Here is a 66599-nt window from a genome sequence, read left to right on the forward strand (position 1 = left end):
CCCCACGTACTTTGCTTGTGATAATTATAGAGTATACGTCAACTATTGAGCTGTAAATCTGTGAAAGAGGATGTTGCCTATTTATCACAAGTGATAACCAGTAACGTCAATATCCATGTGCCTTACAAATGAGGAATGGATACTTCCCAAGCTAGCTCGGAGGGGTGTATTTGAACTAAGAAGAGAAAATCTTTCTATCACAGCAGTTAATTACCCTCAGTAAGAGCCCATCATAACCAGGAACATTGCACATTTGGCATCAAGACTATGGCTTGGGACCTCTTTTGTGCCCTGCACCAGTGGATCAAGTGAGGAAAAATCATTTCTCTAATCTGGGAAAGATAATAAAAGACAAATATCAAAGATGAAAAGGTGGTGCAGGCCATCATCCAATGCCCCTAGACAGCTATGAAGATGCACTCCTCGGATCTCCTCCTATGGGGATCATAACTGACCGATGGCCCCAAATGCCACACTGTATCTGCTATACTTCCTGTGGGCTGCCCTCAAACAATCAGTGTGGCAGGGATACTAAGTCAGACCCATTTCTGCCAGATGCAGGACGCCTCTCATCATGACCTTGGGCTCAATGATTCTCCATCAGCCTGGCTGAAACTCTTTCAGAACTGTGCATATCCAACCTGTTTTTCTTCCCTCCCTCTTTCACAGAGTGCACTCTTACGGTTCTTCCTGCCTCCTCTGACTTCCTCTCCTTTTCCCCCTCACAGGAATTTCTCCCAATAAATCTCTTAGAAACCTAATCCCATCTTAATGTCCGCTCCACTGAGAACCTAAAAAAACACACATGTCCACAAAACAGATTAAAACTGCAACCCATGAGGGCATCTGGGTGGCTCAGTCGGTTAAGCGTCTGCCTTCAGCTCAGGTCATGATCCCAGGGGCCTGGGATCCAGTCCCACATTGGGTTCCCTGCTTCACAGGGAGTCGGCTTCTCCCTCTGCTCCTCCCCCCACTTGTTCTCTCTCAAATAAATAAATAAATAAAATCTTAAAAAAAAAAAAACCTGCAACCCATGATTTCAAAAGAAAATAATCCAAGACATGAAAGAACAACGTGCACCAAAATTAGAAAAATTTCAGGAAAAAAGATGACATATTCAGGAAAAGTTACAAATAAAAGTAAAAATTGGGACTACTGGGTGGCTCAGTCAGTTAAGGGTCTGCCTTTGGCTCAGGTCGTGGTCCCAGGGTCCTGGGATCAGGCCCGGAGTCAGACTCCCTGCTTGGTGGGGAGCCTGTGCTTCTTCCTTTCCCTCTGCCCCTCCCCCTTTGCCCGTCCTCCACTTCCCCTCCCCCTTTGCCCCTCCTCCTGCAGTGGTTTCTCTTTCTCTCTCAAATAAATAAAATCTTTTTAAAAAAGTAAAAGTCACTTAAAAGATAAAGACTAATCCAGAAGACAACAAATGCAAATAAACACAATAAATAATGCCTTAACAGAAGATTTGTTTAAAAGGGAAAACTTTGTACAAAGACGTGAAAGGTAAAAAATGGCACTACTTGGGATCTTTGATGACAGAGTTTCTTTAATTTCCCAAAAAACTTATTTCAGTTGCTTCATACCTTCATTGTTGAGAGTTTCTCTAAACCTAATTATTAGCCATTTCCCTTTTTCATAAACTTGTGGAGAAAACCAGTTGGTCATCATTCATCTCTAACCAAATTATCCAAACCTTCCTCAGAGAATTTTTTTTTCCATTTACTTATTTTGGGGATAGGAGGTGGGGGCTATGTCTTTTGAATGTTGCCTAGCTTCTCCACACTTATATATTTTTTAATGTAATTCAAAGTTACTAATACCATTCCAGTCAAGGTATGAAACCAGCATTAATATAGCAGAATTCATGGATTAGTTATGAAATGGGCTCATCTATGCTTTGGGGGGATTGCGACTTGGTCAAATGATTAGACTCAAATCCTCAACCTAGTCTACCCTGTTAAGCTTTTCCAAGCATGGAAACAAAGAGTGGCCGCTTTATCAACGCCATCAACAAATACCGGTTAAGCATTTTCAATCAATAAAGAACTGTGTTCACTGTTTTAGATGTCTTAAGGACATCCTCAATCCATGAGGAGGGTGGTGTGGAGGTTTTCGCTTTGTTTTGTTTTTACGAACAATACTTTGGATTAAGAACAGAGACATATAAAATTTAGGTGTAAGTCAGCTTTTGAGAAATTGCGTTACTGAAGGAAGGGAACAATCCCAATTACGTCAATGTCAGAATAAAAGAAGACACATCTATGTTGGTAGCTCAACGTGAGAAACAGGCGGGACATTTAGAAGAACCATCAAGTTCTGCTTCTTACGTCTAAGTCTCCAGTGCTCAGTCTGACTTAGCCCCAAACATCCCCACTTTCAAGTCTGTCTTGGAAATAAGACATGAAATTATAATAAAAATCTGGGGCGCCTGGGTGGCACAGCGGTTAAGCGTCTGCCTTCGGCTCAGGGCGTGATCCCAGCGTTATGGGATCGAGCCCCACGTCAGGCTCCTCCTCTATGAGCCTGCTTCTCCCTCTCCCCACTCCCCCTGCTTGTGTTCCCTCTCTCGCTGGCTGTCTCTATCTCTGTCGAATAAATAAATAAAATCTTTAAAAAAAATTTATAAAAAAAATTAAAATGTGATTATGTCTCTTCAAGTTCCCAAAAGGTAACACATATGATAATAATATCAACGTATTGAGAGTTTACTTGGGCCAGACATTATTATCTCATTAAACCTCTCATTCTAGTAACCCTGTGAGGTAGCAACTATCTTGCTTTCCTAGAATTCAAATTTAGACTGCCAGATTCCAGATGGCAAGCATTTTATCCCTATGTTCTGTTACCTTCCTATGACAAAAAATAATATAGCCAATTCATGTTAGAGCTAACCTACAGTGACAGGGATATTTTATTTTGCTAATACTTGAGCCAACAATTTAAAGTAAAAGCAAAGTTGAGATGCTGTGTAGCTCAGTCGTTAAGCGTCGGCCTTCGGCTCAGGTCATGATCCCAGGGTCCTGGGATCAAGTCCCACAACGGGCTCCCTGCTCAGCGCGGAGCCTCTTCTCCCTCTGCCTGCCGCTCCCCCTGCTTGTGCGCTCTCTCTGACAAATAAATAAATAAAATCCTAAAGTAAAAGTGAAGTGTCACAAGAGATGAGGCTAAGTGCGTGTGAATTAAAGTGAGGGGAGAAAAAAGGTGACCCCAAAAGGAAGGAGAGCAGTGACTATAGAATTTACAACACCTGTCTTAAGCAATCGTCAAGACTCCTTCCAGAGCCTTCAGATTATAAAGCCAAAGTCTCCTTTATTAGAATCAAAGTTTACTGACCTAAATGCAAACCAGACATCTAACTCTCTGACAGATATAGTTTCCCGTATTTCACCCCAGAATTATTATATTTGGACTCTTGCAGTTGCAGCAAAGGCAGTACTTTCACCCATCCAGTCAGCAGATATCAAAACGTTAAAATATTCCATAGTTGACTAATATGTTTGCTGACAGAATCAAGAGGGCACACAGCGCAGTGAGTTCATTTTCACGCTACCTGTTAATTGAACCCTTCAGGATGTTTAGCATATTGCTTCCAGTTAACCTGCTAATTTGCATTCCAAATGCCAACAATATCCAGTAGAATATATGTTTAAAGGTGAAGCTCAGACTTAGACTACCCAGGTTTATTTTTTTATTTTTATTTTTCCAAAGATTTTGTTTATTTATTTGCTTGTTTGTTTGCTTATTCATTTATTGAGGGCACGTGAGTGGGGGGAGAGGCAGAGGGAGAGGGAAGAGAGAGAATCTCAAGCAGACTCCTCGCTGAGCGGGGAGCCCAATCTCACAACCCTGAGATGATGACGTGAGCTGAAATCAAGAGTCCGTCCCTCAACCGACTGAGCCACCACGGGGCCCCTAAACTGCCCAGGTTTAAATCTAATTGTCATCTAACAAGCTTTGTGATCTTGGGCGTGATATTTAACCATCTGAATACTCACTTTCTTTAACTGCAAAATGGGGTTGACAGAATGTATCTCACAGATAGCAGGAACTAAATGAGGTAATAATATGTATATGTGCTTGCCAAAATATCGTGTACCTAATTTTCTGTTAGCTATTTATCTAAGAGGACAGTTTAACATGGAGAATAATGTTTTTTTTTAAAAAAACCATAAATCTATAAACTATTAATTTCTGTTATCTTGGGTTAGCTAAATTTGGGTTTTTCTTACCTTTCCCTTACTGAATTCTCCCGTTCTTACACGGGAGAAAAATCCCAAGACTTCAGAGTTAACCAGAGAGAAAAGCAAGGAACACAGGTATTTAATGCATCCAGAAATAGTCTTCTCCCGTCTACGGTGCTTCTCCAAGCGCCCAGGCAAGGGCCCGGCCCCGCCCCGCCCCTCGACTTCGGGACGCGGAGACCAGCCCTGGGGCCACGCAGTCTTCGGCGGGCTACGGAGGAACCGAGATCCTGATCCCACCCAAGCACCGTTACCTTCCGAGGCGATTTACATATCGGTTGTTTATTGGCTACTAGAAGCACTCGCTCTTCTCATTGGCTGACACTGCTCCGTGCGGGTCACAGGCCTCATCATTTCCGTTTCCGCTGGCCTCCGGTGCCATGGCGACCGCGAGGGGACTGAGGCATCTGCTGACGTCTAGCAGGTGGCGCCGCCGCGGTGGAGAAGCTCCCCAGTCCCGCGTGAGTGTCTGCTTCCCCTGCTCTCGGAGAGACTCTCGATCTCAGGAATAGCTCCCCTCCGAGGAAGAGCGCATTCGGCAGCCCCTTCCTCAGCGAACGCCAGAGCCTCCCCTTCTGCCCCGCAATCAGCTTTTCTTTCCCTGCCTTCAGGCGCTCGCCGCCGTCGTGCCGGGCGTATCCCAGGTCGATAACAATAAAGATTTTCTGGGGAAGAAGCCCCATCGCCAGCACCCCGGCATCTTGCGGCTGCCATGCGTAGAGGTGCCGGAAGCGCTGGCTGCCGCTGCGCAGCTCCTGCTGCTCGGTGAGTAACGGTGGGAAGCGGAAGCCCGAGAAGCAGCGGAGACTGGGTCTGCGTTAAATGGTATCACCTTTCATCTCTGGCCCATAGAGTACTCGATGCCCAATGTGGAGAAGAAGGTGCAAGCGCTGACCAATTATCTGTGGAGCCGGCGTTTACCTGTAGAGCCGGAGGAGTTGCAAAGACGGGCTGTACATCTTGAGGAAAAATTCTTGGAAAACCCAGGTAGCGTCTAAGAATAAGGAGTAGGCCAAATTGAAATATCGATGGGAGATTAAAAGCAAGAAATAATTTTACAGATCTGTTTGAGTGTCTATCTCAAGTAGATACTGCGGTTTCTTGTTTGACTTTCTGGCCAGAGCTGCTTGTTACAGTGGTGCCTTGTTAAAAGAAGACAGTTTCCGGGGTTGCTTTTGGGGCTTTGGTAAAGGCCCAGCGAAGTACTTCAGTATCCTGTCAAAATCTAGGTCTTGGTTTTTTTCCTCCAAATCCACTGGATTAGAACGGTCTAAATTTTGATTCAAGTGGAATAAAATCCCTCTATGGCTCCCTGTCCAGTACTGAAACACTCTTCAGGGATAGGAGAATGAGTATAATTCATCAAGTTATTTTCATGAGTGTGAGCTCCTTAATATTACAGACCTGCCTTTTATTCATCTTGTATTCCCTGCACTTCCCCCACACATCCTGATTCCTAGTAGATAAAATAGTAAGTACTGAACTGAACACAATCCTGAGACTTAAGATTTTCAAGCCCCTTTCTTCCCTCTAGGAACATTGGAGATGTCACACACTCTGAAGTTTGGGGGAACTGAAGAAAATCCACAGAATATTGTCCTTATCCTGTCCTTTTAAATCTTTGAGACACTTCCCTTTAAAAGAGAGCAAAACCTGTGGGATGGGTCTGGTCTTGTTGAATAAACTGCCGTTGGAGACAAAATACTATCTGATACATTCTGGTGATGATGGTGGTGGTTGCTGTTAATTCTTACCAGCAATTTTTCTCTAGATTTCACTTCTTTCTTAAGCTTTGAGGTTTTGCCTATGATGGGAGTTGCAGAGGAATGGGCAAGCAGCATATTCAGATATTGGATCTGAGCCCTGTTCTTCCTAGGTCCTCACTCTCGGTTCTTGTTCTCACCACAGACTTACTTCAGGTGGAGGAGAAACTTCGTGAAGCAGTGCTGCGAGCCCTACGCAAAACTACGTACCATTGGCAAGAACTGAGGTAAGGGGCTAGAAGTGCTGCAAAAGAAAAAAAAATCTTGTCTCTAGGAAGACTGGGGAAGTACTATTACACAGTTCGTTGTTTGAAAGGCCTACCTGGTTTGTAACTCAGGACTCTTCTCTTTTAAGAAGTGAAAGTACTGAGCTGGAATGATTTCATTCCTAAAAATCTAGAAGGTTAACTATGGGATGGAGGTTATTTCCTGGTGGGTATGACTCCCTGGTTTTTCCGGCAGCTACAATGAGAGCCTGAGCCTCGTGTATATGGCAGCAAGACTGGATGGTGGCTTTGCAGCGGTCTCCAGGGCATTCCACGAGGTGAAAGCCCCTTAGCTTCCAACTTTTTACCATCAGTTCCCTTATTCATAAAGTAGTCTCCTGGGGTATGGTTCTTGGGACATTGCATGTGCTTTTTTTTTTTTTTTTTTTTTTAAGAGGCTCTCTTTATCCCTTGAAAGGGTTTCATGACCCAAGAAAGGTTTAAAATCACTGTTTTAGGAGGTTCCCATTCTATAAAGTATTTACATTGAATCTCAAAAAAACATTCACATCTCATCTGCCCTGTCATGGTTCCCTAATTCCTTGGGGCCCTAAATAAGGGTGTACTTACCCCACTGTGGGGCATTACATATTTCTTCAGATCCGGGCTCGAGTTCCAGAGTTCCAGCCCCAAACCTTAATGGACTTTGGCTCGGGTACTGGTTCTGTCACTTGGTAAGTATCATTCTGTCTCTGTCAATTCTAGCTCTAGAGAGCCACATGTATAACACTCCAAGAGACTACAGAACCAGAGGGAGAATAGGAAAATTGGGAACTAGAATGTTTCTTCTCTCAGATTAGGTAAGGCATAAGAAAGTGTATGGATTAGGGCCAGAACTTAAAGAAACTTCAAGTGAAAAAAGACCCATGTTTAGAAAGATAAACAAGGAAAGGAATTTAGTCTAGGGCATATCACCAAGATTTTTTTTTTTTACCTACAAATAGTTTCTCTGAGTCTGCCCTTTTTTTTAGGAGTAGTAAATGAAATAAGAAAATAACACTGTTAGTTTTTCTAACTATTTTAAGATAATACTGTTTCCCAGGGGTGGGGCTGGAGGCAGAGGGATCTCTTGTAGGGATGACTAGTTGTCATGAGAAATGGTGATTTATATTTTGCCATCTTAGGGCTGCTCATAGTGCTTGGGGCCAGAGCCTGCGTGAATATATGTGTGTGGACAGCTCAGCTGCTATGTTGGTTTTGGCAGAAAAGCTACTGAAAGGTGAGGATAAAGGATAAGGAAGGGCTTCTTCAAAGTTGAAGGAGTTAAGCAGAGAACTAGAAAAGAATGTTTTATTGGGGATTTGAGGAGGGCTAAAAGTTAGACGAGTCTGATTTCTTTCCAGTGTTATGGTCAAGCAGAAGGTGGTGGAGGCCTTTGCTGGATGGTGGGTAGGTTGGGTAAGATAAACAGGATAGGCAACCTAGTGTTTCCCTGCCCTTTGTTTTTGTTTTTTTTTAAGATTTTATTTACTTGAGAGAGAGAACATGAGTTGGGGGGGAAGAGCAGAGGGAGAAGCCGACTCCCCACTGAGCAGTGAGCCCCAACCAGGGAGCCTGACCCAGGGCCCAATCCCAGGACCCTGGATCATGACTTGAGTTAAAGACTGGCGCTTAAGCATCTGACCCACCCCGGTGCCCCACTGGTGGTTTTCTTTAGCCTTGGGACCATATTTCTTACCGAGCCAGCACTTCAGTTTATACCTATACGCTCATAGTTGCCACGCCTCTGCTTTACTCCACAGGTGGTTCAGAATCTGGGGAGCCTTATGTTCCAGGTGTCTTCTTCAGACAGTTTCTACCTGTATCACCCAAGGCGAGTGACAATGTTTAAAGTGTGTTAAATGTGGAATTTGGCAGATGGAAAACTGTGGCTTCAGCTTTGCAACCCAGCCTTGAGTGGTAGACGATAAAAGAGAACAGAAAAAATATAAGGGGATAGAACTGGGTTATACTCTTGGAAGAGGGGCCAGGGGGATGTCAGGTCTGTCACGTTCCTTGTCTCGGCCCTCAGGTGCAGTTCGATGTGGTAGTGTCCGCCTTCTCCCTAAGCGAGCTTCCCAGCAAGGCCGACCGCACGGAGCTAGTCCACACCCTGTGGCGCAAGACAAGTCATTTTCTGGTGAGTTGGAATCCTTTTTCCCTTCAAGTTTTAAAGCAGCGTCATGGGTTTCACGTATTTCCTTCTCTCCGTTGGAACTTGTGTTCATTCTTGACCATTTGTCTCACGCGTAGATCCCTTTGTCCCTCTTTTAGGCTCTCCATTCCCATCTTATATGGGGATGGCCCTTTCCTTTAGGGCCTCTACTTCATCTGTGAATGTTCTGACAGAGCTGCTAGCATTTATATTTTCATGTAATTCAGGGCTTATGCTTATTTTCCTCTTTTGTGAACAGATATTGGTAGAGAATGGAACAAAAGCTGGGCACTGCCTTCTCATGGATGCCAGGGACTTGGTCCTCAAGGTAAGATTCTTTCTCCTTCCTTCACCCCTGCCCAACCATCTGTCACCAGTCCCTGCTACTCCCTTAAGAACTGAAGAGACTCTGTCATACAAGTGGTAGGGGTGACTCTCAGGATATTAGGCATATAAAGTCGTTATGATATAGGATAGTGATTAGTAAACTAGGACCTGTGGCTCAAATCTGGCCTGCCACCTGTTTTTATATGTGCCGTGCTTATTGGTGTGTCTCTTGTCTATGGCTGCTTTTTTTTTCTTTTTTAAGATTTTATTTATTTGTCAGAGAGAGAGTGAGCACAAGCATGGTGAAGGGCAGGCAGAGGGAGAAGCAAGCTCCCTGCTGAGCAAGGAGCGTGATGCAAGACTCGATCACAGGATCCTGGGATCATGACCTGAGCCCAAGGCATACTATAAACAGCAGAGTTGAATAGTTGGGACAGAAACAGGTTTTGCCTACTCTCTGGGCCTTTAAAAAAGAAAAAGTGGGGGCGCCTGGGTGGCACAGCGGTTAAGCGTCTGCCTTCGGCTCAGGGCGTGATCCCGGCGTTGTGGGATCGCCCCACATCAGGCTCCTCCGCTATGAGCCTGCTTCTTCCTCTCCCACTCCCCCTGGCTTGTGTTCCCTCTCTCACTGGCTGTCTCTATCTCTGTCAAATAAATAATAAAATAAAATCTTTAAAAAAAAAAAAAGAAAGAAAAAGTGTGCCAACCCCTGATCCAGGGCATTGCTAAGCCAAGAACCTTATCTTTTGGGGACAGTATGAGCCAATGTATAATCATAAATTTAACTGTCCTGGAGTGGGATCTTTTTGAGAGTAGAGGTTGCTGACAAGGGAGAGCACCGTACTATGTGCCAAGTTCCTGCTTTTCTCCTACTGCAGAGAGAGTTCTTTGTTTGCAGTATTAGAGAAGCAGCCAGCTTAAGTTAAGGAGCCTAGTTAATAATTACCAGAATTGAATGTTAAAGGAGTCATCAGTTGACTGAGTGCAGAGATTGAGTTATGAGAATAGACCCCTCATACTCAGCTTAATTTTTTTGATTTCAGGGAAAAGAGAAGTCACCTTTGGACCCTCGACCTGGCTTTGTCTTTGCCCCAGTGAGTATTACTTCTACCTTTCCCAGCATGCAAAGATGTGAACTCAGCTGTGGCCAGGAAAAGTAAGAGTAAAGCTAAGCCACCCTCTACTATTTTGTGTCCCTATCCAATTTCTTTCTTAGTTGTTCCCCGGGCACTCCCGACCTCCAGCTCCTATGCTCCCATTGCCCTAACCCTTCTTAACTCTATCACTCCCCGTTTTCCAGTTGTATGATTTTGTGGTTCTTTTGTCTTGTGTGTTCACAGTGTCCACATGAACTTCCTTGTCCCCAGTTGACCGCGTCTAAGCCCCTGGCCTGTAGCTTTTCTCAGGCTTACCACTGCATCCCCTTCAGCTGGGTATGTATCCTGAGAATGTTATGGCAGAGAGAAAATAGCCTGGGGGACAGGATGATAAAGAGTCAGAGGTGGGAAGAGTTGGAGAAGTCAGAGAAGAGCCTGGAGGTTTTCCGGCTGGAGTGTGCATGGCTTATAGAATATTAAAAGGGCTGTAGGGATGGGAGGGGAGGTCACAATTTTTTTCCCATCTCTTTTTTCTCCAAATATTCTCTATATCCTTATCTTAGAACAAGAAGAATCAAAAAGAAGAAAAGTTCTCGATGGTAATTCTTGCCCGGGGGTCTCCAGAGGAGGCTGACCGCTGGCCCCGTATCACTCAGCCTGTCCTTAAACGGCCACGCCATGTGCATTGTCACCTGTGCTGTCCCGATGGGCATATGCAGCATGCTGTGATCACAGCCCGCCAGCATGGCAGGTATAAAGGGTGTGACCAAAATTAGGGAGAGGTGGCAAGGACCTGCAGCCCACGCTGACCTCTCTTTTCCATAGGGATTTGTATCGCTGTGCCCGTGTCAGCTCCTGGGGGGATCGTTTACCTGTGATCACGCCTTCAGAGTCCGAGCTTCCTCCATCCCTTGCTGAAGACCCCCCTGGGAAGTGACAAGGAGGCGTAACAAGTATTTTCTTATTTAGGCCTGCCAAGGCTGAAGCTCCCTGGTATCCAGGGTGGGAGTGCTGGTAGCCCTGTGTATCTGTTTGTTTGAGGCTTTAATAATAATAAAAAGTTTTCAAAGAGTAGAAATGGATCTTGTGATTCTTAAAAGGTACAAAGATCAGTTGTCATGTCCTATGCTGTAACAGACAGAATCCTCAGATATTCAGTTCCTGTCTCCCCGCACAGATCTCAAGCTCGCCTTCTCCTATAAGAATGCTGCTGCTTCTACCAGAGACCAGGACTTCCCAGGGAAGTAATCCAGGGCAGTAGGGAAAGCTGCCCCCAGTCCCTGAGCACTGGCTTAGCAGGTGTCGTGGTTGTTAGGTGGGCCACCTAAATAGGGGAACCAGGCGGCCTAGCCTCTGTTTTTCTCCCTCCTTTCCTTCTGTGTTCCTCAGGGTTCATCCGCTCCCCCGGAGTTTGCCTGATACATTTTCTTCAAGAGCCGATCCCCAACAAGACTGAATTTTCCGTCTCCATCCCTGCAGATCCAGGCAGGAGCCTTCAGTTTGCTTGGTTCGTTTCTCAGTTTTTCCCTAGGCTTCACTGTTTCAGAGCTAGAGAACGTTTCTTTGTCTTAAAATTCTCAGGCACTCTCCCCCAGTATACACGGTCCTGACTTAACCGTGGCTTGATTTTCAAATTTTCAACTCTAAGGTGATGTGAAAGTGAGGCACATTCAGTAGAAGCCAGACCTTGAGTTTTGAATTTGGATCTTGTCTCAGGTCAGCAGTGTGCGCTATGATAGTCTCTCGTGATGCCAGGGCAGCCGCAGCTCCCAGGCGATCGCACATCGTGAGGGTAAACGGCTGGTACACTTACAACCGTTCTGGTTTTCACTTCCAGGACAGTATGTGGTAAATTACATGAGACTTCAACACTTTATTATAAAACAGACTTTGGTTAGATGATTTTGCCCAACCGTGGGCTAATGTAAGTGTTCTGAGCATGTTTAAAGCTAGTCGAAGCTAGGATTGGTAGCTTGGGTGTATTAAATGCATTTCAACTAGGAGGTTTTTAATTTAGGATGGAACCATTGGGACATCACCCTCTCAAAAGTTGAGGAAGATCTGTATATATCCAGAAACAGGCACAGTCAAAAGTTGGAACAGCATCAGTATTGTAATACTAGAAATCTCAACTCCCCACTAGAAATTGCCATGCCTGCAACTGTTTCTCTGGGGTTACAGGAGAGGGGAGGCCCCTCATCTGCTAGTTTCCACAGAGTGGCGGGTGGCAGCACTACCTCTCAGCCCCACCTCCTCCCCAAAGGTGGCCCCAAATCCCCTCTGAAAAGGTAGGGTTCAGATATCAGTCTAACAACCTATGAGACATGGAGTGGGGTGGAGAGGGTATGGGAGTCTTAGATCAAATGTCTTGAATAAGGCAGGACCAGGTGTCCCCAGTACAAAACAGCTGGGAAGGACCTACCATCGACTCCCATTTTGGATTAGACCAGCGCCAGGCACGAACGAAGACTGTCCACAGCATTTGGATTAGTCATGGCAGTGAAGAGGAGAAGACACACAGCGCAGGCTGTGCCTGGCAGGGAGTCTGGAGTTTCTGGTTTCCCAGTTCTGGAAGGCGTGAGCCAGGGGAGGGGCCTCCTCGTAGGGGGAGGGCGGGAGTCTGGGGCAGGGCCCCAGTCAGCTATGCAAGGCTGTGCAAGCAGAGGCAACGCAGAACAGGAGGATCCCAGCGGCCTCCTGGAACTCAGGAGGGTAGATACCCGCGCTTTGACCGGCGACGTCCACACTCCTCCCAAGATCGTAACTCGCATTTGCTATTCTGAGGCCTCTGCTTTTCCTGGACCCCAAGGATGGAACCACTACTAGGAGTGAAAATTGGCTGCCTGTTTGCCCTGCTGGTTCTCACCCTGGCCTGTGGCCTTATTCCCATCTGCTTCAAGTGGTTCCAGATTGATGCCGCTACAGGTACGTACAGCCCTGCCGCCCCGGCCCCAGAACCTCCGCCTAACCATGGCCCTGTCACCTGTCCTGATGCCTTGCTCGGAGGCTCTCACCACCCCTGAGCTGGGGATATCGGGTGCTACCTGTTTGCTCTTCTGTCACCTCTCCTATCTCATCGCCCACTGGATCGTAACTCCTCCATTGTTTAGGTCGTCACCGCCGGATCCTCAGCCTCCTGGGCTGCGTCTCTGCTGGTGTTTTCCTGGGAGCCGGGCTCATGCACATGACCGCTGAAGCCCTGGAGGGAATCGACTCCGAGATCCAGAAGTTTAAGATGCAGGTGAGCCGCAGAAATGGTGAGCAGCAGGGCTGTGAGGCCAGAATGATGAGGTGGGAAATGAAAGAGCCAAGGACAAGGGTGGAAGGACAGGGAAGAGGACAGCTTTTGGTGGCTGGACTTCAAGAAAAGTGATGGAGCTGAAGGAGCGGGACAGGAAGCTGGGCGGCTCTATCCCTAACCTGATTTCTGCTTTTCTCTCCCAGAACAGGACAGAAAAGGAGGGAAACGCTTCTGATGATTCTGAATCAGCTCAGGTAAGTATCTCCCGCCTGTCCCTCCCTGGGGGGGGACACCCAGAGACTCCTTTCACTGCCAGAGCCCTTTGAGGGAGGAGTTGGTGAGGAAACCAGGAATCCCCCTGCTCCTCAGCTCAGACAGCACAGAGGAAAGGAGGAGCCCACCCAATCCTTTTGGGTTTGTGGAACCCCAGAAAAAGCTCTGCTTTACTCTTTCATTCTTTACTCTTTCTCTGGCCCTTTGACATGCCTCACATTCTTTTCCCATATTTCTAACCCTATATCTCTGGTGTCCCTTAGTCCCTCAGGGATTCTTCTTGTTGCTGTCCGTACCTGCTCTTGGCCTCATTCCCCGGCCCTTCTTTATGCCCAATATGCTGCATCAATCTGGAAGCATCTGATAAAGATGGGAATAAGGCCACAGACCAGAGGGAGAGGCAGCAGGGCAAACAGGCAGCCAATTCTTACTAATTGGACATAGTCCCACGTTTCCCATTCTCTTCAGTCCCCCACTCCCGTGGCCACCCAGTGTACTCGCTTCTCTTCCCTTCCCACCTCACAGCCCGTCTTTCGGTTCCTAGATGGAGTATCCCTACGGAGAGCTCGTCATCTCCCTGGGCTTCTTCTTCGTCTTCTTTTTGGAGTCGCTGGCGTTGCAGTGTTGTCCTGGTGCTGCTGGAGGAACCCCAGTGCAGGAGGAGTGGAGTGGGACCCATGTCCTTGAACTCCACAGCCATGGACCTCTACCCTTACCCTCAAAGCGTCCCCTTCGGGCCCTTGTCCTCTTGCTGTCACTCTCTTTTCACTCAGTGTTTGAAGGGCTGGCCGTGGGGCTGCAGCCAACAGTAGCAACTGCCGTGCAGCTCTGTCTTGCCGTGCTGGCTCACAAGGGGCTCGTAGTGTTTGGGGTAGGACTGCGGCTGGTACAGATAGGCACTGGATCACGATGGGCCACGGTGTCCATTCTGTCATTAGCTCTCATGTCCCCCATGGGCCTAGTCCTGGGGCTGGCTGTGACCCAAGGCGACTCTAAAGGGGGGCAGGGCTTAGCCCAGGCTGTGTTAGAAGGTGTGGCAGCTGGCACCTTTCTGTATGTCACCTTCCTAGAAATTCTTCCCCGGGAGCTAGCTGGCCCTGAGGCCCCTCTGGCCAAGTGGGGCTGTGTAGCTGCCGGTTTTGCCTTCATGGCCTTTATTGCCTTGTGGGCCTGAGAGATTCCTGATTTTTCTGATAGACCTATCTAGGATGGCTTTCCTACCCTCGGGAGACACTTCCCAAATGGCTTTGGCCCTCCACTGAGACTACGTGACACTCACTAGGCAGCATCCTCATGAATCGGACCACAGCTTTCTCCTGCCTGAGATCCATGTCTCTTCCAGGACTGAGAAAAGGACATCTAGGTGGAGTGCCTATAAATTGGAGAATTGATGGGAAGACCATCACTCTAGATTTGACTCTTGTCCCATTTGTGGTACTGTGTATAATAAAATGTCCATTTTACCGTTCACCTTCAGCCACGCTTCATTTCTCCTGCTTGCCTAGGAGCTGCCTGGTAAAGGAGGTGGTGGAGTGGGGAGTGGAAAGGCTGCATATGGAATATTGTATTTTCTGCTGGAATCCAGGCCCCTAGCCATTCTGTAACTTGCAGGCCATGCCCTCCACACATGGGAGCATTGCTGAAATTCCAACAGCCTACTCCTGCCTTGCCCACAGGTGTTGAGAAACTGAGCCAGACTTGCCAGCATTTAGAGAGAAGAAGGGTAAAAACAGAAACCACGGGATCCAGATTTTTCCTACACTAACCACACCCACCCCACTCCCAGTCCCTATTATCAGCCAACCACAGTGTGTACCGCAAACTCTTGAGATCAGGCTAAATAGAGCCTCCTTCCATCTGGTTCCTGTTTTTCACACTGAGCCCTGTGTAGCCTCGAGGGTGCTGTGGCTCTTCTTTGAGCCTCTGCCTCCATCCAGCTGCCTTGTGCTGAGGGGTTAAGAAGCAGTGTGTTTGGAGAGGGAGAAAGGCGCCAGATAAATGCCTAGGGTGATTACTGGGCTTTGCCACAACTTAGGGGCTTTCCTTCTGCCCGCCCTCCCTGCCCTCTGCCTCCGGCCCCTTCCCGCCAGGCCATCTGTCTTTCAGTGTGAGTAACCCCTACAGTGTGTTGCTTCTCTTAAAAACTACTAAGGACAAACACAAAGCTGATTATCTGGCTGTTGCCCAGCCCCCCCGACCCATGACATGGAGGAGTATCTCAGACTTAGTGGGGAAGGAGGGAGAGAAGGTGTGCCCCATGAGCTCGATCGCTCTCCCCACTTTGCCCCTCCTGACAGTCTCAGTGCGGAAGCCCAAGTCACCTTCACATGGACAAGGTCTCCTGAGTGTCCTTCTTGTCACAGTTGTCTCCTGTCCATCCCATTCCCCTCCCCACAAACTAAGATGCACAAACCACCTCACAAGCCCAGCCGATGCACCCAGGCTTGATTGAGAAGGCAAGCTTTAGGCAAAACTAAATAAAAATATACAGGAAACAGGTTCCCTGGAGCACCACCCTATTTTGTTTTCCCTTCAGCATGAAGTCATGGGATACATTCTCCCAACAGCGCCTCGTACGTGTGATAATGGTAGCGTCTCCGCACAGGGCACCTGCCTCGCGCCAGGCCCTGCGCTCTGGCCGGCACACACACCACCGGGCCCGCCCAACCCCGCCAGGCACATGCTAGCCCTCTTGAGAGCCGTGGGAAGCACGCGTGCAAAAGGTAAATAACTAGACCACAGAGCTAGCTGGGCTGCAAACCCACGCTTCTCTGATTTTAAGAAAAGCTCAAATATGCAATTCTGTCCTCCCTTACCTTACCTTTACCTCCCATCTTCTGTGCCAGGGGCTCCGAAGAAAGCGGGGAGCACATTGGAGAACTGAGGCAAGCTGCATAAAGGGAGTCTGCAGGGAGGCGTGGGCAGGGTTTGGACAGAGCCACAGACGGTGGAGCAATACCCAGGGGCTGGGCAGGAGCAAGCTGCCGAAGAGCAGGGAGCAAAAACTAGACAGGGCCTGCCAGTAAGAGCCTGGCCTCTGGTGGAGGGAGACAACCAGCCCACAGGGCCTCGAGCCGGAGGAGCCAAAGGAGCACCTCCCTCTGCTCCTGCTCTGTCGGCCGCTCCGACAAGCCAAAGGACAAACCGTCTGACGGGGCGTGGCGGATCGCTCAGCCTCGTGAGGCGGGTCAGGAAATCCAGACGGGCAAATCCAGCACGCCGTCCACTCTGCTGCTTTCCACTTGAGTGGTCTTGCCAGGACGTTGGAAGGAGGAACTGGAAGGGACGCAAGTATACGGACATTAGCTATTTCAGGTACAGAGGGTTTGGAGGACTACAAAGGAGACTTGAGGAGAAGGACACCAGACTCTGGGGCTCTTCGTGTGTTTCTGGGTCACCGATGCTATCAGCATCTGAGGGCAATGAGCAGAGGTTGGGAGATTCCAAGCACGGGTGAGTCATGCCGTTTTTGCCTCCTCCTACCCTGGGAGCCCTTACATTCGCCTTCAGCCCCCTCTGCTTTTAGCCATCGGTGCTTTCTCTCCTTCTCATGAGCAAGCACTTCCTTTCCTTTTCCCAAGATCTTACGAACCCCAACAGGAACCCTCTTTAGTTCGAACCATGTCATAGCAAGAGGTGGAATAAAGCGAGAGAATGGCTCCTTAGAACATCAGGATCGGAAAAAGAAACCATCAGAGCATTTTCCAAAGCTCCGAATCCCCAGCCAGGAGTCGGAGAGGGCTGTAAGGGAGCGGACGAATGTGACTTCAAGTGAGCCTGCAGTGAGGAAGGATGGAACGAGAGTGGCCATGAGAGCCATGGACAGGAGGGAGAGCTGGAGTAGTAGGCCAAGGAACTGGAAGCCAGAGTCGGGAGCGAACCTTTACTCACTCAGCCTTGAGAGATAGGTTGTAACTGAAAACATTTAGAATCATGAGAGTTGAAAAAAATATGAGGAAAGATGCAGGTTAGGAAAAAAGATAAGAGAAGAAGCTAGTTGGAATAGTCACAAGAGAATTTATGTGGAACAGTTTTTAAGTGCCCTGAACTGCTGTGCCCTTTCCCCATCCCTTATTCTTCACCCCCCACATGTATATTTTTTATATATTTAAATAGAAAAAAAAAATGGAAGAACGAGACCTCGAACCATCCTCCCACCTAGAACCAGCTTTCCATTCTTGCACCAATAAATGGTTCCCAGAAGTAACACTTTGGAGCTCCCCACCTTTCCTTCCCCTACAAGCCGAAGCTTGTTCAGAGGAGATGGGGCACAGCATCAAAGAGAATAGAGGCTGATATCCTGGGGCAGGGTGAGAGGTCAGCCAAAGACCAGCACCTATGAACAAGAGGCACCCAGGACCAAAACCCCAGAGCTCAAGGCGAACTCTTTGAGACGGTTCACCCACTTCACCCCCGAAGGACAGTTTTCCAGTGTCTTGCCTCCCTCATAGGAAACAGTGCCCTGGCTCCTGGCTTTGGGTGATAGGGTACAAAGAACAGTTGCCAGAATTGGAGTGGGTTGGTATGTGTGCACGTGAGTGTGCCAACTGGCCAGACACCCTCATATTCCCAGCCCCTGCACCTCAGGGAGGAGCCTGTGGCCACTAGCAAAGGTGAAGCAAAAGGGGTGCAGACAGAAGTGACACCCCCAGGCCCCAGTCTGCAGGGATGCTTAAAGGGGCCAGTTGTTGATGATTTTTTTATTTCAGTGTTGTTCAGAATTACTATTTAGATGTATTGAATGTCAAATACAGAATGCTTTCTACTTTTACTATGTGTTTATCCAATCGGGGGAAAATTCTAACGTGGGTGAGGAGAGAGGGTGCAAACAACATGATTGCTCTGGGCATCATTTACCCTCACCACACCCCTGGCCTCTAGTCAGAACTGATTCTCACTTTCCTGTTAGTCCCCAACTCTCTCTAGAAAGGTGGCATCTCCCACTCGTGGCATTGCCCTTAAGTATGTAAAGGAGTGCCCGTAAAGGTTAACATCTACCCCTCCTGCAGCAGTTTCGCCGTTTTGTGTGTACCTTCAGGGAATCACTCGTTAAAATCTCTTCATGAGTTCCAGAATTTTCAAGCTAACCCCACCAGGCTCTCATCACCGTATTCTTCTAGTTCTATTCTCCTTCCCAGTGAACACTGTGTTAGCTCTCTTGGGCTTCTGTCCCTGAAGTCAGGAAAACACATCCCTGAGAATGAGAATAAGAGAGAAACAGGAGTCCTAAGCCTGAAGCAGAGACAAAAAGTAGGGAGTCTGCAGTTCTGCTTCTGTGAAGTCCACTCACCTCTTCTGAGCTCTGATCTTGAGAACAGGCCGGAGCCCCAGACCACTCCCTCCCTATGTAGCTACCACTTAGAATCACAAGGAACGCTGAGAGATACAGGAGGGGGAGTGGGACCTGGAGAAAGTTAGGAAGAACCACGCAACCACAGGAGGGCACTGCATCCCCATGGACTAGCCTGGAATGTCTGGGACCAACACAGCAAAGAGGGCAGGCAAGGACAGCAAACCCCCTCTGCCTTGCTCCCCCCAGAGAGTATCTCTCCCTCTTCCCAACTCTTGGGTTCCTTGTGCGGACACATCTATAGGAGAGAGACACACACAGTCACCACCCACTTCACACACCAGCTTCTGACAGATACACACACACACTCACACGTGTGCACGTATCATCTCCCTCTTCTGAAGATTCCCTTGCTGACAGTGTTATCTGTGTAGGCAAATGTGCTGAGAAGACCTGCCTTCCCTTCCATAATGCACACCACCACCTCTGTTTGGTTTTGTTTTTTTAAGTAGGCTCCACACCCAGCACGGGGCTCGAACTGGCAACCCGGAGATCAAAAGTCGCCCCCTCTGTGGACTGAACCAGCCAAGTGTGCCCCTCACAATGGCGCCTCTTGCTGGTCAAGGCTGATGCCCATTGGAGTTCTCTGCCTTTTCCTCATGTTTTGTTTACCCAGGAGCTAGTTGGTCCAGTGAGTCCAATTATTCTATTTCTTTACGTTAGGGTAGCACGTAAGCACTCTTCGCTGCCTGTCCTGCATGGGTCACCCAACACCCTTGCCATCAATAGCTAGCTCTAGAACTCTGCGAGTCATCTAATACCCCTGCCCCTTCTGATCCTGGCCTACTGCAGTTAAAATAGACTCAGCCCTAGGAGAGAGTGATGAAACGCTCAAGAGTCCATAACATACTCCATGCCTCGCTTCCATGTCAGCGTGTCAGCACCAGACATCAAGCCGCATTAGTCCTCGGCTCCGTTTCATTGAGGAAAGCACGTCACTGTCCGCAAAGGTTCCATAAACTAATCCGGCAGGTGACCTTGTAATATCCCACCCACAGTACTCTTATCAAAAACAAGAGAAGGTACCTTCCCGTTTGTTACTTCTTGTGCCCCAAGAGCCCAAGAATCAGCCTGCAACAGCCGGAGTATCTGAAGTCCTCCTGATGAGTGTCGTGCATACTTGTCCAGAAGCTCCTCAGAGAACCACAAACCTAGCGTGTTCATTGAACACACCGATTCTTGGCTTCGGGGGCAGGAGGACTCCTTGGAGGAAATCCTCCTTCGTGCTGTTACTCTCCTGAAGGAGTCTTCAGATTGGGACCAACTATGAGCAACACCACCTCTCGAGTAACCGTGTGGGGCCTGGTCTGCGCATTGTACTGAACCGTCTAAAATGGAATCTGGGTGCCCCCTAGGGGGGACCCTGTAGGAAGATGATCACAAGATGTCCTTGTCACTTCAGGCAGCATTCTGTACTTCCTTCTTAAGATCATGATGTTGGTGACATCTTTGAAATCCTATGGCATTTCTCAAGGATCCATAACTAATGAGGAAGTCTTGTTAAGACTAAGTAGCCCCTCCCTTCCCCAAACTTGGAAATACTATCAATAGCAAGGATAACACCATCCTATTGGAATAGAGGCGTGTGACTATGTAGTCACATCCCATGAAGTATCCAGGCCACATCTGAGTAGACAATGTGAGTTGGGCAGGAGGACGGTGGGAAAAGGGGCACGATGCAGGCATACTCAGACAAAGAACGGCACTCAGTTCCTCTACAGTTTATTGTTACAGCAGAAGTTGTGGGACACAGGAGGGCACCCCCCACACATAACGCAGTGTGGGCAGAGCCCCAAGATAGCCCTTCCCACACCTATGCCGAGCCCCAAGCAGCCCTGCTCCAGCTTAGCTCCCTCCCCCTCCCACTCTAGACACACACTGTCTAGACAGCTACCAAAGTTAGTGCAGCCAATGGCCCCAGGCCCCTTCCTATTGCCCCAGCTCCAATCCTTCCCTCATACTTGTTCATTGCCCACCACTTCCCATTCCAACTTCCGTTTCACACACCGGATGTTTCTATCCCATCCTGAGGACCACTAACCCACCAGCAAGCCTCCTCCGACACACATTCATTTAGGCCCATACTCTTCAGAGATCTGAAGGGTTAATGAAGAGCCATATCAGCTTTGGTGAATGGAGTTGCAGCCCCAAGTCCCCTACCCTTGCAATGGGATAAGTAGGGAGAGTCTGACGGAGGCACCATGGGGCAACTACAACAACCTCTTATCCCTTATCTATGGACACCTAGATTAGGGAGAGGGGACACATGCCCTCTCCACCTTAACACCAAAATGAGGGAGAGGGATAATTCAGGGGTCTGGGTCCCTAAGAGATATTAGGACATCTCTCCCAGGATCTGAGGGGAATCACAGGTTAGAGGTCAAGGTTAGGGTAGCAATCAAAGATCAAGGTCATCTCCCCACATGATCGGCCCATCTTCCCTTACTCTGGCCCAGTGCCCTGTGCACCTCCCAGGTTAGTGCTGGGGGAGGTGAGGGCTGGGTCCTACACCAGGGCAACAAAGGTCATTCAACAGGAGACCTCCATGGTATGCCCCGGGGGCCCTGAAGGGAGAGTCCCAGACTCGCTGCTCTGGGACAGGGTGCGAGAGCGGGACCGGTTGCCATCAATGGACGCTGCACTGGTCAGGGAGGCTGTGCGCGATCGTGACAGGCGAGTCATGCAGGATGAGGCCACTGTGGAGACAGAAGCATAAGCAGGCAGGAAGACAGGAGGTGGGAAAGAGAGGCCGGCAACTCCAAGTGGGGTGCTTGGGTGGTATGAGAGTAACAAATGGGGCTGGGGGTGGGGGTCAATGATTCGGCAGACGGTGGTAAGTCCCAGAATTAACCTGATATGGTTCCCCACCCTCAGTGCCCATCCCTCCTCTATGCAGCAATCCCCTGCTCTCATGATAGCCTCTGACCCCCATACTCACTGTAGCCCATGCCTTGCAGGAAGTACTTGAAGGCCTCGGTCAGCTTGCCTGGCTGCGGAAGTAAGATGAGGAGAGGCAGACAGTGAGGTGAATTCAAAGCAGAGCTGGAGCCCAAGGCCATGGCAGGGCAGGGGTGGGGGAGTGGCAAAGTGTATATTTCAGTACCACTAATATCCCATCTCACCGAGGACAGCGGTACTCACCTGAGTCAGCTGGGGCTGACCTCCAGAGTCGGCCATCTGTTCAGGAGATGGAGACAGCCATCCAGAAGAAGTGACACAGACATAAATACAAGCAGCCATGCCAAGAGGTAGGAAAGGTTCTCTCTTCCCTAGCTTCCCCACACCAGGCCCTGAGGGTTTGTTTTCTTTATCCACCCCACTTGCTCCTAGGCAGGACCTTAAGGCCTAGAAGCCAAATCTAGGGAGGATCTATGGCTCTGGACAGAGGGCCAGGGGTCAGGTGGGGCCTGGAGTAGGGTTACTGACCTTGAGAAAAGAGGTCTGGGTGGGGTCCAACTTTGAGTTACACTCCACCTGGTGTAAGCAGGAGGCTAAATGAATGACGTCACACTCCCTATGGCCTCTCCCCGGACCCAGGGACCCAGGGACCCAAGGACCCAGATCACAGTTCCTTTCCCATCAGCCCCATGCCCATCTCATTCTTACCAGGAATCAACCTCTTAGGCCCCACAGTTGCTCTCCCAGTTCCAAACAGAGATTGCCTCTTGGCAAGACACCCCTCTGACCACCACCCGAGGACTCCAATCCTCCCCCACCCACCCCAAAACTCTCTACTGACCACTGCGTCTTCATGGGGTGCTTGATCTCCTACCACCAGCATCACGGGGCACCTAGAGGCATAGTGTCAGGGAGGAGAAAGTGAGCCCCTGCTATTCCCTCACCCGCCTCCCAGAAGAGCAGCTGGAAAATGTTTGGCTCCAAAGAGGAAACAGTCTTCTGAACCCCCACTGGCCCTTCCAAGACAACCCAAAAGGGGAAGACTAGAAGGTGGGATTTGCTTCATAGAACAGGGTGGGAGATGATGAGAAAATTCCCTGTTAAAAGACTTTCCCTCTTCTAAAGGATGTAAGCACCTAGGGAAGATCCAGGGAGAGAGGCAAAGCTTTATCTCTTAAAGTCTTACTTGAGGGTGACAGCACCTCCACGCTCAAGGTTCAGGTCTCGGCGGCTAAAGAGGGGTTCAAAGAAAAGCAGGAATTTTAGGCAGGCATCACTAGACATCCAGATGGAAGCCACCTCCTCCTTGAGGAACCTGTCTTCCTCCTAAAAATTATAGTCAACTGTTAACAATTAAAAGTGGGAACCAAAGGGGAAAGTGGCAGGCAGGCCTCAAATCCCTGTGGTCACTTGTACCCCAGGTCCCTGGCCGGAGGGCAGCGAAGGGGGAGGAAGGGCACAAGGATAAGAGATCATCTCACTTCTGGAAATCCAAAAACCCAAGGGAAGTAAACAGAAAAAAGGGGGACAGCTCCTTACAATTCATCCCACGGGGTCTGGCCCGCAGCTGCCCCAGCTGCACACCAAATCTTGCCCTCCTCGCGCCGTGTGATTCCCAGCCTTCCCTCTCTTCCTCGCCTCCCCTGGTGCATGGCTGCCGCTTCCNAGGTGCGTGGCTGCCGCTTCCACCTTTCTCTCCCCCGCGCACACACGCACCGCGCACTCACTTGTTGTAGCTGTTCCAGTACAGTTCGATGTTGTCCAGGTTGGGTGCATGTGTAATGATATTCCTGTACTTTTGTATCAACTCAGAATTTCCAGACAGCTCCTCCTGATGGAAAGAAAAGGGGAAAATAGGGTTGAGAAGTCAATAGTTACTGGATGAGAAGAGGCAAGCTTTCTTCCCTCTCCAGATCCCGTCCCATCTAAGGAAGTCAACCCAAGCATTCAAGCCCCTGCCGGTCCCCTCCACTTCTTTCATCTTCCACAAACAACCACTTACCTGGCTGAAAAGATGTCCAAGGATCATCTCCGAAATGGAAGAGGTGAGGCCTGTTAGCTATGAGGAAAGGCAGGTGAGCAAGCTCAGGATACTATGAGGAAGAGAGACCCAGGCTAAAAAGTGACACATCTTTCCTGCTCCACTCCCCATCCCAAGGGCCCCCCCCACCCTAGACCTCACCACACAGGCCCCTCCAAACCTTGTGGGCTGCCCAATCCATCCAACCCTTGGCGTTGGGATCAATGTTGATGAGGACAAGACCCTCGACCGTATCCGGGTGGGTAAGCTGAGGAGTAGCAGAAAGAAGGGAAATCAGAGGCAAGGCAGGGCCTTATTCCCTTCCCGCTGAGCTCCAGCCAGTTTGAGGCTCCCGTGGGGCCTGCCCCCCACCCTTATACCCAAGTTCTCCCCACAAACACGCTCTAGCAAACAGCATTCTCCTAATCAGTCATGGGCCTTAAACCTGCCTTTCCCTTGTCTGGGTTTGTTTGTTTGTTTGTTCATTTCTTACAGCATATCGTGACAGGACGTAGGCTCCAGCTCCAACACCAACTCCAATTATTGCGGAGAAACTGTGGAAGAGAAATGTGTATCTAATGGGCCCTGGTGTCCAAAACTTTAGCCCTCAGACTTTAGCCCTCACCCTCCCTCCCTCCCAAGGCCACGCACACAAATGAGGGGCGCGAAGAAGGAAGGTGCCGAGGAGCTAACCGCGGACACTGGTCGCCAGTGTTAGGCCCTGAAATCTACCTCAGCTCTCTCTTGGGGAGCTGGTATCTTGAAAAGAAACACCCATCTGCCAACCAGACACTGTTTTCCTACATAGCTGTGTGTCCATTTTCAATTCTCAGGAGCTAGTTCAACTTGTTCTGTCTTAGTTCCTGGTTCCTTGTGAGGAACCGGGAAGAAGGGAACTTGAAGCAAGATGGGAAGAAAAAGAAAGAAAGAAAAGACACAACTTCAGTGAACAATAGGGAGAACAGGGGGAAACAGAGCCAACAAGGTGAAGCCGAGCTGCCCAGGGCCCGGGTGCCCAGGAAAAGTGGAGCCAGGGCCAGAAGCCAGGAGACGTCAGCACTCAGCGTGCATTCCACAGAGGCTCACCGGGCTTTCCCTTCCCAGGGCTCCCGGGCACCAGGTGTGTGTCTGGAGGAGGGGAAGTGGGAGGAAAAGAGACAAGTCTATCTGGCTCCTGGGGATTCTGTCATCTGCCTCTTCCTCTCTACCTTCCAGATCCGAGAAGCCCCTCCTCAGCCTGAGGCAGGGCCACACAGGGCCGCTTCCTTTTCCTGCCTCTATCCATCAGGACTGCTCTGCCGACTCAAGCCATTTCCAAACCTACCCCTCTTCTTCTCAACAGTCAGGTGGAGGCACAGAGAAGGAAGGATCTATCTAGGCCAGAGGCCACAACTCGCCCAGGAACCCTGGGGGACAGAGGAGTTCTAAGGCCCCCTTGTGCCGGATGCAGAACTCTGGTTTGGAGGGGTCCCCAGGCCTCTTACTTTAAGTACTGCAGGATGCAAGGGATCATGTCCGCAAGCTGGTCCAGAGATGGGTACTGGTATCTGGGGAAGGGAAGAACGTTAAGGAAAACACCAAGCTGCCCCCCAGTGCCCTGCACCTCAGGGTGCCCTACTCACCCTCTCCCAGAGTCTCCACTGTCTCCCCTTTCCTCCTCCCCTGGTCCATTCTTCCCCTCCCCTGCCCTGTGCCTCAAAGCCTGGTGAGGAGGGAGGGAGCTAATTCTCACCCCAAAGGGAACACAGGAGCCCCCTCTTCCATTCCAGGGGCATCCACATGAACCCGCACGAAGTTCTGAATGATTTCCTGCATATCCCCGAACTGAAACAGCGACTGGAAGCAAGATTTATCTAAAGAGAATCCCCACCACCCCGACGGTAGAATCAGCCAGGGAAAAGCATCCCCAAGTCTGAACCCACCCTCTTTTTTTTATGCCATAGTCAGACCAGGACAGAACTCCCCCTTGATATGCCACATGGCTCCCTTCCTGCCCGTGCTGACCTTTCCCCTTCCCCTGGGGTTTTACCCTTCCCACCAGCCTCTTCCCAGAAAGGAGCGGGAGGGGAAGCTCAGGTCCTTACAGTTGAGTCCCACATCGTGGTAGGTGAGTATCGCTGGGCGTTTGGGTTTGGGGGTGCCATAGACAGTAAAAGTGACAGAGCCATAAGGTGTCTCCACAGAGTGAGTCTGCAGAAAAACAGGTCACCATCAGGGAGGAGTCAGGCTGAGAGGAAAAAAAGGCTGGAGAAGGATGCCCACAAAAGTCCCACAAAAGTCGGGGATTTGGGGTGGGGAGGGGCAAAGAGGACACAGGCACAAAGAATTAAAAATAGGATCAGCAAGAATTTGGTTCGGGTAAATAAAAAAGCAGATGATGATTCTGACGGTGGAAAAGAATCATAAAGGATGGAAGAGCGCTAAGGAACTGTGAGAAGGAGAAAGGAAGGAAAAGGAGAGATGGGGAAGGGAAAGGACTGGAATGGAAGGAAAGGGAGCAGAGAGGAGCAGCCCTCTCCTTCACGGGAGAGAGAACCCCTCCTCCTGCCCTGGGACTGCCCCCAAGCTGTTACCTGTCCCTGGTCCAGGAGGATTCGGGCAGCTAACTCAGCCTCCTGGGGAGACACACATACGTGTACACACACACACACACACACACACACACACGAACAGATACACGCAGAGACACACAGCCATGTCGAGTCACAGATGGAGAGACAGACACAGATAAAGAAAGGTAGAGAAAGAGAGCAACGGAGACGAGAGACAGAAAGAGATGACACAAACAGACAGGAGAGGATGAAGGTTAGCGCAGTGACAGGTCGGAGGCCTGGACTCCCGTTGTGGTCTACGGGGGAGAGACATGGGTACAGGTGGAGAAAACAGGGCTGTGGGTTAGAATGATTATGGGTCTGGGCAGGCAGGAGGCGAGGGGGATGCCTGCAGGGGAGAATTCGGGCCTGGGAGTCAGGGGGTCTCGTAACCTTGGCCGCCTCGGGCGTCTGCCCTGGCAACAGCGGCTTCTCCTCGGTGATCTGCACCTCCTGCAGCTCCGCCATGCCGGCCTGGGAGGACGAGGAGACACCACGGCTGCGGACGGACGCTGCTCCACGCGCCTCTGCACCCGGCTTCCTCTCTCGGCCCAGGGCAGTGCCGGGTGCAGAGGGCCCCGGAGCTGAGGACCGCATCAGGACACGCGCGGGGCCTCTCCTCCCCCCAGCTCCACGTCCAGGCCGCTGGGAAGGAGGGCTGGTGGCCGAGGACTCAGGATACCCCTTCTCTTCCCGCTGTCCGTCCCCGTGGCTGCCCCTCAACCCCCACACCTCGGGAACGCCCTCTCCTGTCCTGGATGGAAATACCAGGGTGGGGCAGGAGTGCAGCTCCGGTTTCCCAGGCTCTATTTAGGGACCACCCCACACTCCCAGAGTTAGGCAGGGATGAAACTTGTGGCTCCTGACTGGGTACTCGGAAGATACTGAGGGACGGGGTAGTGAGAGTTCCTAATTAACTGTGACCTTCAACTAAGCCTCAAGGTCAGCCCCTCAAAGGGAAAGGGGCTAAAAATGACCCGAGTACCATGACCAAGAGGGGGAGAGGGAAACAAAAAGAACAAGGGACACCTGTGTCCAACTGACCCAATGCTTCCTTCCCCTCCTCCCAAGATTCCCCCTCCCGACTGTGAATAAATTAGCATGCGTTCAACCTTAGTGGGGCTGGTGAGGAGCAGAACACCTGTGCAGCTCGACGGTTAAGAGCCTGCAGCCTGGGGGTGGGGTCACTTACTGGGCTCCTATTGGCTGGATGCAGTGGGGTTAGGGGTCAGGGTTCTCTCTCCTCCAGGCTCTGGGGTCTGAGAAAACAAGGCAATAAGGTGAATGACATGGGAGACAGATGCTGGGTCCTTTAGGGACAGAAAGCCTCAGCCAAGATCTAGACTACCTGGGTCACCAACCCGCCCCAGGTCACTAACCCTCCCTAATCTGTACCCCCGAGTCCAATGAACACGTCTTCTCTAGGCTTCAGCTAGAATCAATATAGGCTGGAGGGGCCTGTGGGGCAACATGGAGAGCAGGTATCATCAGTCCAGGCTGGGGGAGGAGAGAAGGAAGTGCTGATGTGGAGGAAAGAGTGTGGCTTGTGTCGGAACCTCTGGATTCTAGTCCCGGCTCTGCTGCGAAGGGTGTGACCTTGGCCCACTCAGTTACTTCCCTTGGCTTCAATTTCCTATTTGCAAACTAGAAGTGGGGGCTAGGGGATCCTCAAGATTTTTGACAGCTCTCGAGTGAGATGAGCATAGCTGAGCATGACTGTTTTCCCAGTTAAACGTTTAAAAACAAAATTTAAAAAGCCTCGTGCCTTCGCGTCTCTCCTCCACCCAGTCTCGGTGTGGGTCGCGCGAGCCGAGAAGGGGAGGGAGGGCGGCCCCACAGTCTCCTCCCCGACGACCCGCAAGGGCCGAGCGCCAGCTGGGAAGGGATGGGTAGGACCGATGGGACCGACCGGGCCCAGCACCCGGGACCTGTCCCTACTAGTCCCAACGCTGTCCGTCCGCGTGGGGACCGACACCCTCGCGCAGCCGGCGAGGAGCGCCCCGGACCCTGGACACAACCTCACGCACGCCCCAAACACGCCCCGCCGCTCGCGGAGCCTCCGCCTTTGTGCGCCGCAGCCCGGCGCCCCCTCCTTGCGGGCCTCTTCCCGCGGGCGGTCAGCTCCGGGGGACTGGGATCCAACCGCCCACCCGCCCGGCTGGCGCCATCCGGGCCCTGCGGCCCCTCGCCCGCCCCTCCCCCTACCTGCTGCCGCCGCGGCCGCTTCCACCTTCACTTGCCTTTGACTCTCCGGCCCGCCCGGCTTGGGCTCCCCACAGACCCGCCCCCGGCCCGCCCCAGCCCGCCCACGGGCCGACGGCTCCCTGCAGATCCGCCCCAGACCCCCAGTAAACACGCCCCCCCTTTACCCCGCCCCAGGCTGTGTGCCGCTCAGGGAGGGGCTGTGCTGGGGGCCCCAGGGGTACTCTAAGGGAAACAAACTGCTGGGTGCCTCCACGCTCCCCAGCACATCCCCCGCGACCAGGCGGTAGTGGGGTGTGCGGGGATCCCTTAGTCCTGCGGGGGATCCCCACGCCCGCCCTCAACACCGCCCCCACCCGTGACCTGGATCTGCCTATCGCACTGTGGTTCCTTCTTTCGCCCCCAGACTCAGTAGTGGGGGCGGGTAGTGGGGAGACGAACCCAGGGTGCTGACACCCCATGATTTCGACTCGGCTCGCGGGTAAACACAGCTAGGCTGAGGAAGGAGGAGGTGGGCGGGGATCGCCGCTGAGGAGGCGAGGGTCCTGCCGGCTGGGAGGGGCAGGTGTGCCAGCACCAACGGAGCGCGGCAGGGGTGGGGGGCCGTCGGGGGCGCAAGAGTTTCAACTTCGGGGTGCCCAGGGTCCTGGTACCTCCTCTTTCTGTTGCGTCCCGACGCCAGCTCTCGGCAGCTCCCTGAGAAGTTGGAAAACAAGGCGGGGGGGGCGGGGAATGCGGGGGGCCGCTATAAATAGAGGGAGATCGCAGGAGGGGGAAGAGGATGGCCAACGGGGACTCCCGGGTCAAGGCCCCAAGGGGGGGAGGAGGGGCCAGGGACCCCCAGGGGCTCTGACTCTAGGGTAAACAGGCGCGGGGGCGGAGTTAACTCTGCGGGGGTGGAGTGGGGGCTTGGGGAGGACGCTGTGTCCCGGGCTGGAACCCAAGAGACCCTGTGGCTTCGGCACTAACCCCTCCTAGTCCGGCCCGGAGAAGGAGGGTGAGACAAGCTCGGCACGGCTGAATCTCAGTGCCCAGGAGCTGGTTTCTCAGGGACTGCTGCGTGTCCCTCTCGGGGCCCGGGGTGGGTTTGCAGTCCTAGACTCCAAACTTCACCCTGTCCTCCCCCCACCGTAGATGCACCCTCCCTGTGCCCCTAGAGGAAGGCCATCTGGAATGGGATAGTTAGGAGAGGTTCCGTCGGGTTCCGAAGTTGTCTTAGGCACAAGGAAAGCAGATTGAATATCTCCCCACCTGCACCCTTCCAGCACCCCCTCCCCACCAGGGTCCCCACTCCATCTTCCTTAAGCCTGGTTCCTGAGTTACCATATCAGGGGCTGGGCGGCAGGCCAGTTGGGAACAATGGCCAATGGAACTGGAGCTGCCAACCGCAACACCAGCACAGACTGCCCCTGCAAGACCCCCAAATTACCCTCCCCCTCCTGCCTGGGAACCACCCCCCCACCACCCTCACCACCCACAACCCCCTCCCATCCAAGGAACATCAATGCCCCTTTCATCCCCACTTGGCAGGGTCTACTGGAAAGAAGGAGGGGCCAAGAGGGAGGAGGTGACCCAGAGTAGGAGAACTGATCAGGATCAAACCCGGCTTTCAACAACCTCACATCTAAAGGACCCCCCTATCTGCTCCCAATTTGGAGCACCGAAGTTTTCCTCTGTTCCCTTCCCCCACTCTCTTCATAACTGTTCCCCTCAGAAACTGGCCCAGAAGCTGGGCAACCCTGGCAGCTTGCCTGGTCCCCTCTCCCCTCTGGATGCCAGTTTAACACTCTCCTGGACAAGGAAAAGCCTGCTGGCATTAGGATCATAGATAAAGCTGTGTAGGACAGGAAAGAGATCTCACCAGCCCTCCTGGAGCTGGGGAAGAAAAAAAATGCCCAGGCAAGGCTCTGATGTGTCTAAAGTAGTCTTTCTTGGAATAGGGGAGGGAAGGACCTGGAAGTTCCAGCATCTAAATTCGTCTCTGGGTCAGGATGACTCAGGGGGAACCTGATAAGGGGCCTACTCAGGGGCGCGTGGCGGGCGGGAGGTGGGAAATTTCCACTGGGATCTGTTTGCTGCAGCGGCCTAGGGGTCTCAGCCTCCCAGAGGCAGAAATGAGGCAAAAGCCCTAAGTCCCAGCGCAGCCCAGCTGTAAGTGGCCCAACCAGGGTAATCTCTCTCTGACTTCCTTCCTTTGGGCCAGAAGCGGCTTCAAACTATACCTTCAGTGAAGCAACGGTTTTAAGTACCTACTGTATGCAAGCCACTGTATGCATGCAATTCAAAGAAGGGTGACGTCAGTAGTGCCCTCTCTAGAAGGTTATGATGGAGTAGGTGCGAGAAGTAATAAAAAATACAGAAAAAGCTAAGAAAAATGATGCTTAGATAAGATTGTTTAGGCAATAAATTCTATGGCAATCATTTCCCACCCTTCTCAAGTGGGAGATCAGAGATTTCCCTCCCACCCGATGGTTTTAGTATCCTCTGATGGAGACAAACCACGAATTCAGCAATACTTTTAAATAAGTTTGTAGAGAATTCTTTTTTTTTTTTGTAAGATTTTAAGTAATCTCTACACCCAAGGTGGGGCTCGAACTTAAACCCCAAGATCAAGAGCCACATACTCTACTGACCAAGCCGGCTAGGCTCCCCGGCTTGTATAGAATCCTGGCAATCATAACCCCTATGTGTATAGTAATAGCTATGTGTGCAAAGCATATTATTATTCAGTTGATGATTAATGTTCGTGTATGTATAGATTCCAGGGGCCCTTGCAAGAGTTCAGAACTCCCCTCCCCAGGAGACTACAGCCCACAGACTAGGAACCATTATCGTGGTATAATTCAGAAGAGGAAAAGGGTTTTGTTCCTACGGTGTACCTTTATGAGGAGTACAACCACGGCATATTTGAGTGGGAGAGAAGAACATTCTATCCAGGAAGAAAGAGAGCATGAGGGAAAGTGTGAGGGCAGAAACACAGAAGTTACTTTGAAGAATTGACTATTAGCTGCTGTGTGCAAGCTACTTTCTATACATTACCCCACAATACCATTATCGTCCTCACAGTCCAGGTGAGCAACTGAATGAAGCTCAGAGATTTCTGAAACAGAAGCTTCAAGGCCAGCCAGCTAGTGCTATAAATGACAAATCCACGACTCAGATCCCCACCCAGATCATTCCACTCCAAGGCTCTGCTCTTGCCACTGCGAGGTAGCCTATCAAGCCCTATGCTCCCAGATGAAGAATAGCACTGATGAGAGGGGGGTGGTGTTCGGTGGGTGTGGTCCTCATGTGAAAGTCCTTGAAGGACAGGCAGAGTCTTGGCCCTGAAGATCCTTAGAGAGTGCTTGAGCAGGATTAATGGATAAAAATAGTTTTGTGAAAATTAATCTGATGAGTGGGTGATAAAGATGGATTGGGGGGGCATTCCATTTAGGAGAGAGATTCTTTCTTTCTTTCTTTCTTTTAAAGACTTATCTATTTTAGGGGTGGGGGAGGGGCAGAGGGAGAGAGAATCTTCAGCAGACTCCCCATAGAGCTAGGGGCCCAACAATAGGCAGGCGCAATCCCACAACCCTGAGATCAGGACCTGACCTGAAATCAAGAGTTGGACACTCAACTGACTGAGCCATCCAGGTGCCCCTAGGAGAGAGATCCTTTAGAAACCAGGGAAATCAAGTAGATAGGAGACGACAAGGACTTGACTAAATGTGGGAGCAATAGGAATGGAAAGAAAGGTTTGTTAGACAAGGAAGTGACATTCATAGCAATTGGTGACTGATTAGAAGGAAAGGGGAGGGGAATCACCAACCTAGTTGCTCTGTTTTAGAATCCCTGAAGTTCGTCCTTCTATATGGCTTTTGCCCAGAGAACAGGCCAAAGAGAAACCCCTGAGGAACATCCCTGACCTGCACAGAAACTTATCTAGAACATTTTCAGAGTCTGAGACTCACCCTCACCCTGACTTCACTCATCTTGACCCACCCAGATGTGTTATATTCCAAGGCCTGTGCTCTTTCCATGTTGGGCCCAACATTGGAAGCCATTTAAAGTTCTCACTGAGGTTGGTCTGCCAAAGGCACTGGGATTCTCCATGTCGGTCACTATCTTGGACTTGAGACTAAAAAGGAGGGCACTGCTGGACTGATGCCAGCCTGTTTTCATTAACCCCTTCCCTGGGATCCTCTCAGCTTTTTGGGGCAGAGCATAAACCAATTTGACCAGGACCCAGAAGACTGGGTCAGGCTGGGCTGGAATGATGAGGGAGAGCTTGATCAGCTGGAGAGATCAGAAGTTTGGCAACTTGCTCAATGTAGCATGCTAAGTGGGGAAATGAAAGGACCCCTCTCCCAAGACTAGGGCTGTAGCTGGGGCTGGAGGTGATGTCACATAAACACTGCTGATGTCACAGAAGCTTCCCTCTCCTCCCCTGTCTGTTTCCCCATTGCCACACAGTCTCTCCAGTCAGCTGGCCCCCACGTACCTGCACACACATAAACAAAGGCTGTGAAGGGTCAGACACCACCCGGGTACTCTTAGGTGCACAAAAGTCTTAGGGAAGAGGGTGATAGCGGGGATTATTCAGTATATAGGATCCACACTAATACCACTAGTGCTGGGAACAGTAGGTGGGATGGGAGTGAGGGGGGAAAGGAAAGAGAGGGACAGGGAGGAGGGGCTTTGTTCCTATTACTGATCCTGATTTTATCTTAACCACCATCCTTATTACTCCTCAGTCCTCCCTTCCCCTCCTCCTTCACCCCCAAGTTTCCCCCGCACTGTCCTCCCCCCCACCCAGTTGATCATGGCATCAGAAGCAGGGAAAACATTCCAGCGGTTTGCTGTCTTTGGAGAATCATCGAGCAGTGGCACTGAAATGAACAACAAAAACTTCTCCAAGCTATGCAAAGACTGTGGCATCATGGATGGCAAGACAGTCACCTCCACTGATGTGGACATCGTATTCAGCAAAGTCAAGTAAGGCACCAGAGATGGGAGGTAGGGACAGTGAGTAGAATCAGCAAGGCTGTGGAACGTGGAAGGGCTCATGGGGCAGAACATGTGTAATGGTTCTACTAAGCACTTACTGTGTCCTTGGCCCTGTACTATTTCCTGTCCTCAGGACACTCAGTGTCAAGAGGCCAAATCCGAGTAAGGGGAGGGTTGGACCTTGGAAGGTGATGAATTCATGTTCCAGAGTTTCTGGATTTCTGTCTGACTGACCAGGGCCAAGAATGCCCGAACCATCACATTTCAACAGTTCCAGGAGGCAATGAAGGAACTGGCCCAGAAACGATTCAAGGACAAGAACCCAGATGAAGCTCTGGAGAACGTTTATAAACTCATGGAAGGCAAGGATCCAGCTACCACTGGAGTTACCGTGAGTGACACGCTTTATCCCTCCCAGTTGACTCTACCTCCTTAGATCCCTCGCCTCCCATCTTCCAGTGTCCCTCACCTCTGCCAGTAGTAATACCGTAGGGAGACTGGGCAGAAAGCCTCTGGAGCCCTGTCGGCATTGAAACAGACTTTAGAGATCATCTCGTAATTTCAGAGATGAGGAACATGTGGTCCAGAGAGGGGTCCACATGTATTTTAATAGTAAAATTTAGACTTATTCCCAAATGTCCAGGTGGCTTTGGGGGAACGCTGAGTGCAGAAGTCTTGGTACGTGATCCCCACTCCTCTTCCTGCTCTTCTGTGAGGTGCAATCTCTGACCACCTGCCTCTCACCCACCACTGTTCCCTATTTATCCTCTCTCTATTTTAAGTCCCCTCTCTACCCTAGGTTTCAAATAGGGCCCTCCCAGTAGAAGGGACCTTGTATATTGGGTCTGGGTTGAAGTCCTCTGGCTGCAGCCTGGTCAAAATAACTCCCTTAGAAATAGGAAAATCCACACACACCCCCATGCGTTCCCATACACCAAAGTCTCACGAGTGGCTGGCTCTCAGTTCCCGCCCATGGCTGCACGTGGGCCCTAGAGAAAGCAGCCCCGTGCCAGTGGTAGAACAGAGCACTGGTACGAGCAGCATCAGAGGCCATCTTTGGAGAAGGGGTGTGACGGCGAAGGGGAAGGAGAGAGATCAGACCCGTCCTCCTCTGGCTTGCAGAAAGCAACGACAGTGGGTGGGGTGAGCCGGCTGACGGACACCAGCAAGTACACGGGCACCCACAAGGAGCGCTTTGACGAGAGTGGCAAGGGCAAAGGCATCGCAGGACGGGAAGAGACGACCGACAACTCAGGCTATGTGAGTGGCTACAAGGGTGCTGGCACCTATGAGAAGAAGAGCAGCAAATAAGAAGCAGCCTCAACAACTAGGGTCAGTTAGTCCTCAACCTGGCATCTTAAACACCAGGGAGCCTAGGGAACAATAAACATCTGTGTGCAGCAGCCAATGAGCTCTGTCTTCCATCAGGATGCGGGATAGATGGGCCCACCGGTGCAGAGAGAAGAGAGAGCCCAAGGAATAGAGTTTCCAGTTCTGCGTCCTTTCTCTACTTAGCCTCATGCCTCCCAGCCAGAAGTTAGCATTCCCTTCAACAACTGCTTCTAAGAACAGAGCTGAGGAATATATTTGGGGTAAGAGACAAACCAGATGCGGAGGCAAAAGTATGTGCCCCTTTGGGTTCATACATTCCTGGTATCTGCCATCCTTATCTCCCAGAGGAGAGGAGCAGTTCCTGATTTGACATAGTATGACTGCGACACCACCATCTAGACCCTTCCCTGTCCCTCTACCTTCCTCCTCTGTTGTAGTCCGGGTTTTGTTGGAGAAATAGAAGCCAGCTAGAATGGGCCAAGAACTTACTCAGTTTGACTCTTATTATGAGTTTGTGCTCGAGCTGGCTTTTAACAACCAGTCCAGCACTGAGTTTTACCCCACCCCACCTCCACCATGGTACATGTGGAACAGAAGATCCCACTCGCTGCTCAGTGTAGCCCAGGAAGGCAGCCAGAGGTGGGTGGCCTCCAGGACTCCAGGAGTAGGAGTTCTGGTGTGCTGAGGAAAAGGGAATGAAATCAGAACTGATTCTGATGTGTTTTTATATTTTTATTTTGAAATGGCTAGAGTCACAGGAAGATGCAAAAATAGTACAGAGAGGTCCCACATACCCTCCACCCCACTTTCACCCAATGGTTATATCTTATATCATTCAGATGTGGTTTTAAAACCTTCCGTTGACTACAGCCAGGTTCACCTCAGCCCCGTCCTGGCAGCGGCAGATCCTGGAGCTTTGGGAAGGAAAGGGATGCAGTAATCTTGGAGGGAACAGGTCAAAGAAGGCAACTTGAAACTCCAGTGAGCCACAGTGAGAAGGATGGAAAGGAAAAGGGTCAGAGAAAGGAAGATAGGGTGACTACAGGAGGTTGGGAATGTCAGGGAGAGACTACCCTGGGCTCTGGGGTAGAGGAGAAAGGAAACAACAGGTGATGTGGAGAGAAGATCAATGATTTCATAGAGAGGAGCAGACTGGGAACTGAGGAGGGTTCCGGAGGAGTGGGGCTAGAATGAGTCTAAGGATCTCAGGGAGGTCCCTGTAGCTAGAGGTACCTGCTGGTAGGTGAGTGAGTGGAGAGCCCTAAGGGAGACGGGGAAGCTGAGAAGAGGAAGGTAGTGGGGATGAGGAGTTGAGACATGGAGCTGGGTGCCTGTTGCCATGGTGTGAGCTGAGGCTCTGGGCCTCCATCCAGGATTCAGGATCTGGCCCAGTGGACGGAAAGTCACTGCCAACTGGACACAGTCAGCTTCTTGGGTGGGTAAGACCGTCTGTGGGAGAGGGAGGATGGTGGGGAGAAGAAAGGAGGTAAACAAGTTAGAAAGAGGCTACAAGGCAGTATGACTTTGCATGGTGACTGAAGCTCGGGACGTTTGTCCTACCTCCCTGGTCCGTTGGGAGGGGATCCTGCCTGCCTTTGAAGTCAGGGAGGAAGCCTTAGACCAGGGATCAGAGGTTTGGGAGTAGGGACAGGCTGGTGTGTGGGGGCAGTAGGGGGCCGTTCAGAATGAAAGCTTCCTTTCCTAGTAGAGGCCGATGATACCTATCGGTTCAGCATCATGCTTTCCAGAACACAGCAGGTAGAGTCTTTGGTTGGTTAGGGTGTCATTGTAGTGGCAGCTCACGGGCGGCTGTCCAGAGGCCAGAGAGCAGATCGTGACAGGGAAGGAGTCCTCTGTGACTGTACAGTATTCATCGTAATTCTCGCAGAAGCTGTCGCTGTACAAACAGAACCTCTTGATTTCTCCCCAGGGGGCGTGCACCGTATAATGGATTTGGGGGCAAAACCAGCTCTGTTTTCTGCCCCGCACATAGGCCATGAGACCATTGCAGTAGCCCTGGAACCCCTCTGGGTAGTTGACCCTGGGGTAGTCGACGTGTAACATGCGGAAGTTCTTGATGGCGATCTGCACCTTGATGTCCACGACCAGAGTTGGCCCTAGAACAAGCTGGAGGAACAGGACCCGGGCCACAGCCGGTGCCATTTCTCCTGTTGGTAGAGTTAAGTGATTGGTGGCAGAGGAGGGTCTAGAGTGGCTGTCTGCCCCTTCCCAGAGCCTCCAGCATTCCCCCCTCCTTCCCCATGTGCCTTCCCCTGTACTTCAAAGATCATCTAACCCAGGTCCTCACGTCCCCGGAGAGAGGAGACATTTGCCCAAGGTCACTCAGCTGGCTGGCCACCTTCAGGCACTCCCCCCACTCCTTTGGTCCACCCCAGGTTCTCAGCTTCCCCCAGTCTGTGAACTGTAACACTCACGGAATAAGAGGTCCAATTGGTCCTTGGGTGAGCGACTCGTCCCGATTATCCCCGGCTGTGGTCAACCTTTCTGGTAAAAAATGCAAAGGGGTCAGAAGGAACAGGCTGACCTACGATTCTCTGACTGCTCTGGAGAAAGGACAGGAGCTGGAAGACCAGCGGGCAGAAGCAGGAATTCTTCTAGCCTAAGGCCAAAGACCGGTGAGAAGAGGCTAGAGAGCTCTCTGGACAAAGACCAGTCTGGGAGGAGGGAGTGTCCCCTGAGTCTGAGGAGCCACTGTGCTGAGGGGGTTGGCTGGGTGGGAGGATAGAGACATTGCTGTCTGGTCTCCTTTCTGTTGTCATCGGAACACTTAGTTCCAGTTGCTTGCCAGAAAGCGCCAAGTTCTTGGGATTTCTTTGATGTTTTCTCTGCTCTGTGGGCCATGCTCCTGTGCAAAGGTGAGAAGGAAAGCACTGTCATGTTTCTGAGGAACAAAGTGCTGCTTATTCCTGACCCTCGGAGAACAGAGGGTCTGCAACTCGTCCCACTCACCCTTGCCCCGGAGGCCACACACGCACACAAGGGCCTCCTACTAGAGTGCTGGGTCGAGAACCAGAGACCTCAGTGTGGACCCCCACAGTCGCCATCATCACGTCCACACCGATCCCAATCACACTATCAGCCCACTCCCTCACCTACGACCTTAGGCCCTATCAGAGTCAGAGTGCTCCCAGAAACCTATGCATGCTGACCCCAAAGGCTCCAGCATGTCAGGTGGGATGAGACAGCATAACCTGGACGTGAGGAAGCGTGGACCCCCTGAGCCCAGAGAATCAGATTCTTACTGTAGTTTGTCATGTTGGGAAAGGGCCGGACTCCTCACTCTCTTCGTCAACACCTGCTGCTTCATGAGAACTAAAGAGCCTGCTAGCCACAGCCCTTGACTTCCGCAGGCCTCTCAGCCTGGCCTCCCTGCAGGCTGTATGGTCCGGGTTGTGGGCTTCCTTGCAGGATAACCTACCATCCTTGTCCTAGAGAATGGGAGTCAGGAGTCAGAACACAGACCCCCGAGTGTTCCAAGGCCAATGTGTAGTTTGGGGGTGGTGCAGAGTCCTGGAGGCATTGGGGGTACTGGCGTTGTTCATGCATAGCCCCCTACACTTGCTCTTCCTGACGGCGTGAACAGGAGTCCGACGCTGAACCCATCCTCCCCTCCTGTGTTGTCTGTCTCCCGTCTCCTCAGTTAGCGATGCGATCTGTGACCCTGGACCCTTCCCCCTCCCTAACTCCCCCTGGGGAGACAGTGGCTGCAAGGTGGTTAAGAGCAAGGCTATCGAGTCAGACAGACCAGAAATCCTCGCTGAATCTTGGCTCTGCTGCTTACAGGCTGTGTGTCACCAGTCTACGTTTGTTAAAAACACTATAAATTGCAATTTCTTCATCTAGTAATGGGGGTAATATTTTCTACCTCACGGCAGTACTAGAATTCATGATTCTGTATGTCAAGAGATTTCAGCCCAGTGCCTGGCACCTGGTGAGCACTTAAGATGAGCACGAGTCCATTAGTCACGCCGCCCCGACATCTGAGACTGTTCCCAAAACGGCCCCTTCCATCCCTGTCTCTTCCCCTGCTCAGGCTCTCCCCTCTCCAGGACACCACAACTCCAGTAAGGCTGTACACCTCGTAGGACAGAAGACCCTCCATGACCTGACCCCCGCCATGTCCCCAACGGCACCTGCATCCACGCCTGTTTCCCTCTCTGCGCCACCCTTCACCTCCTCATCCTGGCTCACGCCGCCTCCTTTACCCAGGATGCTATTCCTCACCTCCTTCCGCCCTTACCCTGTCACCTCCACTGAGCTCGCTCATGAGAAGGCTCAACCGGAAATCCTGTTTAAGAAGCTTCTGCCGGGAAGACCAGTCCTGGGAAGCGCTCGCAGCCGGTGGCTGGTCAGCGCCCTTCAGGCCGGGTCTGCAGGCCAACCCCGAGGGGAGCCTTGCACGGTGCTGCGAGCCTGGCCGCCTCAAGTGTTGGTTTTGGGGAAGTCGGCTGTTGTCCCCACCTCAAAGCACGCCGCCTCTTCCCTGCTTGCTCCAGGCTGCAGCTTCCCTGAGAAGAGGCTCCCGGTGTTCCCCTTCCTTCGTTCGCTACCCACCCACCACCACCCAGCTCAGCACACAGTTACAGAAACGGAGCAGCGCATCGTGGAGGAAAGAGTTCGGGACTTGGTATCAGACAACCTACTGAATTTCTGCTTCCTCGTCTATAAAATGGGATGAATACCTTCCTTACATCATGAGGCTGCAAGAAGAAAGTGAGATGGTCTGCAGGAACCAGACTTTGAACCATCACACGGCGTATGAACAATGTAACTGGACGTGATCTCCTGGTTCTACACCAGCTCGCCTTTTCTGCAACTTAGGATCAGCAAAGCCTCTCTTATTCCCCGGGTGATCCGAGTGACCTCCCCCATCCCTGCTCTGCCAACGCAGAACTCCTCTGACACCTGACTTTATATCCGTCTTCACGAAGCTTTCTATTATTAGCCATGCCCTGTGTGGATTACCTTGAATTTTTTTAAGTTTATTTTTTCTAAGTTGTTAAATGCCACCTGAAAAGTGCTGTGACAAATGAGGGGGGCAGCATAAAGGTAAGTAAAACAGCTTTGCCCAGACTGCATTTATAAGTCAGCAAGAAGGACACACGTATAAGCATATGTTACAGAGGCCTGAGCACAGGACCAGGACAGTGCTGAGTGTGCGATGGGCCTTCAGGTTCCAGACTGCAGTTCTAGTGGTCCCGGTCTTTAAAATCCTGTCTGCGAAGTGCCGATCCATAGCCTTGCTGCTTCCATGCTGACGTCCTTGTCATGGTTTCATCTGCTCCTGAAGCCTGAGATTCGTGGGATCCGTTGCCTCATTACACTGGGCTTTACATACACGAGAATTATCCTAGAGATGAAGAAGCTAAGTTTGGGGGAGAGGGAGTAGTTTGCTCAAGGTCATATGTCTAATTTAGTAGCTCTCAATGGGGGCGGTGCAATTTGGTCATGTCTGGGGACAATTTTAGTTGTCACAACTGGGAGGGGCTGCTGGTGTCTAGTGTGTAGAGGCCAGGGATGTCGTTAAACATCCGACATTGTACGAGATAGCTCCCACAACAAAGAATTATCTAGACCAAATGTAAACAGTGCTGCGGTTGAGAAACCCTGGTCTGGGGCACCTGGCTGGCTCAGGCAGAAGAGCATGCGGCTCTTGATCTCAGGGTCTTGAGTTCAAGATCCATCTTGGGTGCAGAGACCACTAAAAATAAATAAATACACTTAAAAAAAGAAAAGAAAAGAAAAGAAACTCTGGTCTAATGAGTGAATCAGATTTCCTAACAAGGGCAGAATTACTTATGCCTTATATATTGAAAAGGGTTGGCAAACCTCCAGAACTTAGAAATATTTTTGTTAGATTTTTTTAGTAGTGATGGTTTTTCTACCAGCAAGAGCAGCACTGAATGTTCACTGCTGAAACAACCTTTAAGTTGTTTTTCCTGTAAGGGGGACCCTCTGCCTATAGTCCCCTACACATCTGCTCCCTCCTTCCCTCCCCAGTGGTAAGCATTTCCAGAACATGTGGCTAGAGTGGCAGGTGCAGCTTACCACAGTCTCAGTGGGGTCACTTTTTGCCCTGTCCAACCCAAATTGATCCAACCAGCATAGCATGTCATGGGCAGTTCCTGGGTTGTCCCTGAACCCAAAGGATTGCTTCATGCAGCTCAACCTTCTTGTCATGACTTCGCCTCACCCTTAGGGTTGAAGTCCAGGAGCTGCACTGTCAGATCCTCCATTCGCTAACCGGTGCTGAGGTTGCTGGTGGTTCCACCTGGGACTGAGATCGTTCAGGGGCACAATGAACGCCTTCTAACCCAGACGCTGAATCGGTTAAGAAGCATTTATATGCAAGGCATTAAGCTATCCCTGTGGGAAGTAGGAAAGAAGAATAATATCTCAATATCAGAAGAGTAACTTCTGAATATCGATAGTCTAAGTTGGAGGAAAATGATAAATACGTGTGAAGAAATAACCAATGATTCAAGGCAGAACATTATACGTCTTGAAGACAGAATTGTAGGAATTTAGAGGGGGAGAAGATGCCTCTGAATTGGAGGATCGGAGCAACTTTTCTGTGTGAGGGGCGGGTCATCCTGGGACCTTGGGATGGATCTCCAGGAATAGTTAAGAGTGGAGTAGAGATAAAGAGGATTATGAAAGGTATGTTTAAGAAAGTAGAGGAAACCAGCTTGGCTGAAATTGAGGCACTTCAGTGGAAGAAAAGTCAGAGACAAAGTTCGAAAGACAGGTTTGCCAAGTTGTGGCAGACCTCGACCAGGCAAAGGAATCTGAATTCTATTCTGGAGATAAAGGGGGAGCCGACAATGGCTTCTGAGATAGAGTGACCTAATGAGGCCTCTCCGCCCCGGAGCAGGTCCCCCTCTCCTACGTCCTGGCTTGTCCAAAGGCACTGGCTTGGGAGCCAAGGATTCCAACCTCCTGTCAGCGCCGCCTCCTCCAGACCCACAGCTGTTCCAGGAAAGGTCATGAGAATTGAAAGACCCAGAGCTAGTCCCACATCTGACCCCAACTTGCTGTTTGTTTCACTTTCCCTGTCTACAAAAGGGAGCCCATTACCTTTATTTATCCTAGAAGCAACAAAATTAGGATAACAGAATTTGGATCTGCTCCTGCTTGGAGGGAAACTCTCATGGGCTTTCCATCGGTATCCAGAGGCTGTGTGGAACTCCGGAAGAGAGAGAGGCTGGCCTCTGAAGGGTGGGCACCAATCCAGGCCCGGCCCTCCTCTCGGCCGGCTCCCCGCACCCTCTCTCAGCACAGGCCAGAGGAAGCGGCAGCTGTTGTCCTGTGGGGAAGACAGGCAGAGGTCCACCTGGCGCTGCTGGGATTTTCACAACTCCTGCCCGATTGACTTCAAACACACACACACACACGCACACGCACACGCACGCGCATGGTAGTGGCCTGGCAGGGGTTGGGCCAAGAGCTGTGACTGTGGCCATAGAACGAGGAGGCGGGGGTAGCTACCCCATCTCCCCGGGTAGAGGCTGCTTGTGTGAGGGGCTTTCTTCCCTCCCATCTTCTCCCCCTATTTTGTCTTCTTGCTCACCCCTGTCTAATTTTTCTCTTTTCCCCTCGGCCAGACTCTCTCTCATCAGTCCTTGGCCTGATGCCTGACCCCTTTTGTTCTCCCTAATCTTGTCCCCCTTCCTTCATCTTTTCCTCTTGCCCGTTACACGGGGCAAAGGGACACTGGCAAAATCATCCTACCAAATGCCAGTGAAGCAGATCTTGGATGCTGGAGAGTTGGGGCAAATCAGTCAATAAACCAAATCACCTGCCTTATCCAAATAACTGAGGCAAAGTAAGGGTTTCAGCTTGAGTTGTGAAGGTGGTAATTTCAATCCTTTAATTTTTGTATGCAAACCTAAACCTTTGCTCTCTCTGGTCTTTGGCCTGAGACAGTAGGGCGGTGTTTGACTCTCACACAGCACTCAGGCCGGCTTCTGGAGAACTCAGGGTAAGGGACTTGAAGAGCAAACTAGGATGATTATAACGACAGGAAAACACAAGAGCACAGGGCAATGCAAGTCGTGGTTTGGAAACATCTCACTCTAGAATAATGAGAAGTGAGGAGTCCTAGCTAGGAATTCAAATGAGCTCCTGGCCTCCCACCCCCTCCCCTGAGCCGGGCCTCCGGTCCGGGGCCGGACAGGCCTGTGCTGATCCACATTCTGTCCACAGTCTGCTTTCAACCATGGATTTTATTTTCAAACATTTGCATTTCTACAGCAGCAGAGGCATAATTCTCTATCCAGAAGTTCACACTGCCGGGAGGCAGGCACCTTAACAAAGCGCCAGCGTCGTTCCCATGTTCCCATAGCCGAGGCCTTCCTGAGGAGCGGAGGAGCCCGAGGCCTGTGGGCCTTGCTCCTGGTTCTCTGTCCCCATCTAGCGGTGCTTCCCAACTCCAACACCACTTTTTCTTCCAAAAATCATCCTGGACACTCCGTCTACTAAAATGATGTCCCCCAGGCCTCAAAAACAAACATCTCCTTTTCCCAACCCAAACGTCTGACTTCTGGACCAGGACTCAAACTTTTCAATCGAGACCATTTATTTTTTTTTTAAGATTTTATTTACTTATTTGCGAGAGAGCAAAAGAGAGAGAGAGATCACGGAGGGGGAGAGAGAGAGAGAGAAGCAGACTCCCTGCTGAGCGGAGAGCCCAAGGCTCCATCCCAGGACCCTGAGATCATGACCTGAGCCACCCAGGCGCCCAGTCAAGACCCTCTACATGGCTTTGCTACAGTTACAATCTATGCAAAGGCCTTTCCCTCCTCTGCTTAGAACCGCCCCCCACCCTCCAGGGCCTCCACGGTGTGTATGGAGTAAAAGTCACGGTCTTCACTGGTCTCAGAGGCCTTCCATGATCTGGTGTCTGGTCCCTCTCCGATGCCATCACCCGTCACCTGCTCCAGCCACACTGGACTCCTGGATGTTTCTCCACCACGCAGGCATCCGTCTGCTTTAGGGCTTTCGTAGCGTTCTATTTGGACCCTTCTTCCCCAGACAAACACAAGTTCACTTTCTCATCTTCAGGGCTTTGTCCCAGAGTCACCTACTTTAATGTCCCTATTTAAAAATCACTCTCTACCAACCTCCCTTTTGTTCTCCCTTTGGACTTACCAGTTGTCACTTCAAGCAAAGGGTATATTTATTTTTTACTCTCTTTCCCCTATGGAATGTAAGCTCCACGAAGGTGGGGATTTTTGTTTCTTCTCTCCACTGATCTGTCCCGAGCACCCGAGCACATGGTAGGTGCCCGAGAAACACTTGTGGACCGCAGAGAGGGACCTCGGCCTAGTGTTCTGAGATCGCCCACTACTTGCAGGTGAATCCTGAAAACAAAAGGACTGTTCGTCTCCGTTTTCCAGACCTTCCCACCCACAGAGAGGGATGCTTCTGTTCCTCAGGGTCTCCGTTCTTCTGGATGCCATATGCCAAGCTCACTGGAGCCCCCAGAGCGGTACCAGCTGGGGCTTTCCACACACCTATCACTACCGCAAGGAACTGCACATGCAAGGTCGAGGCCTAAGGCACAACGAAGCAACCACCACCACCAACAGCGTTTTCAAACTTGGACAGTGCCTCAGTTGTGCCAATCTCGATGACGGAGGGAGGAAAAGAGCAAGGGATGAAAGGTGTTGGGCGCCTTCACCAGGCAAAGCCAGGTGGCCCTGCCCAGCACCTGGCACTGAGGGGCCCAGAGGCGTGAACCACAGCGAAGAGCTGAGTTGGGGTGCTGTTGGCCATCGTGACCGTGATGGCTCATCCCCACCCCCGTCTCCCCTGTCTCCTCCAAAAGATAAGCGGGAAGTCCCGATGACAAGAAATCATACAAAGCAATATTCTAGGCTATTCCCTCTGTATCTCAGGTTAGAGAGAAAACTATTCTTGCCGCCACAGTGATTGGCTTTTCCCGGAATCATGAACCAGAGATGTATGTAGGAGATAAATGGCGAATCTCCCTGAAATTCACTTGGGGTTGACACCTGGGTCAGGTGCTTTAGTAAAGTCATCAGAATCATGTGGCCAGGGGCCAAATCTAGTCTTTGGGTGTGAGGAGCGAAGAAGTCTCCTCACTGCTGAACCTGTTCCAGCAGGCACACTAGCTCCTTAGGTCTCCACTTATTTGAGACATGTAGGTGGAAAGGCACGTATGCTTGATTCATTTCCTGATCCCCAAACAGAAGCCACGAGGCTCGGGCCAGCTCTTAAGGAGTTAAAAGGCAAGTGATCCAAGTCCAGTGGCAGGTAAGGGCATCCTTAGCCCCAGACCTGTGGAGGACTCAGCAAGGTGGTGAGGCCTGTGGAGGGACCTGGGTGAGGAGAGAGGACAGGGAAGGGACGGCTTCTAATGCAGGTGAGTGATATGACAGATGAAGGCGGAGGAGACAAGGACACACATAAGGGAGAGAGGAGAGTGGTGCTGGGATGAAGGCACAGAATGGGGCACTGGAGACATGGGGTGGTGTCACAGAGGGGGTGAAACACAGAGCAAGGGATAAGGACACAAGGGGGATGGGGCTTGAAGGAGAAGAGACAGAACAAAGAGTAGGAGGCAAGAAGGACAGAATGAGGGAAGACAGGCATATGGGGTGAGGGGGATTGGGTCACAGTGGGCGAGGAGGGCACACAGAGCAGGAAGAGGAGACGAGACACAGGGGAAGGGAGGAAGGAGACAATAGGGGAGGGTAACGAGATAGAAGGACACATCCAGGAAGACTACTCTCTCACCACCAGCTCTCTGTCCCCAGCAACCCCAGCCCTCCAACCTGACTGCTCCCCCAAGAGGGATGGCAGCAGTCAGCATGGGCTCCTGCCCTCTGCTGCTGCCCCTGCTGCTGGGGCTGCGAGTGGCTGAGGTCCCAGTCAGGGCCAAGCCCAGCAACATGACCTCGGCTCAGTGGTTTGAAATTCAGCACGTGCAGCCCAAGCCTCAGAGATGCGATGCGGCGATGGGCAAGGTCAACAAGTACACAAAACACTGCAAACCCTTCAACACTTTCCTGCATCAGTCCTTCTCCAGTGTGGCTGCCACCTGTCAGACCCCCACAGTAGCCTGCAAGAGGGGCCGAAGGAACTGCCACCAGAGCAAAAAGCCTGTGTCCCTGAGCACATGTGAGCTCACCTCAAGGAAATACCCAGGCTGCAAGTACAAAGAGAAGCGACAGGTCGCTTCTTACATTGTGGCCTGCGACCCTCCTGAGAAAGGGGACTCTAGGAAATTCAAGCTGGTTCCTGTGCACGTGGACAAAACCCTTTAGGTTTTCGGCCTGCCTCCCTCTTGTGCTGTGCCTGAATTCCCTCTCTGGGCCTTTGGGCCACTCCTGAGGTTATCTTCCTCCCATGTCTTCGGGCTCTCCCTGGTTCAGCCTCTTCTGAGAGCGCTGAGCTCCAGAAGAGGTGGTCTTTCATCTTTCTGTGACTGTTTTCCCAGGAGCTTATCCCCAAGAGAGGGGCTGAGCAAGCTAGGAGGATGGGTTCCCGGGTCTGTGCCCTGTACGTCTCTCCCCTGCCCCGACTTTTCGCAGCATGACAAGAGGAGGAAATGAAAGGACAAGGAGGGTGTGGGATTTATGGGCAGAGCTGTTCCTGTTCCTGAACTAGGAATCTGCCCCAGCTAACGAGGTAGGGACACGACCTGTGTGCAGAGAGGCGGCTGGAAAGAAAGAAAGAAAGCAAAGTACCACTCCGTATTGATATAGCATTTTAGGGTTTTCATGGTATAGCCCCATGAGTTCCTGGTGAGCTAGACTAGAGAGCGATTACAGGCCTTCTTTGGGGGAGGAAATGGAGCTTTCAGAAAGCGTAATTAATTAGTTTGTCAAATTGGTTGGTAGCAGAACCTGGACTTGAACCTAGGTCTCTTTATTCTAAATACAGCTCACTTGGTACTTGATCCTTGGGCAAAAAAGGAGAGACCTCTGCAGGGACGAGAGAACTGGGTAAGAGTTCACGCATGAAGAAATGTGCCCTGAGAGCTCTGAGGAGCCAGTTACCCTGTGCCCGCTGCAATCACGGTCACTAGCTCTCTGGCCAAGAGCTGTTTATGAGGTGTTCCAGGGATCTTAATTCATTCTCTCTCTGCCTCTCTAACCGGCCTCCCCCTTCTCTAGCCCACTGTTCTTCCGACCTGGGCCCCGGGTCTGGCTCCCGCTGGATCCCTTTGGCCTGGAGGCATAGGGTCAGGGGAGTGTCCCAGCTTCATCCCCCTGCTCCAGGATCACATTTCCCTTGACCTCAAGGGACTTCCGTGGCCCAGAGCCTGCTGGTCACAAACAGGCTGGTGGGAGCTGCCAGAGCTTCCTTCCTCTGATAATGATCTGTCCTGCCTCGGTGCTTCCCTGGCTCCCCACTCTGGCAGTCGGCCCAGGCCGGAGGGTTTGAGATGTGGAAACGCCACCTCCCTGTGCCCCCGGGCTGCAGACACCATTTCTCCCTCTCTAGTGAGCAGGACCGAAGAAGTTACAGCTTCCCCTGCGCTGTTATGATGGTGCCCAGGCCCCACCCCACTCCCACTGCCTGCAGCCCTGACCATCACCAGCCCGTTCTTCCTTTCCTTTACTTCAGTCCCAGACAAACTTCACGATGCCCCATGCCTACCCTATTTCACTGCCCGGTTACCTTGTTAGACCTCCCCTTCCCAACTGGGGCTCCTGTTCTCTTCCTGTCCCTCCCCGACACTGCCAGGGCTCCTTTACTCCTTACCAGAATCAGAGTCAGTTTTGGAGCCAGATAAAATTGGGTGTAAATCTTGGTTGGCTCGGTCTTCCTGGTTATGTGACCTCGAGCAAACCAAGGAACCTCCCTGCAGCTGTGTTTCCAGTGAAATGGAAGTAATCCCACCTACCCAACAGGATTGCAAGAAGATTTAAAAATGATATTTAGGTAGCCTCAGTCAGCTCTCAGCGCTGGTAGACATTTAATAATATCACTGGTAGTAGCAAATAATAGTCCAGTCATATTCCCTTTGGCCAAGCAGGCAGATGAAGGCAAATCCCCCACTCAATTTTCCTTGAGGGCTTTCTACTGCTAGAGTGACGTTCATGAGGAGGCTAGAGGACAAAGTCTGGAAGCAGAGTCCTGCTAGTTGGGCTGGGTGGTTTGAGAGGAGGAGAGAAGGTAGGGAGGGGACGGTCAAAAGAAAGAGCAGAACATTGAACAATTCAAGCAGAAAGTGGGGTCAATACGTTGATGAGTCTTGGAAGTAGAGATGCACTAAATACACATTGTAGCCAAATGCCTGAGTGTAAATCTATATTTCCTACGGTCAGTATACCCTACCTTTATCACTCTAAGTAGAAGGCTTTGACTGAGATGCATAGAAAAGCAAGATACTTAGGGGTATTGAGTTTTTCCCTTTATTTTTTCACAACTCTGTATGTTCGTATAAACATAAATTGTATAAATTGGTATTTATCATATATAAATATAAATTATATATATTGATTTTTTTTCTTGTGGATATTACGGTTTTGAAGACTTCCTCGTCACAAAATTTTGAAGTGGCTAAAATGATGCTTTAATGCATCCTCTCAAATGAGAGGAATTTCCAAATAAAATTTTTTTCTTGACAGATTCATGACCTACATAGTATTAAATAAAAGTTCAGCATAATTCAAAAGTAATCTGTGGTGGGGCGCCTGCGTGGCACAGCGGTTAAGCGTCTGCCTTCGGCTCAGGGCGCGTTATGGGATCGAGCCCCACATCAGTCTCCTCTGCTATGAGCCTGCTTCTTCCTCTCCCACTCCCCCTGCTTGTGTTCCCTCTCTCGCTGGCTGTCTCTATCTCTGTCGAATAAATAAATAAAATCTTTTTAAAAAAAAGTAATCTGTGGTGATGGAGTTCAGAATAGTGTTATCTTGGGGAGTGCTAACTGGGAAGGGTAAGCGAGACATGTTTCCTTGGTCTGGATGTTTACTTTGTGAAACTCCATTGAGCTGTACACTTAAGATTTGTGTACTTGACTGTCTGTAAGTTATACCTCAACAAAAGAATCCTCCTGAATGTAGAGTTCTTAAGAATTATTTTATTTAACATGATAAATGCTAATATATCAATTCTATAACAAGTATGATATCATGGAATCATAGAATTAAGATATAACCTAGTTATGTCTTACATTATGTTTTGAATTTAATAGTACTTATACTATTTATTAAACTGTTATAAATACTTTTGGCTCAAAAAGTATATAAGGTTCTTTTTAAAGTTATCCAGCTAAACACTATCTCTTATTATATATTAACTGCCAACTAATTTTCTTACTTTATGTGAAAATCCTTTATTGTTTTGTATATAGTATAAGCTTTGACAACCATTATTACAGCATTTTTCTTTTTCTTCTTTTTAAAGATTTTATTTATACACTTGAGAGAGAGACAGAGTGAGAGGGAGAGAGAACACAAGAAGGGTGAGGGGCAGAGGGAGAAGCAGACTCCCTGCTGAGCAGGGAGCCCAACACGGGGCTTGATCCCGGGACTCCAGGATCATGACCTGAGCCAAAGGCAGATGCTTAACCAAATGAGCCACCCAGGCCCCTCTACAGCATTTTTCTTAAAATAATAAATGTGCATTTATACTTTTAGTGGCTGATAGAATTTCAACATTTAAAAAAAGTTCATAAAGAAAATTTCACTCCCAAGTTACACCTAGAATGCTCACTAATGTTTGAAAGTGATTCAGGTGTTAACAATGAATTCAAATGACTTGCCTTGTTCTCATTGCTGATGCTTTAACTGATTAGGTTTGACAGTCACCCATTCCTTCACATGACCTCGATCACAGCCAAGTTGACAGATGCCAAGAACAATGTTGAAATAAGCATTTGGCTATTCAGCTCTCCAAAGGTCAAAGGTGAGGTCCAAAGCGAATAACAGGTTTGGGCCAATTACCAAGGCTGGCTGAAGCGTGATAACACATTCCTACCTGAAACTGGAAGGCTGGGAAACGGAAGCTGACTAGTTATTAAACACTACTGTTTCTGGGGTGGGAGCTTGGAGAGGGGAGGAGTGTGTGCGGGGAAATGTTACCCAGCTTTGTATAGGTGACTTTAAAGAAAATTATTTCAACCTGGACCTAAGGAGCAGAGATGGAGTCCAGTATGGGGTGCCTGGGTGGCTCGGTCAGTTAAGCATTTGACTCTAGATTTCTGCTCAGGTCATGATCTCAGGGTCGTGAGATGGAGCCCCATGTCAGGCTCTGGGCTCCACACTGGGCAAGGAGCCTGCTTAAGATTCTCTCTCTCCCCCTTCCTTCTGCCCCCCCCCACCAGCTCACCCATGTGCGCTCTCTCTCTAAAAAAGAAAGAAAGAAAAGAAATGAAGTCCAGTAAAGAAAGTAACCCAAGGGGGTGCCTGGGTAGCGCAGTCGTTAAGCGTCTGCCTTCAGCTCAGGGCGTGATCCCGGCGTTCTGGGATCGAGCCCCACATCAGGCTCCTCCGCTATGAGCCTGCTTCTTCCTCTCCCACTCCCCCTGCTTGTGTTTCCTCTCTCGCTGGCTGTCTCTATCTCTGTCAAATAAATAAATAAAGTCTTTAAAAAAGAAAGAAAGAAAAGAAGGAAGTAACCCAAGAACCAGCTCTAGAGCTCACCCACTTTCCTATAACTGAGAACTGAGTTACATTAGCTAGGAGATTCTTTTGCATGACCCTGGTTTCCCAAAGTCTCCATACCCTGAAGTTAATGACCCATGGACACTATGAAGAAGGCCAACTGAATTAACATGAGGAGAAGTGTCCTGATTTCAAGGGCAGAATGTGGGAAGAGGAAATGCCCTTGAGATGAGGACCCTTCCCCACACATTGATTCATCATGTCAGTGGCCGTCTTCATAGTATCCATGGCTCCAGGGGATAACCCTGGGGCTACGGCAGGCAGAAAACATACCAATAGCAATAACATCCAAGGAGCCTTTCCTCTGAGAGAGCCTTGGCCCATTCTTATGCTCCTGCATGCCTGAGCTGCCAAAAGGACTTTGAAGACTTTAGATTCTCTCTTTTAAAGGTCTCCACGACCCCTATCCCACCATGGAAGGTAGAAAGAAGGGCAGGTACAGCTCTGGCCAGGATGTTTACCTGTGCAGGACTCCAAAGCAGTCAGCCTGGGAGCACCCATGAAGCCACAGGAGCGTGAGAAAACATCACTAATGGGGCCTTGTCGGAAGCCCATAGTTCCCAAGACGGGAGGTAAAGAAAGATGTCTACCCATAAAGGAAATACACATTATGGTGGAAAATCTTCTGGAATGTCCTGTCTGTATAAAGGTAACCTACTTCATAGGGATATGAGGTAGATTAAATGGGACGGTATGTTTAAAGCACTTAGTACAGTGGCTGGCCTGTAGGAAAAGCTCAAGGGGTGTTACCATTTGTATTTATTGCTGTGGTGTCAAATGTTGGTTGGCCAAACCTGTGATGGATGGAGCAGGCCTGACTTCCGTGACAGAAGAACAAAGGATTTAAACAGAGGCCAAACTCCTCCTAAGCCTCCCTTTGCCAAATGTAGTTCCTAGCCGAGAGTGGATAAAGTAAGGCTCAAGGTCAGACAAAAAGGACAACATGCATTATCTCTCTAGGTAAAATAATTTGGAGTGGGGTGGGGTAGGGGGCGATGCTTTCAATTGGAGGGAAGAAAAGTGGGGTGCTAAATTGAGTATTTCTGTTAAGCCTACTAAAGGGTTCGGGTTTTTTTTCCAACTCTACCCTCCATGAATCAAAAGATATAAAAGGAAGGCAGAGGATTTAGGGCCACTAACTTTTGAGGCTGTCCTCCATGCCAGCTCCTCTCCAAAGCGTTCAAGAATCATAGCAATTAATGGCAAGAGGGCTCTAGTGAAAATCCAACATCCCCTCCTGACATTTAAATCAGTCCCAGGTGAGCTTACTGTGCTCTTGCCTCCACCATGGACTCTTCGATTCTTCCCACTCTCGGATTCAGCTCCCTTTCCTACTTTGTCTTCCATCACTCACAACTGCCACCAGTGCCCAGGGCTCATGGTCCTTCCCTGCCTTCCAGTGGACTGCTTGCAGTGGGAAAGCATCACAGCTGTCACTTTCAATGGTCTTCACATAGAAACTTCATTGAGCTTACACATTTCAAGCATAAACTGCCCTGGTGTAAATGAGTACAAACCCCTGCTCAGGCTGTGGCATTTAGCACAGATCTACACGCCAGCAAAGCTTTAGGCTCTTTTGGCAGATATTCATAAAATCAAAATGTTACAGGAGATGGTATCCACTGACCTCAAGATCACCTAGTCCAGCTTTTCCTACTTTGCAAATGAGAAAAATAAGACCCAGAGGACTTAAACACCTCGTCTAAGCTCACGTAGCTAGGTTAAGTAAGTACTCAGGCTTCTTGAACCAGTCCAGTGATATTTCCAAACTGGCATCCTAATTAATTGTCCCAGATGGATCTCAGACATTTTCCAAGATCAAATTCACTGTCCATGGACTGACAAATCGATCTGCGGACAGGCAGATTCCCGGACTTGAGACAAAAGCACGTTCATCCAAAAGAGGGTTCAGTGTCCGTAATCCTGACATGTTTACGTTACTGCCTCTCACCCATGGAACACATCCCCTTCACCTGAATGTTCGTGTTGTGTCAGTGAGGTGGGAACAAAACAGTACCCAAGCACTGGATTATAAACCAGTCAAGCATGTCGTTGGGCTGTACCACTGGCTGTTGGAGATGTGAATAAGGGCATGCAGCAAGGACAAAGGTCTTCACTTTCCATCTGCTATTTGGGGTCAGGATGAAAACATTTGGCAGACCTCCGGGTGGGCCTGAGACATCCTGAAACGTTTTATCTTTTGTAAGGGTCACGGTTCTTTACCTGCCATCTTGGTGCATCCAGGGCTGTGCTTTCGTGGTCAACTAGACACAGAGCAGTGTGTCTCATACTTGTCCCTACAGAGCTAGTAATGGCAGAAGAGAATTCATTAAAACACCTAACGTCGTGCCCAGCAAGCATGGGCCTTCACTGAAGCCTCCTTGTTTCACTTAACTAATATTTTTAGAATAGCCATGTGCGTAGATGTTTTATATGTTATCTTAAAGTTTCATTTGTGGGTAATAATAGATCGATGCTAATTTCCTGGTTTGGATGTCTGTGCTGGGCTGATGTAGGCAAGGAAACTTGTAATTAGGAGATGCTCATAGTATTAAGGGGTAATGGAGCATCATGTCTGTAACCTATTCTCAAACAGTTCAGAAATGTTAATAATTGGGGAATCTGGTTGAAGCATATAGGGGAGCTCAGTATACTCTTTCTGAAACTTACATAAAAATTTGAAATTACCTCAAAGCAAGAACATTTTAAATTGTAAAAAAAACAAACAAAACAAAACCTGTAATTTATTTGAATTTTTCAATATATTCCATCATATAGTTTTATTTTATGTAAAAATAATGTTTTCAATTACTTCCTCTTCCCCCAAAGCAATTTCAGGAAAATTGGGAAAGAAGACATTTATCTTGTGTCTTTGTATGCCTCACACACACCGCATTCAGTCAAAGGCAGGAGTACACCAGCCTTGATAGGGTTTTCCTTAACTTGCTCTCCATGGGTCTGAGACTCTAATCAGTATATCTTTTCAAGAACTGGGTGAGGAAGGTAAGATAGTTATGGGGCAAGGGCAGTAGGGAGGTCTTTCACATGCTAAAAAAAAAGAGAGAGAGACAGAGAGAAAGAAAACAGACATAGAGCATTTGGAACAGTGACCGGAACATAGGAACCCCTCAGTAAATATTAGCCATGATCATTTTCATCCGTGTTGTTTTTATTACGCCTGGGAGGTCAGAATGCCGCTCACAGGCTTGCAGTAAGTCACAGACCACAAAACGCACGTGACGGGAGCCCCCAGCCTCAGGTCTGTTTGGGCTGGAGATTTCATGCTCTGTTTCTTGAGGACAGAACCTATAGTCAGGAACAAAGGGAAACAGTCCACCTGCTGAGGCAAGATCATGGTGGGACTGGGCTCCCTGAGAAGGCTCCAAGCAGGTACACAGTAAAGAGGAAATGGACCTGGCAGGAGACAGGGTCAGGCACTGGGCACAGCGTGAGGCTTTTTAGAAAGAGTGTGGCAATGAATTTCTTGTAACAGAACTCTAAGGCTCAGAGTCCAGAAACCAGGATCCAAGATACGTCATGGCCATGGGCCTTCAGAGCCAAGGACCCCTCGGACGAGAATCTCTCCTGGAGAGATTCCCTGTTGGAAGCTTCTGACAAAACCCCTGCCTCAATGTGAGACCAACCCAGCTCCCCCAGCCCTGGTGGTTGACTCATCGCCAAGATCCTGGATCCTAGCAAGCAGACGAAGGATATTCCGAAGAGCCAGCACGACAGGCTTGTCGTTCTCCGGAGCTGTTCAGGAGCAGGACACTGCCCTGCCGTCTCCTCGCCCTTCTTGTTCGCCTCGGGGCTTTTCCAGCCTGAGCCCGCCTCTACCCAATTTCCTCGACGTTCACTCGGTTTGCGCTATTCTGTTCCTTTCTCTGTTCCCTTGTGCGCGCAGGGATGTCGTTGTACATACTCAGGACATCCCTGGGGAGCTAAATATTCACAATCACAGTCTCATTTTTGTTTTTTTTGTTTTGTTTTGTTTTTGTTTTTTAAAGATTTTTATTTATTTATTCGACAGAGATAGAGACAGCCAGTGAGAGAGGGAACACAAGCAGGGGGAGTGGGAGAGGAAGAAGCAGGCTCATAGCATAGGAGCCTGATGTGGGGCTCGATCCCAGAACGCCGGGATCACGCCCTGAGCCGAAGGCAGACGCCCAACCGCTGTGCCACCCAGGCGCCCCCACAGTCTCATTTTTGAATCAGCATTGCAGCAAGTTTGCACAGCCGGTCAGGAGGAAGGGCTCCTGCCTGTCCCCTGTCCTGGCTCCAGGTGGCCCACCATGGAGGCGTCAAGCTGTTGGGCAGAAAGTTAGCTGAAGAGCTATGTGGAACCCAGAGATACAACTGTCAGCAGTCACTTGCCTCCAGCGGCTGATGTTCTATGGTCCCTGGGCTTGCCTCTGGGTAGATTCTATGTCAAGCCTTCTGCATCCCAGCTCGTCCCCACCTCGGCACCTCTGGGCAACAGCACAGCCGTTCTTCTCACACCCCGTCGTCCTGAGAAACTTACCAGAGCACGTCGCTTCCAGTTCAGTAGTCGCAGAGGAACCTCGCACACAAGCTCCATGAACGGACCCTACCATTGCCCTCCACCGAGGGACCGGGAACCCCTTCTGGACAAGCTCACACAGGACCCAAGCAAAGGATGAGAAGTTGCACACCCCATGATCCCGTTAGCCGCGCCTGGTCATTCGTAGTGGCCTTGGCCCCTCCTTCACCACCCCTCCTCCAGAACCCCTTCTTCCTGAAGAGTCTGCCTCTCACCACCAGGAGGACGTTGGGAGAGGGAAGCCTGAGGACCCATACTGACGGTGGGTGGCATTTGTAGGTCAAGGACTGCCCTCTATCCTCCTGCTGCTGCTGTCCTTCGTGCCAGCGACCCAGACAGACTTTGCTGGCACCCTCACCCACCCTTCCTCGGGTATCCTGAAAACACTAGTCTTTAGGGGATCGTGGCTGATTCTCTGCTTTTCCTCTTTTGAGCTACCTTCAGGGTCCATGGAGCCTCTTCATACGTTCTGGTCTGGCTGCGGGCACCTGGTTGTTTCTTCTTGTTTCCTAGAGTGTTCGTACCAGGGGGCATTTTACAAGTTCTGCAACTGCTCATGCCGGCGTTACAAACAACAAGGATTCTGAGAGGCAACACAGTCAATGGGTGTCCCCTCTGAGCCAGCGAAGCATGAGAGGACCTGATTCCTGTCCCATGAGTTCTCCATCTGTTTGGGAAGACTGGACACACATGGAAGCATCAAGTAACCAAACAAGGTGGCACACGATCAAGGACCCAAATGAGTGGTACCCAAAGTAATGCTGAAGGGCGTGAGATTCAGGAAGGACTAGCCTAGGGTAGACGCGACGGGAGTGCTCACCCATGTGTGAGGGCTCTCAGGGAAGGGCAGAAACAAAACGGAACAGAAGTACAGCACAGAAAAGAGCAAAACGTGCCCGGGAGACAAAAGGAAGACCAGTCTGATAGAACAGAATTTGGTCACCAGGTGACTCTTAGCCCATAAGGCAACTTCAACAAACGGGAAAGCAGTGTGGCAGAAAGCAACAGCCTAACTCTCGAGCCAGACCTACCTCATTTTCAATCCCACTTACCAAATCTGTAACCTGAACCTCCCCAAGCCTGTTCCCTTTTCTGTAAAATGGGGGTAATAACGTGGACCACATAATTGCTTTGTAGATAAAGTTATATATAAAGTATAATGCCTTGGCACTTAGTAAACACCTTTTTTTTTAAGGATTTTATTTATTTGACAGAGAGACAGCCAGCGAGAGAGGAAACACAAGCAGGGGGAGTGGGAGAGGAAGAAGCAGGCTCCTGCGGAGAAGCCTGATGTGGGGCTCGATCCCAGAACGCTGGGATCACGCCCTGAGCCGAAGGCAGACGCTTAACAACTGCGCCACCCAGGTGCCCCAGTAAACACCTTTTTAAAGATTTATTTATTTGAGGGGCGCCTGTGTGGCTCAGTCGGTTAAGCACCTGCCTTTGGCTCAGGTCATGATCCCAGGGTCCCAGGATGGAGCCCCGCATCGGGCTCCCGGCTCAGCAGGGAATCTGCTTCTCCCTCTGCCTCTGCCCCTCACCCCTCTTGTGTGCACGCTCTGTCTCTCTCAAATAAATAAATAAATCTTTTAAAAAATAAAAAGATTTATTTATTTGAGAGAAAGAGCGCCCACACATTCATGAGTAGGGGGAGGGGCAGAGAGGGAGAGAGAATCTCAAGCACACCCCCCACTGAGCACGGAGCCCGACGCAGGGCTCATCCCAGGACCCCAAGATGGTGACCTGAGCTGAAATCAAGAGTCAGATGCTTAACTGACTGAACCACCCAGGTGCCCCAGTAAATACTTCCTAAAATAATAGCTGTAATTCTTTTTTTTTTTTTAAAGATTTTATTTATTTATTTGACAGAGATAGAGACAGCCAGCGAGAGAGGGAACACAAGCAGGGGGAGTGGGAGAGGAAGAAGCAGGCTCATAGCAGAGGAGCCTGATGTGGGGCTCGATCCCATAACGCTGGGATCATGCCCTGAGCCGAAGGCAGACGCTTAACCACTGTGCCACCCAGGCGCCCCTGATAGCTGTAATTCTTAACAAAGTACCTATCACTGCCAAGCAGCCCTTCACGAAACGGTGGCTAGTGGTATCCTTTCCTTCTGTTGCTGTGGTACAGCCTGGGCCAGCTGGACCCATAAGCAGGGTCGTGTTTAGTACCACCATACCCTGCTAGACACCTTAACACTTCATCACATCGAATATGTTTAATATACATGTTCCTCATTCAGTATCATTCTTGCAGAAATGTATCTGAAATGATATGTAAAGCTTTGCTTTTGACATTACAAATAATTTGGAGTTGGTACCACTCCTTTTCCAGTTGCAGTACTTGAGAATTCCTATAAAATGAGAAAATCTAACCTAAGATTGTTCTACAATGTAATAAACTTTTTATGAGTGCCAAATTTCAAAATAAGCGAAGTTAACTTTATTACATATTTTACAGTTGATTTTGAAGTTGACTTTTCCTGTATTGGAGCCAATATAGTTTTCTTCCCAGGCTCCCATCGCCTAGGCCCTTGAAAACCTCCCAAACCCTAGGCACTGAGCTTAATGGATAAAAGGGCCCTGAGACTGTGGCAGTGGGAAGGGTTATGAGGAATGACTAGGACCAAACACATAATCAAAGGAACCCCTTTCCCCGGCCTGCCTGAGTGGGGTCGGCCGGCAGCAAGCTCTGCACCTACCTGAGGGAAAGCACGTGTGCAACTTAATTGGATTCAGAGCTTACAAATCTGTGGTCAGGCATCTTGGTCAGCACGGAATGTTCATGCCAGCCCTTGGCTCCCACCGCCCTCCCCACCCTCACTCCAAAGCCCGGAGGCTTGGGTCTGTGACTGTTAATATATAATCACTTGGTGATCCTCCCAGCCCCTTGGGAGAGGCTCGGCTGAGGGCCTGCAAAAGAGAAATGACTTCCTGGATAAATATATTTGCTCCCTGGGGCCCCAGTCAACTGTTTGCTGGATAATGTTCTCCTGGCCTCAAAAATCAGTGTTGTTAGCTTTGTGGGGAGGAGCGCGTGAAGAGATCCCTGCTGTGGAAAAGGTGAGCCGGGTGGGTGAACCAGGCTCCACCCCAGGGGCAGAGGGACAAACATCTCAGCAGTTTCCCCTCTGGCAACGCAGATCCTAGGAGACTCAGGGATTTGTGCCACTTGAAGGAGCATTTATCTCAATGGCAGTGAAGTCACATAAATCCCAGAGGTGGAGATGCTGGGTGGGGCCCAACGGCCGCACGGACCTGAGAAGCTGTGGCCCAGAGCAAGGGCCCCAACTGTAGCCATTTGCTTCATCCCTTGACAACTGCAGCAATACCCCCTTACTGCGGGTATTATAACTTACTAAATACATATGTATGGGCGTCTGGGTGGCGTGGTCCATTGGGCATCTGACTCTTGGTTTTGGCTCAGGTCATGATCCAGGGTGGTGAGGTTGAGCCCCACGTGGGGCTCTGCGCTGGGCATGGAGTCTGCTTGGGACTCTCTCTCTCTACCCCACCTCAAAAATAAATAAATAAATCTTAAAAAAAAAAATATATATATATATATATAAATTCTTTGGGTTTTTTCAATTTTTAAAAATTTTATTTTTTTATTTATTTTATGTAATTTCTACACCCAACGTGGGGCTTGATCTCATGACCCTGAGATCCTGACCTGAGCCAAACGCAGACACCTAACCAGCTGAGCCACCCAGGCACCCCTTTTATTTTTTAATTGTTACATTTTAAGTCATCCTTACACTCAATGTGGGGCTCGAACTCACAACCCTAAGATCAAGAGTCGTATGGTACACTGACTGAGCCAGCCAGGAGCCCCAGTGTCATCCAATTTTTAAAAATTCTATCCAGATACTATTTGCAGCTGAAGACTCAGCCTGAGATCTGTGGTCTCCATTGGAAAGGGGGAGAAAGAATTTACCTCCTTGCTCCAATAGGAGACTTCCTCCTAAATGTTATCACAAGGATCAGAAGAGAATTATTGAAGGCAATGTTCATGCACCACCCAAGACTACAAACAGAGACACGCTGTGCTCTCCCTCTATGGGAACCATTTTCTCCCTCCCTTTTCAGCCTGGCACCACACCAACGGGTGGGTTGAAAGTCAGAAAGCTCCTGGCCCCAGCTCTGCCATTCACAGGTGGCCTTGGGAAGGGCACGCGCTCTTTCACGACCTGCAGCTCCTTCATCTGTACAATAGGGAGTTGATTGGGACAAGTCTGAGGACTCTCCCAGCTCCCAGAAAGTCTGCCAAGACTTTCTCCAACAGGGGAAACGTCTGCCACAGAAAGAATCCAACGCACGAGGCTGCTTGGCCAGCTGGAGCAGGGATTCTCTTACCGGAAGTGACTGTTTTTCTAGTTTCAGTGAGAACCTTGGCCACAGAACAGAAAGGGATGAGCCTCACTCCACCACCTTAATATTGACTCAGGAACACCTGAACTAGCCTGGGAGGCTGGAGTGTGGACCTTTAGCCCATTTTTCTTCTGAGATTCCTTTCCCCTGTGGTCTGACTTCTCAGTGTTTCAAACAAGAAACCTGGGAGTGTGGAAAGAACAGGGGCGTTGGAAACCGAGAGGCATTGATTAAAATCCTGTGATTAAAATCACTCTTTAGCTGGGTGGTGATGGGCAATTTCCTTAACTTTTCTGAGACTCAGTTTGCTCATATGTTAAAAAAAGTAATCATATTTGCCTCATAAAACTCTTATGAGGGGTAAACAATATAAGTATTTATTGGGGGGCATAAAAGGGCATGTTATCCGCTGAGACCGAACCGTAAAACATCCGTGGTGTTCTTAATGTCTGAGGCCATAGAAGCTTGCAGTAATTGCCTTCTGGTATGAAATGCTTGGAGGGGTGAGCAGGTCTCCCCCTGTGGTGTCGTGCTGTTCCTCTGTGCCATTGTTCCCCTACAAGAGAGGGCGGCAGCCAGAGCGGGCTCCTGCCCTATGCGGCAGCCCCTGCTGCTGGGGCTGTGGGTGGCTGAGGTCCCAGTCAGGGCCAAGCCCAGTCACATGACCTCAGCTCAGGGGTTTGAGACTCAGCACATGCAGCCCAGGCCCCAGGGTTGCAACACGGCAATGGGCAATGTCAACAAGTCTACAACGCATTGTAAAGGCCCCAGCACCTTCCTGCATGAATCCTTCTCCCGCGTGGCCACCACCTGTCAGACCCCCACCGTAGCCTGCAAGAATGCCCAGGAGAACTGCCACCTAGGCCAAGGTGTCCAGACTGCTGTATAAAGAGAAGCAGCTGGCCACTCCCTACACCATGGTCTATGTCCCTCCACAGCAGAAAGATGGCCCGGTTCCAGCTGGTATCAAGAGTCCCCGTGCACTTGGCAAAACTATCAAAAGCCGGGTGTCCCCCCCATCCCCACCCCAAGCTCTGCAGGCTCCGGACATCGCTGCTGAACTTCCACGCCTGAGTTCTTGACTAATCCTTCCCCTCTTTGCAAATACCACCTTCCTCCCACACACCCAACCTCACATGCTCTTAATTCCAAAGGGGGGTTTATGAACGCTCCAAATGACGAGGAAAGAGGAGCCATTCTCTTTAGCCCTTCACTGTCGCTCCTCTTGCTTTCTGAGTGTGACACTGTGTGGCCCCTCCAGGGTCAAGCACTAAGGATCTCAGCAAGGAAGGATCCAGGTTTTGTGGGGCCTAAGGCATGTATAATTTTGGAGAACCTCTTAAAGAAAAGGAATATAAAATGACAAATGCCAACCAAATCAGGGCCTTGGGAGGGCTGTGTTTGGACGCTTCAGAGGGATCCAGGCAGGGAGATTATCTAAGGAAGAAAAGCAGGAAGATCTCCCTGGGTTCCCTGTACTGGACCAAGGCGTCTGGTTTTGCTGTAATGAAAGTCTCTGTTCTTTCATACTGAGTGTGCATGACAACCCCAGGGAAAGCATGGAGGCTTGGAAACCCCGTCTTACCTCTCAGGCATCAGCTCCACCTGTGCTGCAAGCAGGAGGGAGGGCAGCGCTTTGAGCAGGCCTAGGCTTGGGGCCACAGCAGGGTCAGTCCCCCACCCACTTGAGAACGGCCTGGGAGCCTATCTCACTTAGGGGAGGGAAGGGGAGGAAGAGCAGGTTGCCCCCCCCAGATGCCAGTCACATCTGAGGCCTGACCCCCTTTTGTCTGTCCTCATGCCTCCTTGATATGACCCAGAGCAGAAACCTCAGATTTCTGAAGTGAGTCTCTCTCCCTTGGGAATTTCAGAATCAGGACCGTCCCAGAATGTTGATCTGGTCCTAACTAGAGCTTCTCTAACTATGAGGAAGGAGCACTTTCATGCACAGTGTGCCACAGACCAGTGTTTTTATAAAATACAATAAAGTGAATAACTAGAAAAATGAAATAGAGCATATCCATACAGAAAACGCAAGGCCGGCATATGCACCCCAATGTTCATAGCTGCATTGTCCACAATAGCCAAATCGTGGAAGGAGCCGAGATGCCCTTCAACAGATGACTGGATTAAGAAGCTGTGGTCCATATATACAATGGAATATTACTCAGCTATCAGAAAGAACGAATTCTCAACATTTGCTGCAACATGGACGGCACTGGAGGAGATAATGCTAAGTGAAATAAGTCAAGCAGAGAAAGACAATTATCATATGATTTCTCTCATCTATGGAACATAAGAACTAGGAGGATCGGTAGGGGAAGAAAGGGATAAAGAAAAGGGGGGTAATCAGAGGGGGGAATGAAACATGAGAGACTATGGACTGTGAGAGGCAAACTGAGGACTTCAGAGGGGAGGGGGTGGGGGAAGGGGATAGCCTGGTGATGGGTAGTAGGGAGGGCACGTATTGCATGGTGCACTGGGTGTTATACGCAACTAATGAAGCATCAAACTTTACATCGGAATCTGGGGATGTACTGTATGGTGATTAACACAATATAATAAAATAAAATTTAAAAAAAAAAGAAAAAAAAAGAAAACTCAAGGCCGAATTTCTTATTATTAGATTCAATTAACATAAAATCACTCTATCGAATTGGCGTCAAAGTGTCTTGATGCTTCCTCTCAATCTCTATACTTTTCCTGTGAGACGCTCAGAGAAAAACATATGCGTATCATACACTATGCACACATAAATACTAACTTGAGACATACCCATCCGTACACGTACACAGCACAGGGACACATTCATACGTGCACACGTGTGCGGACAACACACACAGACACACATCGACACGCACGAACACTCAGCAGTGAGGCAGCCCCTCTCCTTGCCTCCACCAACTCGGCCTCCTTCCCACAGTTAGCAGGAGATTTTCCTACACAGATGAGAGCTCAGAACAAGCCAGGGGTGTCTGGGGAAACATGAAGTGGCAGAGAAAGCAGAGAATCCAACAATTCTGACTCCCAGGCCTCCTCCCTGCTTTCTAGAGAAAGAGATCGAAGGCAGAGCTCCCGGTGACCGACCACACCCACGCTGGCCCACCCCAAATACAGCTTCCCCCGCCACACCACGCTCGGCCCCTCGCTGTCACTGTCTAGCCAGCCCTCTGCCTCTGACCAAGGAAGATGTGCTGGAAGTGAGAGAAAGACACCACTCTCCTCCCCCTTGGGCATCTCCCCAGTGTCGTGGGCAGCTCCACTTCCTCCGTCTGCACCTTAAGTGAGGGTGTTCCTCAGGGGCCTATTCTTAGCTCTCTTTTCTTCTCGCAACAGCACTCTCTAGAGGAACTTGATACACGTCCAGGGCCTCGACGGCCACTTACCTGCTCCCAAGAGCGCACCTCCATGCCCTCTCCCACGTGCCTCGATTTCTACCCGCCCTTACAGCCCCCTCCGTGTCCTGCAGGCATGTGAGAAAAAAAACACTCAGAACTGAGCTCACGATCTGCCTGGCTTCCACACTTGCCCCTCCTCCTGCGATCTCCCAGTCTTGGTGGGTGGAAACATCATACCCAATCTCAAGAGCCTCGGCTAAGAGACACCTGTATGAACTCATTTTTTCTTCGTTCCTTTGCTTCTCTGTTAATTCACATCTATCCCAGGTACTGCCTTAAGAGGGCGCAAAAGTTCTTGGGTTTTCTCTTATCCAAATATCCTGGGTTCCTAACGTGTGCCCAACACACAGATGGCTCTGGAGGGGGCTGTGATTTGGAGTTAGACAAACACACCTAAGGTGTTGCAATCAAGGATTCGTTATCTAGCTTAGGAGGCAAATAAAAACAATACCTTTGAAACACCATCCAATGATAACAAAGTACAATGATAGAGAAAGTAGAGAAAGTACGGTGAAATAGATTCGAGAACGGTTTTCTCCCACCTCCCCTAGGTTTCATTCATCCCAGCTAAGCAAACCCATTCTCTGATAAATACAAATCTTCCTGTTACTTGTTTCCGGCGTACACCCGGGGCTATAACCAGAGTCAGGCAACACTAGGAGAAATTGGACCGTTCAATATCTGTAACAGTAGTGGCCCCAGAAGCTGGAAAGAGTGTGGAAAGAATTCAGAAGAGAATAAATCCTTCAATAGGTTAGTTATATCCAAACACGTTGTATAGCAACCTGGGTAGGCGTTTCTGACTTCCGTGTGTGTAGGTTGAAGAATTTGATGAAGCGTAACTTGAACCTAGGGGGCCTTGGACTGCCAGACGGGCCCAACAGAGAGTAATGACACAGCAGCCATGAAGAGGGCTCCGTGGGGCCACTGGGGGCCTGAGAAGAGCTACCCAAGAGTCTTGGGACAAAATCTCTGCTGGGCCGCTGAGAACATGTTTCCAAAAAGTCACTTGGAAAGGGGCTCCCCAGCCATCTAGGATGACACAGTTCTCTCTTAGTAGGTAAGTTTGTTTTAACATCCAGAAATTTTTAAATTAAGGATAGAAATATTTAAAACAATCAAACACATAGCATTAATATGTTTGTATTAAGAAATTTGTGCATATTTGGCACCTAGGTATTTGCAGTATTTACAAAATTTTTTCATCTGTTAACAGTAATTAATTGGCCTTACAATTCTAATTTAAAATGTGTAATTGGGGGCACCTGGGTGGCTCAGTTAGTTAAGAGTCTGCCTTCTGCTCAGGTCATGATCCCAGCGTCCCGGGATTGAGCCCCACATCCAGCTCCTTGCTCAGGGGAGTCGGCTTCTCCCTTTGCCCCTTCCCCAGCCCATGCTCCCTCTCCCTCTCTCTCTAATAAATAAATAAAACCTTAAAAAAAATAAAATGTGTAATTGGTTTAGATGTGTGATTTGTTTTGTCTTTAAGATTTTATTTATTTATTTGACAGAGAGAAAGAGAGGCATGCACACAAGCAGGGGGAGCTGCGGGCAGAGAGAGAGGGAGAAGCGGGCTCCCAAAGCAGCAGGGAGCCCGATGTATGCGGGGCTCCACGCGGGGCTGGATCCCAGGCCCCTGGGATCATGACCTCAGCTGAAGGCAGACGCTTAACTGGCTAAGCCACCCAGACACCCTAAATGTGTAATTTGAAGTAGAATTTTCCTTTAAAATGGGCTTTGGGACAAAAATAAAAATAAAAATAATAAAATAAGATTAGTTTAGGAACATTGAAGGAAACAAGAATTGAATCACCATATTTACAAATTGTTTAGAGTTTAGTGTTTTAGGTATTCAGGAATGCCTTACTGGTTTGTTAGATGACTGAATTACTTTATAAGGACATGGAATATGTCAAAAGTATAAAATATATTTTTTTAATATTAAATATTGTCTTATTGGGGCACCTGGGTGGCACAGCGGTTAAGCGTCTGCCTTCGGCTCAGGGCGTGATCCCCGCGTTATGGGATCGAGCCCCACATCAGGCTCCTCTGCTGGAAGCCTGCTTCTTCCTCTCCCACTCCCCCTGCTTGTGTTTCCTCTCTCGCTGGCTGTCTCTATCTCTGTCAAATACATAAATAAAATCTTTAAAAAAAAATTGTCTTATTAATTTTAAATAGTACCAAATAGTCATCAAATACAATCTTTTTTTTTAAAGATTTTATTTATGTATTTGACAGAGAAAGAGAAACAGCCAGCGAGAGAGGGAACACAAGCAGGGGGAGTGGGAGAGGAAGAAGCAGGCTCCCAGCGGAGCAGGGAGCCCTACGCGGTGCTCGATCCCAGGACCCCGGGATCAGGCCTTGAGCCGAAGGCAGATGCTTCACGACTGAGCCACCCAGGCGCCCCTCAAATACAATCTTTTAAGGTGATTATTAAAATGTACTTGTTTGTAAGTTAAACATAAAAGCTTAAAGGGGTGGGGCGCCTGGGTGGCACAGGGGTTAAGCGTCTGCCTTCGGCTCAGGGCGTGATCCCGGCGTTATGGGATCGAGCCCCACGTCAGGCTCCTCCGCTATGAACCTGCTTCTTCCTCTCCCACTCCGCCTGCTTGTGTTCCCTCTCTCGCTGGCTGTCTCTATCTCTGTCGAATAAATAAATAAAATCTTAAAAAAAAAAAAAAAAAGCTTAAAGGGGTGCCTGGCTGGCTGAGTCAGTAGAGCATGCAACTCCTGATCTCGAGGTTGTGAGCTCAAGTCCCACATTGGGGGTAGAGATTACTTAATAAATACATACATATACATACATACATACAACTTTTGAAAACCCATAAACGCTAAGGAAGAACTGGTCCTCTGATTTGCATCTTTACTATAGGGAACATACATTTAAAAATTTTAAAAACCAAGGTAGCCCTCTGAATATATTTTCTGGGAACCAAAAGGACGTTTTTAAAAATTCACATTGACACTACAAGACCAGTCGGTTCTCTGCACTGTTTGCATTGACAGTGAACAGTGACCTTTGGTGATTGTATTTGCTGGTGTTCCCATGTTTGCTGGTCTTAGCCCTCAGAAGGGAGGGAGGTCACTAAGGACACAATGGCCCAGGCTCAGCCTCAAGGCCTCCCACCGAAGTGGTGGCCCCAGGGCAGAACCTGGAACCCTGTCTCTCCTCCGTGCCCTCCTGCCTCTGCCCTGCGCTGCCTCCGGGTGAGTCATTCTGCTGCCCTGCATTCTGGAGAAGCTGCGAAAGGGGAGCGTCCGAGGCCAGTGTGGCGTTGGCAGAGAAATTCAGCAAAACACACTCCAGGAGAAAGTCAAATTCGGGACTATGGTTGAGTCTTCATCCTCAATAGGGGCTTTTCCTCCCTGGCCAAATTTGGAATTTTCAGACTGTATTTTACTAAGTAGGTGACTTTAAAAAAAAAAACAAACTCAAAACCAACAGATTTTTAAGCAACTGGTTCCTTCAATAAATCAGGCTGTTTGCCTGGAAGAGAGAGAGAGAGAGAGAGAAAACACCCATTATGTTCATGGTGAGAAGGTGAAGTTATATTAGTGGAATTAGGACTGCTATATTCCATCAGTTACTGATACTCTGGGGACGAAAACTCATTTTAAAAAAAATCCTAATTTTAGGGGCGCCTGGGTGGCAGAGCGGTTAAGCGTCTGCCTTCGGCTCAGGGCGTGATCCCGGCGTTATGGGATCGAGCCCCACGTCAGGCTCCTCTGCTATGAGCCTGCTTCTTCCTCTCCCACTCCCCCTGCTTGTGTTCCCTCTCTCGCTGGCTGTCTCTATCTCTGTCTTATAAATAAATAAAAAATCTTAAAAAAAAAATCCTAATTTTAAATACAAATATCTTTTGGCAGAAATAGAAAAACAAGAC

The 66599-nt window shown here is 49.9% G+C and overlaps 7 protein-coding genes and 1 long non-coding RNA gene across 19 annotated transcripts; 5 read left to right on the plus strand and 3 right to left on the minus strand.

Annotated features, from left to right (window-relative positions):
- Positions 1-4583: 4583 nt before the first annotated feature.
- METTL17 (methyltransferase like 17) lies at positions 4584-10903 on the plus strand. Its single transcript, XM_002927825.4, has 14 exons — positions 4584-4699; positions 4850-5003; positions 5091-5225; positions 6147-6228; positions 6464-6545; positions 6868-6941; positions 7392-7486; positions 8010-8080; positions 8279-8386; positions 8661-8729; positions 9772-9822; positions 10069-10161; positions 10389-10576; positions 10651-10903. Exons 1-14 carry the CDS (start codon positions 4619-4621, stop codon positions 10760-10762), a joined length of 1395 nt encoding a protein of 464 aa, XP_002927871.3. The 5' UTR covers positions 4584-4618; the 3' UTR covers positions 10763-10903.
- A 153-nt stretch (positions 10904-11056) lies between these two features.
- On the plus strand, positions 11057-14807 carry SLC39A2 (solute carrier family 39 member 2). Of its 3 annotated transcripts, XM_034648490.1 has the most exons (5): positions 11057-11332; positions 12635-12750; positions 12936-13066; positions 13270-13320; positions 13884-14513. In XM_034648490.1, exons 2-5 carry the CDS (start codon positions 12636-12638, stop codon positions 14511-14513), a joined length of 927 nt encoding a protein of 308 aa, XP_034504381.1. In that variant the 5' UTR covers positions 11057-11332; position 12635. The 3 variants fall into 3 exon arrangements, with proteins under 3 accessions (XP_034504381.1, XP_019664122.1, XP_019664121.1); XM_019808563.2 differs by having other exon boundaries at positions 11057-12750; positions 13275-13320; positions 13884-14019; XM_019808562.2 differs by lacking the exon at positions 11057-11332 and having other exon boundaries at positions 12636-12750; positions 13884-14807.
- A 5587-nt stretch (positions 14808-20394) lies between these two features.
- Positions 20395-29207, minus strand: NDRG2 (NDRG family member 2). 5 transcript variants are annotated; one of them, XM_034648528.1, is made up of 17 exons: positions 29054-29207; positions 27391-27457; positions 26592-26672; positions 26181-26222; positions 25692-25797; positions 25340-25460; positions 25092-25154; positions 24101-24161; positions 23789-23875; positions 23590-23646; positions 23315-23418; positions 22774-22818; positions 22429-22480; positions 22116-22163; positions 21831-21866; positions 21628-21679; positions 20395-21385 (listed from the first exon to the last, which is right to left on the minus strand). In XM_034648528.1, the coding sequence occupies exons 3-17, from the start codon at positions 26664-26666 to the stop codon at positions 21219-21221; spliced, it is 1116 nt and encodes a 371-aa protein (XP_034504419.1). In that variant the 5' UTR covers positions 26667-26672; positions 27391-27457; positions 29054-29207; the 3' UTR covers positions 20395-21218. The 5 variants fall into 5 exon arrangements, with proteins under 5 accessions (XP_034504419.1, XP_034504420.1, XP_034504418.1 ...); XM_034648529.1 differs by lacking the exon at positions 29054-29207 and adding an exon at positions 28842-28952; XM_034648527.1 differs by lacking the exon at positions 29054-29207 and adding an exon at positions 28404-28553.
- On the plus strand, positions 28636-34789 carry TPPP2 (tubulin polymerization promoting protein family member 2). 4 transcript variants are annotated; one of them, XM_019808558.2, is made up of 5 exons: positions 28636-28965; positions 31467-31610; positions 33137-33377; positions 33627-33780; positions 34512-34789. In XM_019808558.2, exons 2-5 carry the CDS (start codon positions 31541-31543, stop codon positions 34698-34700), a joined length of 654 nt encoding a protein of 217 aa, XP_019664117.1. In that variant the 5' UTR covers positions 28636-28965; positions 31467-31540; the 3' UTR covers positions 34701-34789. The 4 variants fall into 4 exon arrangements, with proteins under 4 accessions (XP_019664117.1, XP_019664118.1, XP_011233827.1 ...); XM_019808559.2 differs by having other exon boundaries at positions 28636-28881; XM_011235525.3 differs by lacking the exons at positions 28636-28965; positions 31467-31610 and adding an exon at positions 32230-32463.
- A 687-nt stretch (positions 34790-35476) lies between these two features.
- Positions 35477-37675, minus strand: RNASE13 (ribonuclease A family member 13 (inactive)). 2 transcript variants are annotated; one of them, XM_019808548.1, is made up of 3 exons: positions 37157-37675; positions 36443-36889; positions 35477-36170 (listed from the first exon to the last, which is right to left on the minus strand). In XM_019808548.1, the coding sequence occupies exons 2-3, from the start codon at positions 36882-36884 to the stop codon at positions 36145-36147; spliced, it is 468 nt and encodes a 155-aa protein (XP_019664107.1). In that variant the 5' UTR covers positions 36885-36889; positions 37157-37675; the 3' UTR covers positions 35477-36144. The 2 variants fall into 2 exon arrangements, with proteins under 2 accessions (XP_019664107.1, XP_011233828.1); XM_011235526.3 differs by having other exon boundaries at positions 35477-36889; positions 37157-37674.
- Positions 37676-38485: 810 nt separating this feature from the next.
- On the minus strand, positions 38486-41927 carry LOC105241381. 2 transcript variants are annotated; one of them, XR_004622218.1, is made up of 3 exons: positions 41820-41927; positions 40936-41108; positions 38486-40092 (listed from the first exon to the last, which is right to left on the minus strand). It is a non-coding gene; the product is annotated as an uncharacterized LOC105241381 (long non-coding RNA). The 2 variants fall into 2 exon arrangements; XR_002144347.2 differs by lacking the exon at positions 38486-40092 and adding an exon at positions 40118-40443.
- A 3635-nt stretch (positions 41928-45562) lies between these two features.
- LOC100468875 (ribonuclease 7) lies at positions 45563-46033 on the plus strand. Its single transcript, XM_011235523.2, has one exon. It carries the CDS (start codon positions 45563-45565, stop codon positions 46031-46033), a length of 471 nt encoding a protein of 156 aa, XP_011233825.1.
- Positions 46034-50882: 4849 nt separating this feature from the next.
- LOC117797281 (ribonuclease 7-like) lies at positions 50883-60330 on the plus strand. The gene is made up of 2 exons (XM_034648667.1): positions 50883-50955; positions 59878-60330. The coding sequence occupies exons 1-2, from the start codon at positions 50883-50885 to the stop codon at positions 60201-60203; spliced, it is 399 nt and encodes a 132-aa protein (XP_034504558.1). The 3' UTR covers positions 60204-60330.
- Positions 60331-66599: the final 6269 nt, after the last annotated feature.

The sequence above is a fragment of the Ailuropoda melanoleuca genome, chromosome 20, assembly GCF_002007445.2.
Source record: "Ailuropoda melanoleuca isolate Jingjing chromosome 20, ASM200744v2, whole genome shotgun sequence".
Classification (NCBI taxonomy): Eukaryota; Metazoa; Chordata; class Mammalia; order Carnivora; family Ursidae; genus Ailuropoda; species Ailuropoda melanoleuca.

Bases quoted from the DNA above. Each gene is read 5' to 3' on its own strand.
- SLC39A2 (XM_034648490.1), top strand. From the start codon at position 12,636: ATGGAACCACTACTAGGAGTGAAAATTGGCTGCCTGTTTGCCCTGCTG. The intron at 12,751-12,935 runs GTACGTACAGCC...TCCATTGTTTAG, and splicing joins CCAGATTGATGCCGCTACAG to GTCGTCACCGCCGGATCCTC. The intron at 13,321-13,883 runs GTAAGTATCTCC...TTCGGTTCCTAG, and splicing joins ATGATTCTGAATCAGCTCAG to ATGGAGTATCCCTACGGAGA.
- LOC100468875 (XM_011235523.2), top strand. From the start codon at position 45,563: ATGGCAGCAGTCAGCATGGGCTCCTGCCCTCTGCTGCTGCCCCTGCTG.
- LOC117797281 (XM_034648667.1), top strand. From the start codon at position 50,883: ATGAAGCCACAGGAGCGTGAGAAAACATCACTAATGGGGCCTTGTCGG. The intron at 50,956-59,877 runs GTAAAGAAAGAT...TTCCCCTACAAG, and splicing joins CATAGTTCCCAAGACGGGAG to AGAGGGCGGCAGCCAGAGCG.
- TPPP2 (XM_019808558.2), top strand. From the start codon at position 31,541: ATGACAAATCCACGACTCAGATCCCCACCCAGATCATTCCACTCCAAG. The intron at 31,611-33,136 runs GTAGCCTATCAA...ATTACTCCTCAG, and splicing joins TCTGCTCTTGCCACTGCGAG to TCCTCCCTTCCCCTCCTCCT. The intron at 33,378-33,626 runs GTAAGGCACCAG...CTGACTGACCAG, and splicing joins ATCGTATTCAGCAAAGTCAA to GGCCAAGAATGCCCGAACCA.
- METTL17 (XM_002927825.4), top strand. From the start codon at position 4,619: ATGGCGACCGCGAGGGGACTGAGGCATCTGCTGACGTCTAGCAGGTGG. The intron at 6,229-6,463 runs GTAAGGGGCTAG...TTTTTCCGGCAG, and splicing joins TACCATTGGCAAGAACTGAG to CTACAATGAGAGCCTGAGCC. The intron at 8,081-8,278 runs GCGAGTGACAAT...CTCGGCCCTCAG, and splicing joins TTCTACCTGTATCACCCAAG to GTGCAGTTCGATGTGGTAGT.
- NDRG2 (XM_034648528.1), bottom strand. From the start codon at position 26,666: ATGGCGGAGCTGCAGGAGGTGCAGATCACCGAGGAGAAGCCGCTGTTG. The intron at 26,223-26,591 runs GTTACGAGACCC...GTGTCTCCCCAG, and splicing joins AGACGCCCGAGGCGGCCAAG to GAGGCTGAGTTAGCTGCCCG. The intron at 22,481-22,773 runs GTAAGACTTTAA...CTATGCCTCTAG, and splicing joins GGAGGTGCTGTCACCCTCAA to GTGCCCCGTGATGCTGGTGG.
- RNASE13 (XM_019808548.1), bottom strand. From the start codon at position 36,884: ATGGCACCGGCTGTGGCCCGGGTCCTGTTCCTCCAGCTTGTTCTAGGG. The intron at 36,171-36,442 runs GTATCATCGGCC...CCTCTCCCACAG, and splicing joins GCATGATGCTGAACCGATAG to ACGGTCTTACCCACCCAAGA.